Source organism: Helianthus annuus, chromosome 2 (genome assembly GCF_002127325.2).
Source record: "Helianthus annuus cultivar XRQ/B chromosome 2, HanXRQr2.0-SUNRISE, whole genome shotgun sequence".
NCBI lineage: Eukaryota > Viridiplantae > Streptophyta > Magnoliopsida > Asterales > Asteraceae > Helianthus > Helianthus annuus.
This window is the reverse complement of record NC_035434.2, coordinates 156,175,496-156,247,584: the sequence shown is the minus strand read 5'-3', so window position 1 is coordinate 156,247,584 and position 72,089 is coordinate 156,175,496. Positions and strand designations below refer to the sequence as shown.

The following is a 72,089-nucleotide window of genomic DNA, read 5'->3' as shown; positions in this document are numbered from 1 at the left end:
CGGGAAATCGGGGTGTGACAATTATAGGCCTCGCTTTTAAATGCTCATTCAATAAATATCATCTCATCAAATTTGAGTACTCCATGTTTGGAGGGTAGTGTAAGTGTTTAACAAATTTAATTCTTTGAGTTTGTAGTGAACTGTTAGTTGTGTACCACGTTTAGTGTTTTACTCAGTTATGGCAGTGATCTAATGATGATATGTGAAATGCGGGATAGTGTAACTATATTGTAACTGGGATTAGTTTACAAAATTAAACTTTACAAAGGACTTATAGAGGTATTTGTGGGATGTTGTTGGATGGATGGCTCGATTGATACTACTCATATGATTAATGTAGTAGTTTCTAGATTTTGTTTTGTTTGAATAGTTCTAACATTGTATCTTTTTGCACATTTTCTAGAGATTTTTATAGGAAATCTTCATACTTTTACAAGTCCTTTTGAAATATTTTCCATGTCATCTGGGACCAGATTTGTGTGGAGGGGTCTAAATGTTTCCTTAGAGCGTTAGTTATTCAAGTGTAGCCCATAGTGTTCTAGATCTCGAGCATTATGGGTCGCATGTATGGGAGTCGTGATATTCTCTACAACCGAAATCCATGACCTTTTCGTTGTGCTTCCTTTGTGACACATGTCTGCTCTATTTACAGCAGACGAATGGATATGCTCTTCGCTTTATACACATGTTGCATTTGTGACTACCATCGTGTACCTCATTGGGTGTTGCACTCTTTTCCCTCGCTTCCTATGGTGTTTTCAGTATCATGCAATTTGATTTCATCGTCATCTTAACTTGACCTTTAACATCCATCTCAAATCTCATTGTTGTAATGCTTCACGTTTTTGTACTTTCCTTATTTAGAAAGTTGTTTTCGTAATTCTATTTTTGGAAACTTGTATTCGTATTTCATTTCCAATCTACGTAATCTCAAGACTTTGATCATAATGGAAATACATATTTATTCACACTTGTTTATGCATAAATACATGATACTTAATCAATCTCGGATACGTGCTTTATATACGAAACCGAATTATACTTGATGTTTAAATATATACGGAATCATACTCATACATATTCATGTTATTCACACACTCATATATCCCTTGAATGCCTAAAAAATTTAGGTCCTTACGGTCCGTAAGCCCTTCTGGGCGGGCAGAATATTTGAAAACTCGCGAATTTCACCTCTTTTCCACCTCCAACCTTCACCAATCACCTCCTAACTTCATTTAGACCCAACCCTAATCACCCACTTATAAATATGCCTTCCACACCTTCCTAACACCTTTTCACACTCCACAAATCACTCCAACCACTCAAATCCTCTCAAGAAATTCTGTTTTGGGCAGAATACTCTCTATTGTTCAAAGTGAGTTCTAACTCACCTCTCCTACTTATTCTTCTTGTTTTCTTGTATCAAAGCACTTGGATAACCTCTAGGATTGTTACCCAATATTCACCATGGTGTAACAAGGTGGTACAACTCCAGAAATGGAGTCGAAAGTGGCTAAAACTTTTAGTTTTTAATCAAACTTTTCACACCTGATCATATTCATATTTTTATTGTAAGAATCCTACACTTACCTTGCTTATAACCAAACCTATGGTTATGGGGCTGGAATAAGGTTGATTCACACAAGTTTAGAGGTCCAAGAACCTCCTAAACTTTTTGTTTTAACAAGGTTCCAAGTAACCTACAAGTGTTGAGACCATCCTAGTTTATCATCTTCAATACGGTGGAACTTGGGTTTTGGTAAAGGTGTGAAACATGAAAGCCTTGGCTTTCCAACCATGTTCCACAACCTCACTTTTTTTATTGTTAGCTTAACCTTCATACCACTAAGTCTCAAAACAATTTCCAAACAAAGGGACAAGGCTACATCACGTCCCCAAACACTTTCCATGTTTGGGATGCACGCATCTAGCTTGCTCACTTGGTTGTTTTTAGACCTAGTAGTTTTAAGTTCTTATATTCACATTCATGACGAACCAAAATCATCAAAAAAATTGATGATCTTGTGCTTTGGTGATTCATATAAGGAGGTTAAATGGATGTTCATCATCCTACCTCCTTCCATGACCATTCTTATGGCTCCTTGATAATCGACTAATTATAATACATGAACTATAAACCGAATCATCATTTTATCCAAACTCATGGTTAAAAGTGGTGTAGTATGGTATTATTATCTATAGGTTAAGGTTCCTCATACTTGGACTTCCAATGGGCGAATTGGTGCCCATGAAACACACCTGATTATGGTGTCCAAAATGAGTGCCTTAACAAAGATAACTTTCCGTGTAAATTCATAATAATCTTCATTTCATATTCGTATCTTAATCATAAATCCATAATCCACCGAAACTTATACGCCTTCGTTCCCCTTGTAGGGTGACCTCAGCATTCCTAACTTCTCAAGACTACTTATTCGCGTTTTTGGAAGCTTTGCAAACCGTGAGTATACATGACCCTCTTTTCGTTTTCACAATTTTGGGTGCAATATATATTACGATGTTAAAACTCACACAAAAACACATATGTAAATACATTATTCATACAAACGAATCGATTATAGATGCTTTATACGTTTATACTTTAGGAATACATGCATGCTAGATGTCACTCTTGCACTATACTTTGTCATTAACTTTGTGCAAGCCTACCTTAACATGTATAGCGCTATACGAGTAGCTTACCGCCCGTTGATGAGTCTATGTTAAGTATTCGATCATAAACGGTCTCGTCGCTTCGGTGACAAGATTACGCTAGTGGAATCTTTGGGTTGACACGTATATGATGCATGCTAGTTCATGTTATGTTTATGCCTTAGAATACGTTTTTGCCGTGTGGATCTCGTTAAATTCTTTTATACATATGCTAGTACACTAAACTTGTATGCACACCAATGCTTTTGTGTTGACATATTACTTTAATATATATTGCAGGAGGATGATGATGATGCATTGAAAAGAAATCTAGTAGGGTAGACTAGAAACGCACTTAGTTTAAATTCATGTTTTGTTGTTTAATTTATTATGCCCAATTGTTGTATTTTCCTTCTTGAACAATGTATTCCCTATAGCATGAAATGAAAAATCTTTACTTTAAATACTTGTCACAAATAGTCGCTATGAAGTCTCAAGCAATCTTGTTTTCGTCTCACTCCGATGTTTCCGCCATTGGTTGGGGTATTACAATTGTGCAAATTGTATTACCATCCATGATGCATAAAGTATTCCTAAAACATTATGGAAAAGACTTTGATGGAGTATGTACGTTTTATGTTTGTTTTGTATATGTGTTTTATTTATACTTTGATGATTCTTTTTTTGGTGGCGTATTTACGTTTTATGTTGTATATGTGTTTTTAAACCGAATAATTGTTACCAAACTGTTACGTAATCTTTAAAGGCTGTAAAGATTCTTTTATCTAGGCATGGAAGCCAGAGTGGCTTCAACAAAGCAGGTGATTGTTGCCGATAGTCTGAGCCTCAAAATCTATGTTATATAGTCTTAGTAGCAGTTTTGGTACATTGCAGATAACAAACAATTTTTATTATTTAACTCATGTCCATTGGCTATGACGAGTGTCACTTTGTTTTTAATTTATGATTATGTTGTGTACGTTTTTAGTTACAGGATGTCTATTAAAGCGCTTTATGCGCGTTACAAAGCCAAAAGAATGTTAAAGTCTAGCTTTAATACTACTTCGTAGCGCATATGTAAAATTGATTGAAAATTTTGTATGTAATATACAATCAATGCTTTAGTTATTAGACTTAATATTTTAGGTTGTAAATTTCAAATCATATTAATATATAACAATAATTTTCTAGCTTTATATTACTTTGTATGTTTTTATGTTCTAAATATTCAAACACAAAAACACATGACACATTTCAATCAACATCGAATCAAGGGCAATGGTTACATGGAACTTAATGTGGACTTTAAATCATTTTATCATACATAATTGCAAAGCTGTCTTTTACCTTATGTTACATCTCTATAAACAAAGAATGCATGACATCCGACATATTCGGATGTCATGCACATCACAGGCGGGTCCGAATACTAGTTTATTCTATAAACAGTAAAGGATTTTAACATCTTAAAACCCTATATTATGATGAATAAACATTTTTTAATCCAAATAACCATCTATACTTGACATGTCGAAGCGTGTGCGGATTTTTAATGTATTTATAGTACCTTTTTACCCTTTTAGTCAAGCTTTAAATTTATAAAACACGATATAGAACTATCACTCTCTACAACATGCTAGGGTAAGTGCACCCATTGTTGGCGTAGTATGGTGATGGTAAGATACCGAGGTCGTCTAAGGACACAAGAGCTTTTAATTATGGTTTATCATCAACGTCTAATTGACCCAAATTTTGAGAAAAAGGTTTTTAAACATGTAAAATAAAGAAAGAAAGAAAGAAAACAAAATAAATGAAAGAAACAGTTAACAAGAAAGAATCACTTGGCTCCAACTTATTTTTTGTGTATCCTTTGTTGATGTCCGCAATTTGGGTTTTTTAAGAGATTATCTTAGTTATAGTTGCACGTCCCTCTTTTGGAAGCAACGCTACCCTCGGCCATATTGGTCTGATTTAGCAGGGATACAATCCCGTAAGGCCGGATTATTAAAAGATAATTAAGTAAGTTACTAATGCAAAATGTGGCATGTCTCTCTTTTGGAGGCAACGCTACCCTCGACCATATTGGTCTGAGTCAGTAGGGATACAATCATGTAAAGCCGGTTTAAAGTTTTAATAGTGGTTTGTTTATAAGGGATTACAAGTCGTTCTTATTTCCCCGGATTTGATGCTATCTGCCTCAAAGGAAGTCCTAACAAGCTTGAATCATGTCATCGCAGGATATATACACTGAACGAGGCAAGAACTTTACCCAAACCACCCTTCTAACCCCCTTCCAGGCATTTAACAGGCTTTATATAGACCGTAAAGACACGAATGAGTGAATCAACAAAACATGAAGAATGATAGAATAAAAATTCATCTTCAATATAAAAAAAAACTAGTTACTAAAGTCATTAATACATACCCAATTAAAAAGTGACCAAAGGTTGGAAATCAAAAGTAATCCACAAAAGATTTTATCTTCACCAAGTGATGTAAGAGATTAGCAAAGCATGGCCATAGTTTGACAAAGGCTCTTACTATCGATCTTGGATCCCGAGACTACTCTAAGGGGCTTTTTATCAACATTTGAATGGTTAAGTGCTGAACCAGTAAGAGGTCTGAACCATTAAGTGCTGAACTAGTAAGAGGTCTGAACCATTAAGTGTTGAACCAGTAGAGGTCTGAACCATTAAGAGCCTATATAATGCTTAACCGTTAGAGGCAAATGTCTGACCAATTCAGATTAGAGGTCTTAACCATTCAGACTCTGTATAATGCTTAACCATTCAGGGGCAAATGTCTGAACCATTCAGACATCTGCTCGTGAAACAAACAGTCTGAACCATTAAGTGCTGAACCAATAAGAGGTCTAAACCATTCAGAGCCTCGTTAAGAGGTAAATAAACAGCCCCCAAGTCTAACTAAAGTGGTCGAAAATGATGGTATTATGATGGTGGAAGTGAGAGAAGTGGTTTGCCAAGGGATTGTTTGCAAGTGAGCCAAGCATCTCTATTTATAGTTGGAAACATGAGACTCACACGGCCCCATGCCTGGTGGGCATGGCCTCGTGTCCTTCATCTTCTCTGTCTTCATTTAATGTTCTTGTCAGCTCTTCTGCACACACAACCTTGTGTGTCAACGACACGACCCCGTGACCTCTGTACTTGTTGTACGAACCAAGATATGCAAATTTGAGAGTTGACCACGACCCGTGCTGAGGTGACATGGCCCCGTGTCCCCTGTCGTTTTCTGTTTGTCTTTATTCTCTAGGGAATCTTGTCTAGGGCACGACTCATGCCTGGCAGGCACGGCCCCGTGTTGGGCTTCTGACTTGTTGCTTTTATTTTTGGGGTGAAGCTTGGAGGGTCGGTATAGTGTGTCAACTTCATTTCTGTGTATTTTTGTCGGATTTTGTCGTTAATTTGTTCCTTTTGTTCATTTGAGCTTATTTTATCCTGAAATCAAAAGTAAACAAAGAAACGCATTTTTTCCAACATTATTACCGAAAAGAGTTGTTTTATACCGTATTTGATACAATTTATATGTTACTTTTTATGTATATCAATACTATAAATTATAATCGCTTTTAACTATTTAATTTTTATTAATAACCCTATCCTATAAATAATTAATGCTTTTAACTTGTTTATATAATTGACTTTATTCTCTAATAACTATTAGTTCGTTAACTTTTTTTACGTAGCGGGGTTTAAACTTTTTTCTAAATCCGTTATAAATTTTGTTAAAAACGAATTTGTATTCAAAATAGAGTAATTTTTTTGGTATCGTAAGTTATAGTGGGTGTTGGTACCGATCGAACAGATTACGACAAAACAACATCAGTACCGATATCGTTATTATAAACCGATATCGATATTCACTTTAATGATCGATATCTTTTTGGACACAGCTTGCAAAACGCGTGGGCCAATTCAGCTGGTATTTTCTATATTACAACTAGCCCACATCAGCTAAATATGATTTTAAATGTGAATCTATCTGCACATGATGTTTATGACATGTATATAGTTTATAAATTATAATCTTGCACATGATGTTTATGACATGTATATAGTTTATATTCTAGCTGCACATGATGTTTATGGTAAGTATAAATCCGGTGTAATTAGGTGTAAGAAAAAGAACATGGTTTTAAAATTATTATTCAATGGCTTTTATGTTTAGTTTTAAAACTAGTAACAAATTGTACATTCTATATTTTTACTTTTAGATTATAAAACTAAAAATATTTTTAAATTCAACTTTTTTATTAACATGCTGTTTTTATTTAATTTAACAAACTAATGTTTTCAAATAAAAAGTTTCTAGTTTTTTGGTATTTATTATTTTACTTTTATCTGTCGAACACTTTATTTAGAAAAATTAAATGTTTGCAAAAACGTTTAAAAATATCATTAAAATGGATCTTTTTACAAAAAAAATGCCTTTCAAAACTAATAAATGTTACAATATAAAAAGAATCCTTTTTTAAATATTTGAATGTATTTAGGTTTTCTGAAAATACATTTTTTTAAGTGTTATTATGATTTTTGAATACTTTAATTTTGTTAGTACATATTTTTTAACATGAAATTTCTTTTAATTTTTGTCGTCTGTGTAACTTGAACACAAGACTTCTCCATCCTAAACTTGTGTGTTTAAAGGTTTTGTTTTTACCAATGAGGTATGTATTGTATTATAGTTTATAATATGATATTATATAACATAATATGATGTAATGTGATATGATGATTTAAACATAATTTGATATGATATTATATAATATAATATGATGTAGTGTGATATTATTTGAGTTGATATGTTATCACAAATGTAATGTGGTACGATGATATAAACGTAATTTGATATGGTATGATATATAATTATATAACAATCACTATTAATATTAATATGTATCATGTTGTTTATATAGTTAAATAGGTATCATGTTGTTTGATATGGTTGTGATAAAAGACTAAATAATATGTATCATGTTGTTTATACAGTTATAATTATATATGATATGGTTGTGATAAAAGACTAAATAATATGTATCATGTTGTTTATATAGTTATAATTATATATGATAAATAGATATATACATAATTGAAAGTTATTAAATAATCAACATAAATTGAGTTTAGCTTGAGCTAAACTTAACTTCGTAAAATTACTAACCATCATTAGTGCTCTAGTGATGACCACGGGTATTTAAGTTCCACCTATGGTGGGTTTAGGTGAGTTTTCCTCTCCAGGTCTCAAGTTCGAGTCTGGATGATAGGGATTTCTCATTGAAGAGTTTAAATTAGGGATCTATTGTGCGAGGGGCTCTCTAGCCCGAACCCAGTTAAAACAACGTATGCTAGACTTCGCGACATTCGCAAATAATTCACACCTTTCAGAAAAAACTTCGTAAAATTACTCATAAGCTCACTCAAACTTTAAACGTGTTGCTCAAAACAAATCAAACTCATGCTTAATCGGATGATGTCCGGCTCCTTTACACTATAGGATGTGACCGTTTTTTTTATCCTTTATTTTTTTGTATTTGTTTGTTTGTATACAAACACCTTTCAATTTGTTTTAGTTTTTATTTACACATATAAATTGTAAAAAGAAAATGATTTTTAAGTCGAGTATCTTAGTAAGATCAACCTCTCTATTTTTTAGTTAGTATAAATGTTTGTCCTCATCCATCCTCCTTAATATTAACTTTACTATGAGATTTTACTAAGCATCTGAGTTTGTTTGCTTTACATATATGTATACTAGGTTGGAACCCCGTGTATTACACGGGTTGAATAAATGTAATTTTATATACTAAATTAAAACAGTTATTCTTTAAAAATCTCGTTTATTACAAGAGTTGAACAAATGTAATTTTATATATTAAATAATAAAAAAATTATATCTCTAAGAACCCCATGTATTGTACTTAATAAATGTAATTTTATATACCAAATAATAAAAAAATTATATCTTTAAAGACACTGTGTATTACACGGGTTAAATAAATGTAATTTTGTATAGTAAATAATATGCTATTGGATTCGTTTAAAAAATCATAAATTTGGTTCGGTTTAATTCAAATCAATTCACAAACTTGGTTAAGTTTAATTCAAATTGATTAGAACCCCAATTTGAAAAATCAAAAGCAGAATTATATTATTAGCTTCTCTTCCTAATTAGTATTTTTTTAAAGTTTGATCTAATCTTTCTATACTAATAAACAAAAATCCTTTTCGGACACGTGTCATCCTCTGGTAATTTCTCACTCTTATTTGTTATTTATCTCTTTTATTAAATAATAATAATAATAATAATAATAATAATAAACATCAATTTAACTAAATCTATTTATCTCTTTTGTTTTAATAATGAATTGATTTCTTTTTTAACTCTAAGGTTTCAACCTTTGGCAATTTAAGTCTAAAGTTTCAATCTTTGGTATTTTAACCCCTTTAATTAATTTGATTTTTCACTTCTAATTTCAAAAGTTTTTATCTTTTGCAATTTAACCAATTTAATTTTTTTTTTTTACTTTCAACCCAAAGCTTTCAATTTAATCTCAACACTTTTTTTATTTTCAACTTTAGTCTCTTATATACTTTTCGTCTTTCATAAGTTCTCTTTTTAACTTGTTGTTCTAAATTTCCGAGTTAACACGCCACAACATGCGTGTCGGGTTCAACGTTTTTTCATCTATTTTTTTCCTGTTTGACATGTCCGACGCAGCGCGTCTATTTTTCCCCATTTGATCGGTCTGTCGCAACATGCGAGTCCGAGATCGACTTAGTTATTTTTTTCTCGGTTTTACACACAGACTCGTGGTCATGTGAGAAACATTTGCCTTTCATCTAACATGATATATAACTAATGAATCCCCCGCCGGTGATAAATTCTAGTGTCTAATAAGTTATTTTGTATATTTTGTTTGTACTTTTTTTATGAGCGTATTAATGTTTTTTTTTAAGTTTAAGATTATTGTTTTGTGTTATTATTTAAAAAATATTTTTAATTTATAACTTAAATTTGAAGATAATATATTATTAGAAAAAATAGAATGATTCTATCCGACATTGAAATTAAGATAAGATTTAATATTAATTGATTATTTATTATTCAATTAATTGATATAAGATAAGTATGAAAAGACAGGAAATTACAAATATAGACGTCTTCAATGAATGACACGTGTCATTTATTGGTTTCTTTTATTATAGTAGATAGATGATTATAGTGGAGGATGTAAATAAGAAGAAAATTCTTGTAAGAATAGAAAAAATAAATTTTAAAACAATAGAAATTTTCATTTAATATGTGTATTTAATGTTATTATAAGAGCATATAAGTAAATTTATACTTTTAATTAATTTATTGTGTTCTCCTAAATTAGCTAAATTTGTAACTTATTTTTAAAATATACTCTTTCAAGACAACCTAATTTATGGTGAATGACAATCTATCTATTATACTAAAGCAAAATAAAGGTTGACTATTTGACCATGATATGGCAACTCTCTTTGGCCAGATAATTATATTTTAGGCGGCATTTTCCTTTCTCTACCTTCTCCTTTAATTTCATGAGCGCCTAATTTGTTCACCCGTTTCTCAATCAATGGCTATTTTCCCTCATTCTCTGTTCTTTCTAAAATGACTTCAAAGAAACCCTAAAACCATTTTTCTATGGTTCAAGCAACAAGGTCAGTTTTCTTATGTCTTTAGGTTTACATGATTCTCCTATCTTCTTATCTTCTCCACCAGATGGTTGGGGTTCAAGGCCACGACAACGGTAGCCCTCGCGGCTGCTAGGGCTCCACCAGATTTAGCAGCGACAACGATGACAGTATATGTTTCCTATCTATTCGATTCCAACATACCCGACAATAATGGCGATGACGATACCCCTGGTAAGTTATTCGGTCACCATCCAATTTTTTTTATCCGAAACAAGTTTTGATTGGTTCGTTTCCAACTTTCATTTTTAGTGTCGTGATAGTTGCTTGATAGAATCACCAAGAACCCTGGAGAATACTGCGAGGGCTTTGTTGAGTAGTTCAAAATATTCCATCTTCAACTCAAGGATTTCTTCAATGCTGGAAGGTTTGAAATTTTTTATTCCCATTATTTTTTCCTATGTCAATTCAATGTGTCTCCCAATAGCTTTTTCATTTTTTTTTTCAATTGATACAGTTGTTAAAAATAGTATCTACTCTTGTAGTCTTACTGAACAAATGAATCAATTCAAGAATCTTTTGATGAAAAGGGTAATGGGAGACTTTCACAATTACTGTGCTGCAAGAAGGTAATCATTTAGGCCTGTTAAATTGTTTTTATAATTCTTTTCTACATTTATGTTGTAAAGCATAGACCTTTAATGGTATTTTGAACTGACTTGTAGTATTTGGATAATATCCAAGGAACACCTGGTGTTTTGAAAGGAAATGGGATACAAATATTGACCAAGACCTTACAGTCTTTAAATGTTCTTATAGGAATAATCACAGGAGGTCTTGAAAGTTGTATTCATAATGACACCCCTGATACTGTAATAGCAATGTGGCATGAGATGTGCTGCAACCGGAAGCTGAAAATGAGCATCCGTGGTATTTTCCATGAAATTCTTCTTTCAGTTGTTAGCATTTATTTTGCAACGATTGTAATTTGACTGAAAAGTTCAATCCTTTCCCTTTAAATAGGTTGGAATTGACCAATAATACACTTTGCTTTAGAAGGATGTCAATTTGCCTCTAGGTGGTAAGTTGAATGAATTTCAAGACGCTGGTCCACAAGTAACCAATCTTTCTGTTGCTGCTAACTTGAATGAATTTCAAGACGCTTGAATGAATTGACCAATCCTTTCCCTGGTCCACAAGTAACCAATCTTTCTGTTGCTGCTAACTTGAATGAATTTCAAGACGCTTCAGAATATTTTACTTAATTACATTAATCATGCTAACAAATAAGTAAACGAGTCAACCCTATCAGGGCCAACTTGAGCCTGTTTCAACACGTTCAACTTGGCATCTCATAATTTGGGATTCTTCGTTGTTGCAGACGAAAGAGAAGCTGCTCAAGAAGTGACAATTACAAGCTCTTCTTGATGGCATGAATATCAATGCACTTGGTCCTAGGCGCTCCATGCGTGGCAGAAAACCCATGTCAGACACTTTTGGTAAGATTAATTATTTGATTTAGATTTTGATCCTATATTTGTTTTATGTTGTATACATATTTATTACTCATCTTTATGGTGTGCCAATACAAATTTACCATTCTCTAATTATGTTGAGTCATTGAACAAATTTGCAGAAGATTATGACCAATCAATCAACGAGGTTATAAATTTGTTTCTTTGGCATTTTTCTGTTCTATTCTCTTAAAAGGAAGCAACCGTCATCTGAAAATTAGGGCTTATGACAAGGCTGCAATCGAGTGTAATGGAAGAGAAGTTGTGACCAACTTTGAGGCCCACACCTATGAAGGAAGCATACTTCCTGCAACTCATCATGGTAACTTATATCCACCATGATCATTGTATATATTACTGAGCTAACCATATATTTCATTTAACAGATAGCCATCACCTGGAGTTGTGGTCATCTACTAAGGATATTATTGGTTGTCAAGAGAATCCTAGAATGAATAGATTTTACAATTAGTCTTTAGAAAAACAGGCTGAAAATCACCCCAAATGTTCTCAAATGCTTAAAAGTTAAAACTCCCAAATCCTGGGCTTCTGGGATAATGATTCAGTTATTTTTCTAGGGCTTGCGATCATGGTTTCAAGTTTGAATATGTTATAATGTTGTGAATTTTGCGTCCTACATTAGCAGTTTACAATATTGATATTTATCTATTTTCACTCTTTACATCCGTATTGATTTTTTAAAGGAGAAAGATATTAAAGTTATGGAAGCCCAACTAGAGACTTATAGAGTCAAACTCAAACATGGTGGAATTAAGAAAGAAGAAGGTGATAAATTTGTGGGTGATGGTGATTATCAGCCATCAGATCAAGTCAGTAACAAATCTTGATCGTGTTAAATCAACTTCCTCGTGATGTGAAGGTTACTTTCATGGCCCTCGTTTTATTGATTTTTTTTCAATTTCAATATGATTTTTCATATATTCCCATATTTTTATAGTTTCCACATATGTTATTGCATCTATGAATGAAAAAATATCCTAATCACAAATAACAATATGCTCACCCCAGCTCTCTGCTCCTCTTCAAAACTGGTTCTTTATCCACCAAGTTATACAAATAACTTCTTAAGATAAAGTTCTATTTAGAAAAAAGATTCCATGGCATACAATATAATTAAGAATTTTAATTCAAGATTTCATGTCATATAATGTTTAAAATATAGGTTTTTAATTCAAGATTCCATGTCATATAATGTTTAAAATATTCTTATTGGTATTAAATGTTATGTGTGCATTATAAAATTGTCACCGACCTTTGACCCATTTGACCTTTTGAGTTTTTTTAATCTCATTTGACCCACTATATATAAAATATAACCCAAATTTCTTATTGGTAAGTACTTTTTTAATAACTGTTAATTTGAATATCATAAAAGTGTTCTACCAACTGTTGAATTTTAAGGAGTACATGTCACATTGGTTTTTGGTTAAGAGGTTCAGTTTGGTAGTTTCAAAGACTTTTATAAACAAATTTGAAATACATATACCATGATTGGACAGAGGCAGTTCTTTTCAGTTTTGAGCCCTTAGCGGACCTAAACTTACATCTTTGGTCTCACTTAATAGGTTTCGGTTAACTCTGCTAATTTGCTTAATTGGGTGTCATTTAACCGAATAATTGGTTAATTGTTTGGTTTCTCACTACAAGTAAGAACCTCTTTACGCTTGATACTAATATTAGGTTGCTGCATTAACAGAGTTTGCAAATTTAAGGCAACTTTATAAACTTCGTGCTAATATTATGGTGGCTAAATTAAGTGGAGTGTCCTTTAGATAAACAGGGCAATGAATGTTACCGTGGAAAAGCAAGGCATGATAACCACCTGAAAGTTAGGTTGTCAAAATGGTTTTGGTTTCGGAAACTATTTAGATGGTGGTCACGGAGGTTCGCGCATGGCTGCAGAGGTGACAGTGGATGATGTGATTTACTTTTTACCTAAAGAAAAACTTGCAATATTATTAAATTTCGGCTAAGAGTAACTACAACTTCGAGAAGCCTTTCCTTTACCGTGCCATGAAACTTTCAGGGTAACTATTAGTCACTTTCTAGACTTAAACTTTCAGTTATATGTTAATATATGTGATTTTGATGTGAGTTTCTATCGGTTATTAGGGATAACAATTTCATACTTTGTCGAGTATCCTGCACTTGCTCCACTAGAAGTTAAAATTGACATAGTTTCGCAATGACATTAATTGCTTTTATCAGTTATGGGCTGTTAGTTATTTGTGTTACGAGGCATCATTGTGTGTTTTGCAGACATGAAGTACAACCTAAAGCAGGTGCAAACCACCCTCTTCCATATGACGATGATGGCGCTTTTGAATAGAGAAAAGACTGCCAATCACATTTACAATCGACTTCGAAGTCAGTGTTAAATTTGGATTGGGTGAGTCTTCAGTGAGCTGGGAACTGTTGATGCTAACTTGAATGAATTTCAAGACGCTTCAGAATATTTTACTTAATTACATTAATCATGCTAACAAATAAGTAAACGGGTCAACCCTATCAGGGCCAACTTGAGCCTGTTTCAACACGTTCAACTTGGCATCTCATAATTTGGGATTCTTCGTTGTTGCAGACGAGAAGCTGCTCAAGAAGTGACAATTACAAGCTCTTCTTCTTGATGGCATGAATATCAATGCACTTGGTCCTAGGCGCTCTGCCGCTCCATGTGTGGCATAAAACCCATGTCAGACACTTTTGGTAACTTGATTTTGATTTTCATTATATATTTGTTTTATGTTGTATACATATTTATTACTCATCTTTATAGTGTGCCAATACAAATTTACTATTGTCTTATTATGTTGAGTTATTGAACAAATTTGCAGATGATTATGACCAATCAATAAACGAGGTTATAAATTTGTTTCTTTTGCATTTTTTTGTTCTATTCTCTTAAAAGGAAGCAACCGTCATCTGAAAATTAGGGCTTATGACAAGGTTGCAATCGAGTGTAATGGAAGAGAAGCTGTGACCAACTTTGAGGTCCACACCTATGAAGGAAGCATACTTCCCGCAACTCATCATGGTAACTTTTATCCACCATGACCATTGTATATATTACTGAGCTAACCATATATTTCATTTAAGAGGTAGCCATGACCTGGAGTTGTGGTCATCTACTAAGGATGTTATTGGTTGTCAAGAGAATCCTAAAATGAATAGATTTTACAATTAGTGTTTAGAAAAACAGGCTGAAAATCACCCCAAATGTTCTCAAATGCTTAAAACTCCCAAATCCTGTGCTTTATTAGCAAATCCAGATTGTTATATTAGGAATATAGTTTTATAATGTAATTTAATCCATTGTAGATGAACTGATGATATATCGAGGCATAAATTTTGGAATTATATGAAAGTAAATGTTGTTCCATGTGTTATTATAAGGAATGAATACAATTATATAATTAAAATGCCTTGGAACTTTCTATACATACATCATGAAACATGATCCTACTTATTGTTTTGATATTAATATTTAATATGCATTGTTTCTTATGTTGTGTGGGTTTGTAAGAACATAGACTTTTGTAACATTCTTTTAGTTGTACATGTATATGTTTTTTTCTTGCATAATTAATGGTACATTTTTATGGTGATTAAGACGAAGGTGAAGGTAGCGATGTGGGTCAGTGACGGCACATAATATGAATGGTGACGATAGCTTCTACTCTTTCTTTAGGTATGTTCTAGGATACACCTTTTATCGATCATTGTTTACGATACTCAATTTCAAGTTTGGGTTTTTACTCAAATTTATGATATAATTTTGTATTTTTGTTGCTTATTTTGGTTTTTCAATGATGGGTTTTGTTTGAAAGATTGTGTATATATGTTTTACTTTTAAAATTTTGATTTTTTGTATATATGTGTATCTTTTTTTATAGATTTATGTCTCCTTTTGCTTTTATTAGAGGTACATGCATTGCTTTTGATGCATGTTATCCAAGCCTATTGGGTGAAATTGGTTTCAAAATTAAATTGTTTGCAAGATTTTGTTCTTTGTTTGTTTGATTTGCAGGTTGAGATATTTTGAATGGTGGTGGTGGCATGTGGGTTTTGCAGCAGTTAATTGCTAGCCCATGGATAAATGAGCTGAAGAAAATGGTACGCTCAAAAATATGTATAGATAAAGGGTAATTATTTGATATTGTTGGGTAGTTTTGATAGAATGTATGGATAAAAGGTAAGTTTTTGATATTTTGGGGTAGTTTTGATACGATCTCAACCTCATAGGTCGTGCCCATGGACGAGTTAGTTTGCTTTACTTCATGATGGATTTGCTTTGTGATTTACTTAATTTTTGGGTAGTTTAGAATTTAGCATTCCTAATTTAGAATGGTAGATAAAGAAGGCTGAGAGTGATTACGGTCACCGCCCGCCCTACGCCCTCTTAACATTTTTTTTTTTGTTATTGTTATGTGGTTTTTAGATGGTCCCTGGGTAGTGGTTTGTTGCGCTGCTTAATTCCGAGTTTTGTATAATGTTGAGTGATCATAAGACTAAACTGAACTTAATATAGGATGGTTATAGTTTTTGTGTGAAGGGTTTGTAAAGTATGACGATATAAGTATAAATGTATGAAAAATGTGTTGCAACGTGCTCTTATATGCGGATATGGTCTATATGTTAAAAACGACAAGATAGTTTATTGTGTGTGATAGGCATAAAAAACTTGAACTCGACAACATCAACTAACCTATTATGTATCTCAGTTGTTTGTGACAGGAGAGTCGATAGTGGGACGAAACTTGATGGATGTTAGCTCAAAAAAAAAAATAGAGTGCACCAAAATTCTTAAATGCCTTCTTGAGCTTTCATAGTTTGTATTTGATAGCTTTAGATTTTGATGCCTTAGAAATACAGCTACTGTATTCATGGATCAAAATTTGTATTTATAGGCTATTTTTGTTAAACATACTAACAAATCTTTATAATTTTATTTTTATTTTTTAAGTTTCTTAACTTTCATTTCTTTCCTTTCCATAAAGTTTTAAAAAACTTTTTTTATATTTATGAAGTCGAGATAATGTTTGGTTGACGTTTTTCGTTGCAATGAGGATATCATTTCTTTACACTTTTTTTTTATTTTTAAAGTTTTTTAATTTTCATGTTTACATTTTCAAAGTTTAGTATACATTTTGCTAAATTGTAGGGTCAATTACTATGTAATTTCATTAAGGCATTATAGTTAATATAATTACTATATTTTATAAGAGAATAAGAGATGGATCTATTAAAAGCTGGCATATCAATTAATAGAATATACAGGTGAATATTAGAAAATATGCACATCTTATTAGTGAACCTGCTTTTTTATACTTTTTGTGAATATATCTTTCGCTAGGAGCTTTGTTACCTTGTGATGTTATTTAATGTTTGTCTTTTAATTTGCAGATCTATAGTGATGGTTGTAGCAAGAAATTCTAGATGGTTCTGAGAAAGAGTAACTGTTGTTTGTTGGAGACACCTTAATTTTTAATAAAAGTAAAAGATAAAATGTTTTATACTTCAATGCATTTTAACTATATTTTCACTTTGTCAGTAAGTAATTATGTAATGTGTTACTATTGTATATTATATTATTTATACACTTTGTGATAATGTAGATTAAATTTTCCGACCCGCGAAGTTCGCGGGTGATAAAGTGGTTTAGTGATTTCATATCAGTGTAGTTCTTTCCAGTTACGGATTTTTTCTATTCGTACGTAGTGAAATTGGTTGAATTTATGTATGTTTTTAGAGCTTTATTGGTATTGGAATTGAATGCGGATTTCATTAACTTTTATAATAAAGGATTTAACCATTAAAAATAGTTTAAAGGGACTTGTGTCGTTTTTTGATATTATGTAGGGTTTTTTTAACAATTGCCATTTGTAATGAAATGTCGAGTTTTTCTTGAAGTTAATCATTTTGTTGTGGAGATAGGTAATCCACTTTTGGACTTCAATACAACTTTTAATTTACGAGGGAGGGAGATAGAGATGTTCATGGTTTGGTTCAAAATCATAAAATCGGTCAACAGTTTGTGATAACCATGACATATTGGATGAAAAAGTAAGTAAATACACCCTTTTAATAGTTTTAAAACTCTTAAGATATACGCATATTTTATTGAATGTGATAATTTTACTAAGTATATGTTAATTTTACATTGCCAGATTTAGCGATTGTCGGTTGTCACATCTTTGAGGGTGGAATGAATCTTTTCATTTGCGAGTTTGTAGCATTCCAAGATGTAAAAAGAGGAGTGTTGATTTTAAATGAGGTAACTATTGGTACAATAAACTTTGTAATAACTTATATTATTTGTGAATGTTATAAAGTGCAAACTTAGGGTTTAAAATATGTAGAAACTGATCTGAATTCAAATACATTAAAATCATGTACGTTGTCTTATGTTCATGTCCTTCCCTTTATTTATATTTTGTTAACTCTAGAGAGTAGCATATGATTTCTTGAAAGTTGGATGCATTACCTCCACTACTGATGAGTCCCTTATCCTTGCATAAATTGTTATATTTTAGCTTCTTTTGTTCGTAACTTATAATACATTAAGCAAGGGTACCACTTTTCCTAGCGCCTAGGTTATGATAATAATTGATTATACCTTTGTATTATTAGATACCTTTTTTTTCACACACATCGTCAATTGTACGTAGCTTTATCGAGGGTTACAAGACGAGATAGAATCAAGCTACTAATACTTGACAACGAAGGCAAACCTACAAATAAAACAATGAATGTTGTATATAAAGAGAACTTCAATAAGTTGTGAAATTTTTATGGTTTTCATATATTTCCGTTATTTCACGTACTTTCTATCATTTATGTTAATATTTGAATGTACATGTAATAAATTATTTACGTATTAAAGTATAAATTTTTTGTTGTATAGCCACCCGTGTATTACACGGGTACTTAGACTAGTTTTTTATATATGTAAAATATATGTATGGTAAATTTCGATATGTATAGGTTACATTTTAAAACGTGTAAAATAAAGTGTTTTTGCATAATTAATGAGAAAAACTAATTAATTGGAGTAGTTATAAACTAGGGTAAATTACACTTTGTGTCCTTTAAGTTTTTTCTTAAATAATCATTACCCGATGCTCATTTAAAAAAAATGAAATGCGTTAGGAAAATTAATGAAGTCGTAATTAAATAAATTTTGTGTAGTGAATTGCAATAATTAAAATACATAAATTTTAAAAATATTACATTTTTGTTCTATTTAAAATAAAATTAATAAAAATACCATGTAAAACAAAAAATGCTATTATATTATGAGGTTGGTTACTACAAGAGAACTTTTTTGTAATAAGGACAAATAAAGCAATGAAATTTTGGTAAATATCAACTGCAAACAATTGAAAAAACAAAGATAGAATGGGTATTATGATATTTTCTCACTTGAACTCCTTTCCCTATTGATTTCTAAAGGACTATAACTTTTTCATACGTTAATATTTAAAAAAAAATACACCGTATTAACGGAATTTTTATTCTCTTTAATTCAAGCAAACTATTGCTATATTTTTTTAAAAAAAAATTAAAAGTATATATATGATTACACACTCAATATAAAGTCATTACGTGATTAGACATTTTCAATACATACCAAAACTAATGGCCGGCGGGAATAGTTCATGCATTTGGTTGGCCAAAAGTGGCGGCCAACTTTTTTTTCCATAATATAGCCTTGTCAAATTACGATTTTATCCTCTGCTTCAAAATACGATCTTCCCTAAGTTCGAAATTAAATTTATGCTTTGCCCCTAGCTTAAATTTACGATTTTGACCTCAGTTAAAAAATATGATTTTCCCCTGGTTGAAAAAAATATTATATTTTTGCCCCCAGCTACAGTCTTGCCAAATTACAATTTGGTTCCCAGTTTAAAATTACAATTTCGCCCCGAGTTCAAAAAAATTTTAGTTTGCCCCAGATAAAAATTACGATTTTTTCCTCAGTAAAAATATTACGATTTTGCCCCCATTTCAAAATAAAAAAAAATGGTTTTTCCCTCGGTTCAAAATATTGTTTTATCTCCAGTTTAAAATTACGATTTTACCCCAGCTAAAAATTGCAATCTTGCCATTGTTTTTTATTTTTTTTCTTTTTTTTGGCAAAACTATCGTAGTGTTTTATTTTACTCGGCTAAATTTAGTTTTTATTCGTGCCAAATAGCTGCCTAGCACTCGCTAATTGGTCCTGACAAATTATTATTTTGCCCCCAACTCTAATTTACACGTTTCCCATCAATTTAGTTATTTTTTTTTATCATAACTATGATAGTGTTTTTCTTTATTTCGTTAACTCGGATTATCTTTTTTATATCGTGTTATAAGTAGCATGTATAACTAACCGAAATAAATGTGTATATATTATTAAACTAAGAAATTTTCGGTTTAGCGCCCCGCAACGCGGGCAGCGCATAACTCTAGTTAACTATACACTTAGCAAACTTTATGAATAGTGCTTTCACTTTTTGATTTTTTTTATTGTGTTTTTATATTTTTTATACTTTTACCTCTTAACTTTTAGCATAAACACTTATAACCTTTTAATTTTAATTTAGAAATTTCAAAAGGCTTTGTAATTGAGTTTTACGTGTATATATTTATGTATGTGTCGGTGTAAATTCAAGTTGATTTACGTTTCGAGTAATTTTTTCTGAGAAATGAGTTGGGTTAAATATAATATGTTCTTATGCTTATTATTATATGCATTTTCAGTTACTCTACATTTTGACGTAAATTTTATTTTTTTCCTAGAAAATAAGTCGGTCAAATATAATATGTTTCCGTGCTTATTTAATATACATTTTCATTTGGTCTACGTTTTAATGTAAATTTTGTTCGGAGATGACTCGGGTAAAATATAATACGTGTTTGTTAGACGCTATAAATTTGATTTACCTTACGTTTTGACACCGCCGCAACGCGCCGTACAATTTTTTGACTTAAAAATAATATTTTTCTTATGTGCTTATTTTTATGCATGTGTCAGAATAAATTCAAGTCAGTTTACATTTAGACGTAAATTTTCATTAAAGTTATTTTTAAGATAGTGTTTACGTTTCCATTTATAAGTACTTTAAAATCAGTCCGTACCGTTATCCAATTTAAATTTATTTTTGTGGTTTTCGGTGGATGTAAAACGTGTGTAGATATTCATTTGACCATATTTCTTTCAGTTTCTATACTTAACCAAAATAGATATCAATCAAAACCCCGCAGCGTAGCGCGGGTAATCTTACTAGTTCAATATAAATCTATTACGTGATTACACATTCAATAAGATAACTTAATTTTTTATAGTTTATTACTTGATTAAATCTCTAATATATGACATTGTGTGGTTATTATAGGTTGGTTGGCTAATGTTACGTAATTACGTAATCACTCGGTGCGGTTTCACATAAAAACTATAATGAAATCACGTAATTACGTCATGGGTATTCAAAATCATGTAATCATGTAGTAATACCACATAGTCAACTATTGCTACGTAATTACGTACCAATACATAATCACGTAACGTTACACCTGTTTCATGAATAAAATACATATTACGTATGAGAACATAATCAAGTAACGTTACACAATCATGTAACTTTATAGCTTATAAAATAAAAATTTTAAAAATTAAAGAAAACTACAACAATAGTCTACTCAAATTATCGAGAACGAAATGCTCGTTAATACAATATATTTTTTTAAACAATATTAACGTATGAAAAAAGTTATAGCCATTTGAAAATCAACGGGGGAAGAAGTTCAAGTGAGAAAAGATCAAAATACCCTCTCCTCCTTAAACTGCAAAAGACACGTGTAAGACCATGATTCTCCCCTACATTTTGAATGAAATTGTTCTCACGACTTTTACGAAAAAATAATCCTTTTCTATACGACTCATATTTTAGTAAAACTTCTATTTAAATATTATATTTTTTAAAGAAAAGCTAGTATTAATAAGTTCAAATGAAACAAAAAAAAAAAAAAAAACAAGAATTAAATTTCACATAAGGTATCAAATTGCGAATTTAACTTTTTTCAATTCAGTCATTTAATTAACAAGTAAAACCCTAGAATGAGAAAAAAAACATCGAATATATAAAATCATAAAACAGCCCATTTATAAAAGGATCCAATTTTGTTGTTTAAAAAAAATGAAGTTGAAAATGAAAAAAAAAAAGATACAATATAGAAAAAGCAGAAGGTACATTTATGTTTGGCATCGAGCTTTTAAGAGATTTTAGGGAGAGATTTTAGGAGATTCTATCTTTAAGGTTTTAAGAAAAAACTTATACTCAATAAAAAGCCTTGTTTGGTTGAAGGAGCTTGAAGCTTTTAGGTTAGGGGTTTGAATGATTTGGTTGAACGCTCCTACTAGTAGCGTTTAGAAGGAGCTACAAGCTTTTAGGGAAAAATGACTATTTTAACCTCTAAAGATAATGAACTTTTTAATGCACAAACTTTTTAAATTTTTAGTTATGTCTATTTTGGTCATTTTATACATTTTATTAAAAGCTACAGCTACTCTGCCAAACATCAAATACATCTAAAAAGCTACAGCTACTAGCTACCAGCTTCCAGCCACCAGCTACTTTTGCCAAACATACCCTAAGAGCATCTCTAATACTACATCAAGTCTAAAATACAGATCCGTCACCTCAGCATCCAACATCATTCCAAATTTCTACATTTAAAAGCTTACATTTTTCCTTCAATGCTAAATCAATCCAGACCCCACCATGGTTGTAAAAATCCCTACTAGGTGTTGATTCATCACCGACTAATCCCCAGTTAATCGCTAGTCCTCACCCACCGCCCGACTTGCAGCTAGTGATTACTACAACATTGTCCCCACCTCATCGCCTACTTTTCATTTTATTTAATCTATATATAATTTATTTCTTTCATAATATACGAATTGTAATATTTTATTTATAATTAAATTATATTATATAAAATTTGAATAATAAAAAAAAAAAAGAAAAATGTGTATTAGTTAAAAGTGTTTTACTTTTGGATGATTTTTAAATTTTATTAGTTCAAAAGATGTTTTACTTTTCATAATATAAAATTATGATAATTTTTAGAGTTAATTTCATCGTTAGTCTCTGTGGTTTATACAAAGTAACAACCTTAATAGTTTAAAGTAACAATATGAGGTGTTAACTTTTAATTTTGTAGCAAGCAGAGGTACTAATACTAACCTTTGTTTATTTTAACTAATTTTAGGGGTATTTTCGTCTTTTTGTAAACAATAATTAATTTCTTGTATATAATAGAAACCTTGAGGGTTCATTTGTGTAAATCATGTTTTTTTCAATTATTATATAAGAACAATTATTCTACAGGGACTCTTTATGTAATTTCAACAAAATTAAAAAAAAAACATCTTAGTACCACAAGTCCACCACCAACTGAATCCAAATATCTCAACCCTTCTTTTTCTCTCTGCATATCCTTCACAAACCCACAACAATATTACTATATCTATCTCTCTTCACACACACACACAATTTCTTTCTCTCTAAATTCTTATGTGGAGACGGAGACGGTGGGATTTGGTAACGGGAGAGCGGTGGTTGGTCGGAGGATGGAGACAAGGCATACAGTGATGATGAAATCTTGGTTCTGGATTGGATCTATAAAATGATAAGAAAAACTCCCCGGCAACGGCGTCAAAATTTAATTGGAGTGTCATACCCTGATCAAAGATAATATTTATAAGCCCAAATTACCCTTAACAATGCGTTAGTGGTAGTAAGGGGCCGAACCATGAAGAGTTTGTGGTTTGCGATGGACGTGATTGATTTTAACGGTTGTCACTATTACGAAGCTTGCAAATGGTTTAAATGTTTGTTTGTTTGAAAGAGATGTCGGGTTGTCACTATTACTTAACTACGAAAACTTGATCAAATGAAACTTTCACAAAAACTTGATTGTTGGAGTAAACAATAATTTTAGAATAAGGTTCACACCCGGTTCGGTAATTGACGATCTAGGGCTTCTACATGTTTTAGGTTTAATTCAATTGCATATATGATTAACGGATTTAGTGCCGCGTGGCTTAGGTGCCAAGAGCTATCAACGTCATAGACGACGGAGAGCAATGCACTTCGTTACCAGGAACATGTAAATCCTACCAATTGATAAGGCATAAGTGCACAAATTTATTTCACAAAGTCAAATTTTATCATCATTCGACAATTCACAAATTCAACTCAAATACACGACACTTATCAAAAGCTTCAAAATCAAAATACAATTTGTCACAAATCAAATCTCAAAACAATGTTTAACCCTAGAATAGCCTACACCGGGGTGAAACCCGCGAGGATTAGCCGCTCATGGATGATAGAACTCGATCACCGGATAATTGAAGCTCAAACACGAACATCTTAAACCTTGAAGGTGATGATGATAGTTAGGGTTTATGGTGGATGATGGAAGTGGATGGATGATGGTGAAGGGATAGGTTTTAGGATTGTGATGATGGATGATCAATTCAGATGATGGTGGATGATTCAGATGGATTGGAATTGAGGTTTGGGGTGTTCTTGGCTCCAAGAGAGGTTTCAAACTTCAGTAATTGCATAACTCCTTGCAAATGCCCAAAAACTAGTGATATAACCCGTCCCCAAACATTCAAATTCACGTTTCAGCGCTTTGCATCAATGGTGGGCGTCGCCAACGGCCTGTGGTTATTCAAATTGGTCACGACGCACTAAACAGCTGTCTACGAGCATTTTCTCCCGACGAGGCTTTCTGGAGGGTGTCGCTGACGGCCAACTATGGCGTCGGCGACAAGCTCTCTAAAACCTTTTTTCTGATTTCTTTGTTTCACGTTCCCGGTTGATGTCGTTTGCTCCCCGATGCTCCGTAAAGCTCCCGAATAGGTTCTTAAACTCTGTTAGACCTGTAAAACACAATTCTAATCAAAAGTAGGCCATTCGAAACCAAAAATCACGTAAAAGCATAAACTTAATTACGAATAATCATCGGTTTTCAACCACGCATCAATCAAACATCATATATTTACAACCCTACAAAACAACTATTAGGAATATTAAATCTAATAACTTATTTGTTTACTGGTGGTTTACACCTTTTAAAAAAGTTATATATATCACCACCATTTTTGTTTACCGGCTATAGCACCTTTTAAAAACTTAATTTTTTTTTATTTTTATTATTATTATTATTTTTTTTTTTGCTTCATAGGGGTTGACTTGAAGTGATTGAACATGGTTAGTTCGATTTATTTAAAACCAGGTTAGAACCCCGTGTATTGCACAGGTTGAATAAATATAATTTTATATACCAATTAAAATAAAATTATATATATCTTTAAAATTCTTGTTTATTACCACTACTACAAAAATAGGTATCCGCTATGGCCCGAATCCGTAGCAAATCCATAGCGAACACCCATTTTGCTACGAATTTGGTTCGTAGCTACAAGTCTCGTCGCTAATTTATTTGCTATGAAGTTTAGCTACGGAATCATATTTTGCTACAGTTTTAGCTATGAAAATAGACGTTGCTATTTTAGCTATGAATTTGCTACGAAAGTATTTGCTACGAAATTTGCTATGTACTTTTAGCTAATTTTTTGCTACAAATTATTAGCTGCGGTTTTTGCTACAAAATTTTCGCTACATTTTTTGCTATAAAATTTTAGCTACTGTTTTTTACTACAAATTTTTAATTACTGTTTTTTTTTTCTACATATTGGACCACACAAAATTTGCTACCGAATTTAGATACAAATGCAATTAACTTTGCTATGGGTAGCTATTCCCCTTATTTGCAATTCAAAAATTTTAATTTTGGTTACCCAAATCACATGAAGGTTTACAATGACAAATAATAGCAGAGGTTCTACAAATAAATAAAAAAAATTATAAAATGTATTGCAATAAAGTATTACAAAATTGTACAAAATATTCAATTACAAATGACTATAGTTTCGTAACTTTCAATATCCCGGATGAAGAAAACAACACTACTCCATCCCATCAAGAACATAGCTTCGTATAAAAGTAACACAAAATACAATATGTATATAAACACAGTGGTTTTCTCTTGATCATCATTGCGAATGGAACAACCTTCATTGCCTTCTTTTCTGATCCAAAAATTCAAACAAATTAGAAGTCCAAGCATATACATGTTTGCTCATAAAAACTAAGTAGTAAAAACATAAAGCAGGGAATGAAGAAATGTGAAAGTATACCCTATTCCCAGGCAAGATTTAGGAACAATTTTCACAAACGTCACACCCTTAATGTTTTCCTCAGAATGAACAATGTGTGTGTTTTGAGCTTTGAGCATTGATTGATTCTTTAACCGCGCCTAATAAAGTTGGAACACATAAACTATGAGATGTAAATTGCTTCAGGCAAGGACGAAGACAAGAACCTGAAAAATAACTTATTGGATAATCTGTACCTGAGTGGCTATGAGACTATGAGCCTGGAAAGCATTCAACCATCTTAATCTTAAAATCCTGTACAAATCCAGAAAGCAAATGCACAAGAGAAAACAAAAAAAAAAAATATTCAAATGGGAGTTATACAAAAGCATTCAAATTAACACATATTAGTGGCATTTATTATTAACTATGAAAAGAGAGAAAAGCTTTTTGAAAGAATCACATACCCTCACGCTATCCTAGTAGCAAATCACTGAGTGAGGAATCAGTTTTGGTGAAATTTTTAAATGGAACCAAGCGAAGGGAGGTAGTTTATAACATGCAGCCATTCAAAAAACAAAGGTAGTTTATGGGGCGGGATTTTTTATTAAGCGGGGAAAGAGGGAGGGAATTTAAGGGGCGGGAATTTTAATTTTTTTTACTTTAAATGAATTATTACACAATTAAACTTTAGGAAAATTGGTATTTAATAAACCAATCTTTGCCCAGTTGGTAAATAATAATCCAACCTACAGAATTGGTATATAATAATCCTACCTATCAATATGTTGGTACTCAAAAACCTCCGTTAGTTTTTTTTAACTGAAGTTAGTTTTTAAGTTTTATTTATTACACAAACAGTCCCTGTAGTTGTAATTTACTAGTTTTAACTATGAGTTAATAGCCAAAATGGTCCCTGAGGTTAATAGCCACACCACCGCCACCGCCACCACCACCGCCGCCACCACCACCGCCGCCACCACCACCGCCACCACCGCACCACCACCACCACCACCACCATCGCCACAGCACCTCCACCATCGTAACCATCGCCACATCACCACCGCCACCACCGCACCGCCACCACCACCGTCGCTAGAGCTGTTGGATCTGTGATGTTTTTGGTCAGTCATCGTCTGTTGCTGCATCTGAATTCAAACCCCTTAGGCGTCGATGATCAAAGACAGAGATGGTGGTGGTGGCGGTGCGGTGGTGGTGGCGGTACTGTGGCGATGGTGGTGGTGGTGGTGGTGGTGGCGATGGTGGTGGTGGTGGTGGTGACGGTGCGGTGGTGGTGGTGGTGGCGGTGGTGGTGGTGGTGATGGTGGTGGTGGCGGTTGTCACACCCCGATTTTCGGTTTGTGCGGAAGCGTATGGCGAGGTGTGACGAGAGCGGCAATCGTTACAATCAATCGAGTAAACAACACATTTGAAACATAAAAGATGTTCATCCATACATTTGATTCGAAATCATAATTTACATTACATATTTCTTGTTTGAAACTTGAAACAACAACAACTTTAACCACATTATTCAAAGTTCAAAACATAACAACCGAAAACAGATGACATCACAAAAGCTTGCGTTCTTGATAACCACTTGAACATATTTTTCCAAAGCCGTCCACTAATCTCCTGTAATACATGTTAATTTTGAAAACGTCAACAAAAGTTGAGTGAATTCATGTTATTTTGTTTTTTTTGCATCAAATGAGTCTCCAAAACATTTGAAGTAATAAAATTCGTTTTTGTATAGTATGATAAAAAAAAATTGTATGATCATTAGTGTGTTGCAAGGACACTAATATGTATGCCGAATAGGAGGCAACCAAACCTTGACAATTTATCGTGTGTGTCAACGACACTAGTTTGGACACAAAGGCACTCTTGACGATCGTGGTTATCGTTGTCGTTAAGAGTGGGGCTTGCCAAAACCCAAATAGATCTATCCGTTTGTTCCTCGGTACTTGTTTATTCATTAATGGCCCCTTTATTTTAAACACCTATCCGCATGTGATCAAAATAGTTTCATCGTATTATCATACTATTTGTAACATGTATACATCCCCGAAGTTTAAAACTATAAACATTCAAAGTAAAAGGGGAAGCATGAACTCACAGATTTGCGTTCCATGCAAATCTCTATTCGATTCCTTGTTCGCGGTTCGTTTCTCGACCTACAAGTGTTCTAATTTAGTTAGACACTTAGGTTTGTTTTTGTGTATGGTACAAATATTCTATCTTGTATTTTGTTTTTGTGTTTTCATATATATATATATAACTTCCTTGTATATACACATTTATTTTATTTTATTTGTGTTTGAATGGGCTTAATTTATGTTTTAGAATTTAAGTCCATTTTGGGTATTTGGTGCTTATGGGCCTAGCCCAAATAACTTTGTTTAAAAATATGGGTCAAGCCCAAATTAATTTATAGGAGTGGGCCTTAGCCCAAAACATTTTATAAAGGTAGCCCTAGCCCAATATAGTTTATAGTTGTGGACTTAGCCCAAATAACTTGTGTAAGAATGGGCCTAGCTCAAATTGTTTTCTAAAATATATCTAGTCCATAATAATTTGTAAATATTGGGTTTTTAGCCCAAGTATTTTGTAAAGTGGGCTTTAGCCCAATTTTGACTAAAAATACATTTTAGTCCAGTGTTTTGTAAAAGTGGGCCTAGCCCAAATTTTGTTTATGAGAAATGGGCATTAGCCCAATTTTAATTTATGGACCACTTTTTAAAGTACATAATTCTTGGGCTAGTAAATAAAATAAAAAAAAATAATAATAATAATAGTAATACTTGTATTTTTATAAAAATCTAATTTTTATAAAAATTGTTACTTATGCCATAGTTGAACATTTTAGTGCATAAACTTGTGTGACGGTTCGTATTTTATTCTAGTCATTTACTACTTGTCGGTTTTATTTATTCGTATCATTTATCCCGTTTGTGTTGTCCGTCACGTTTTACCATTTGCTTTGTTTGTGCCATTTTTGTTTGTCCAAAAGTCCATATAGTCCAATAGTGTCCGAATTTGTCCATTTGTGTTTTCGTGTCCAAGGATGGACATTTTATTTCGTTTTCAAGTTTATATATATATTTTGTAATTTTTATGGATGTGTAACAATTTTGCATTTGTTCCTACTAGAACTAACATATGATGTACACATCAAAATATATAAACTTATGATACTTGATGAATGCTTTTGTAAGTACACATTTTATCCAAAAATATAAACTTGTCATTTTTATTTAGAAATCTTTTTATAAAACATGGATTTATGACTTTGTCTAAAATTTGTTTAACCATGTTTAAAGACTCCAAATAATTGTTTTAGTAACAAACTTCTTTGTTTAACAACTTTTAACACATCACAAAATTTATAAAAATTTTGCCATAGTTTTGTTTGAAATATGGATTTTCCCCAAGTTTATACAAAACTTGTTTTCAAATTATTTCAATACAAAACATCATCAAGTATCAATATCTATCAAAATTTGTCAACAAAAGTAGCATGAACATGATATTGTTCTTATCTTTCCCAAAAAGGAAACTTTATTCCTTATTTTTGCCAAAAAATTGTAGAAAGAGATTTTATGAAAAACTCTTGTTTTAGATGTCTTACAAAGTCATTTGAAGCATAAACACGTATTCAAAATGTTTACTACTAACATATTTCTTGCTTTTGATTCTTTCCAGAAATGGAAACTTTATTCAATAAATTTTTCAAAAATTTATTTTCTTGTTTTTAAATGGTTTTTCACATTTTACTAGCATGCATGTTCATCAAAAACTCATGTTCATCACTTTGTTGATGAATCTTGGTTGATCCTACATGCATGTATGTAGATCATATTTTTGAGTAAGAATAACCAAGATTCAAGTTTATTAGCCTAGATTTCTCCAAGTTCATCTCTTAATCATAGAAAAATCATGTTTAAAAATAATGATTTTTAGTTGTTTCTTGTTATTTTTCAAGTGGGTTTATGATGAAGTTGTAAAAGAAATCAAAAATAAAAGTGAAGCTAGTACGATGTTCTTACAAATTTTGCAAGGAAACAAAGATGATGATAAGAAATCTTGATGGTTTTAGGCTTTAAGTTCCACCAAAAGAGCTCCAACTAGCTTTTCTAAACACCCTAGTAGTTTGATTCATCCATGGACCTCCATACTTGCAATAATCTCTAGTGTTTGAATTTTGAAAATGTGAAGATGGTGGTGTGCTTGGTTCAAACGATTTTAGAGAGAGAGAGAGTATAGGAAGTTGTAATGTTTGATGGGTTTGGGAAAAATGAATGTAAAGGTAGAGTGTAAGAAAAGATTTTCTTGGATACACTAATAATAACCTCCTTGTTCCAACACACCACTTTTGAGATGAGTGGGCTTAGGTGGGGGTCCCACATCAACGAAAATCAGCCAAAAGGGAAGAATTTTTGCTTTATTTTTTTTATTAAAATCTTGTTTAATTTATAATCTTTAAGCATTTTTAGAACTTTGACATTTTTTATAAAAATATCTACAAGGTTTTAAGCTCTAATATTTGAATGTAGTGTGACACTAGGTAAAATTAGTTCACCAAAATTTTTAGTTTGTAATTCGGGTGAAAAAATCGGTTCGGGTCCTGTACCGGCTTAAATACTGACACCGTGTTTTGTTTAGATAAATACATAACAAAAGTTATTTTTGCACATGTTTTATTATCCAAATAATTAATCCAACTTTTTAGACTAAAAATTTTATTATTTTTGGCACGGTTCCGGTACCGGCTTTACTGACTGGCAGTTTACTGAACTAGCCGTACAGCTTAACGCAATAAGATTCGATTGCGGATTTTGTGTCGTTTTTAATACCCATTATATTATTTATGTCAAATAATATTTATTTTTGGGTTTTCGGACAGTTACTGTTTTGTTCTGCGGAATGCTGTACACTTCCGCATGATTGCTGTATTTTTCTGCGGACTTGGACAATTTGGTTTTTAATTGCAATTTTGTAAATAATAAGGCACATATTATTTTTGGACAAAGCTTTTTATAGAATATTTGTGTAGACATATCCGTATGTCTTGTTTTTATCGTGTCAGACTGTACCGCGACTAGTACTGACAAGTATTGTTTAATCGCGTTCCTATTGTTAGTCTAGGATATTGTTTCCAATCGCAACGGATTTATTATCATAATTTACTATGATTTTTGTAATTCCTAGACTCTCAAGACTTTAATTAATTAAAATCAAGTCGTATACGCGAAAATAAAAATTTAAATAGTTGTTCAGGTTGTACGGAATTACCGGAATTTTGCCGATTATCACATTCTCCCCCTGTTAAAGAAAATTTCGTCCCGAAATTTTAGGTTGCGTCACTCTTCGTTGGGACTTTCTTAAACAAATGAGGGTACTTCTTTTTGAATTTGTCTTCTCGTTCCCATGTGAACTCGAGTCCTCGTTTCGAGTTCCATCGGACTTTGAATAGTTTGATACGACTTCTCCTCGTTTTGTAAATCTTTGAAACCAGAACCTCAACAGGTTCTTCGATGAAATGGAGTTTGTCGTCTACATGGATTTCGTACAGGGGAATAATAAGTGATTCATCCGAAAGACACTTTTTTTTTAAATTCGACACATGAAAAGTGTCATGAACGTTACCGAGTGATTCAGGAAGCTTTAACTTGTAGGCGACATTTTCAATCTTTTCCAAGATCTCATAAGGTCCTATGTATCTCGGGCTAAGCTTCCCTTGCTTACCGAAACTAGCTACGCCTTTCTATGGCGAGACTTTTAACAACACCTTGTCTCCAACTTCAAAAGACAACGGTTTGCGACGTCTATCCGCGTAGCTTTTCTGTCTGTCTCGAGCCGCCTTGATATGGTCTCGAATCTTGAATATTTTATCGGTAGTTTCTTGAACTAACTCAGGACCTAACATTTGTTTGTCGCCTAATTCTGCCCAGCATAGCGGAGATCGACACTTACGGCCATATAATGCTTCGAATGGTGCGGCTTTAATACTCGTGTGATAACTGTTATTGTATGAGAACTCCACTAGAGGCAAGTGAGTATCCCAATTTCCACCTAAGTCCATCACACAAGCACGCAACATGTCTTCTAGAGTTTGAATTGTGCGTTCACTTTGGCCGTCTGTTTGGGGATGAAAGGCCGTGCTCAAATTTAATTAGGATCCAAAGGCCTTTTGAAAAGACTGCCAAATCCTTGATATAAAACGACCATCTCGGTCACAGATTATCGACAAAGGTACACCATGTCTTGCTACAATTTCTCTGAGATAGATTTTAGCTAACTACTCAGTACTATCTTTCTCACGGATAGGCAAGAAGTGAGCTGACTTGGTTAATCGGTCGACGATTACCCAAATCATGTCGTGACCACGAGAAGTCCTGGGTAATTTAGTCACGAAATCCATAGAAATATGTTGCCATTTCCAATTAGGGATTTTGGGTTGTTGTAGCAATCCAGAAGGTTTTTGGTACTCGGCCTTAACTTTAGCACATGTTAGACATTTTCCAACATATGTCGCAATATCACCTTTGATATTAGGCCACCAATAAAATTCCTTGAGATCGTGATACATCTTATCTGTTCCAGGGTGTATCGAATACTTGGATTTATGAGCCTCATCAAGAATTAGGCCTCGAAGACCACCAAAATGAGAAATCAAAATTCTATTCATGAAATATAAGGTTCTGTTCTCTTTCGATTCTAATTGTTTTTCCATACCTCTAAGCATTTCTGCTTTGAAGTTTTCTTCTTTCGATGCTTCTTGCTGAGCATCACGAATTCGAGAGGTAAGATCGTTATGAATTGTGAGCCTTAAAGATCGCACACGCATTTAACTCGTTCTTTTCGACTTAATGCATCCGCGACAATATTCGCTTTGCCCGGATGATATTTGATCTCACAATTATAGTCATTCAACAATTCTACCCATCATCTTTGGCGCATATTTAACTCTTTCTGGTTAAATATATGTTGAAGACTCTTGTGATCCGTGAATATCATGCATTTGGTACCATAAAGGTAATGACGCCAAATTTTTAGTGCAAATACCACTGCACCTAACTCTAGGTCATGTATGGTATAGTTCCTTTCGTGAATCTTTAATTAGCATGATGCATATGCAATAACTTTCTCCCTTTGCATCAACATGCATCCTAACCCTTGCCGTGAGGCGTCACAATAGACTACGAAATCATTTGTACCATCTGGGAGTGACAGAATTGGAGCATTACAGAGTTTGTCTTTAAGCAGTTGAAAAGCTGCTTCTTGTTTCTCTCCCCATTCAAATTTCTTACCCTTTTGAGTGAGAGAAGTGAGGGATTGTGCAATCTTTGAAAAGTTCTCAATGAACCTTCGATAATAACCGGCCAATCCTAGTAATTGACGTATTTCAGTCGGTGTCTTTGTACTCCAATTCTTTATGGCCTCAATTTTTGATGGATCAACATGTATGCCTTTCTCATTAACTACGTGTCCGAGAAATTGAACTTCGCGAAGCCAAAATTCGCATTTGGAAAATTTCGCATACAATTTTTCCTTTTTCAACAACTCAAGAATAATTCTAAGATGGTACTCGTGTTCACTCTTGTTTCGTGAATATATCAATATATCATCGATAAACACTATCACGAATTTGTCAAGGTAAGGCTTGCACACGCGGTTCATTAAGTCCATGAACACCCCTGGTGCATTTGTTAAGCCAAAAGGCATAACAAGGAACTCGTAATGTCCGTAGCGAGTTCAGAATGCCATTTTTGGAACACTTTCTTCTTGAACTCTGAGTTGATGGTATCCTAATCTCAAATCGATCTTCGAATAATAGCTCGATCCTTGAAGTTGATCAAATAGATCGTCAATCCTCGGTAATGGATACCGATTCTTGATTGTGAGTTTATTCAACTCCCGATAGTCTATGCACATCCTAAAACTTCCATCCTTCTTCTTCACGAACAGCACTGGAGCTCCCCAAGGTGAGTGGCTTGGTCTGATGAAACCCTTATCGAACAACTCTTGAAGTTGTGTGGATAATTCTTGCATTTCCAAAGGAGCTAATCGGTATGGAGACTTTGCCACAGGTGCGGCACCTGGAACTAAGTCTATTCGAAATTCTACTTGTCGTTGTGGAGGTATTCCCGACAAGTCTTCTGGTAAGACTTCAGGGAATTCCTTCACAACAGGGATTGCCTCAATTTTTAGCTCCTTGGCCTTCTTGTCAACAATGTGCGCTAAAAATGCTATACATCCTTTTCGTAGGCACTTTCGGGTTTTCATACAGGAAATGATTCGTAACGGCATTTCATTTTTTCTCACCGTGAACAAGAAGTGTTTCGTTATTAGAAAGGGGAATTCGAATGATCTTGTCGTAACATACGACTTCAGCTTGGTTGGTAGATAACCAATCCATTCCAACTACAATATCAAAACTACCTAGTTGAATGGGCATTAGGTCAATTTTGAATTTTCGTCCTCCTAACTCTAAGGAGCATCCTTTAATAATGTTATTGGATTCAATCACCTTTCCATTCGCTAATTCGATAGTGAATGGAACATCTAGTTTAGTTGAATTTAGTCCAAGCATATCTTTAAATTCTAAAGATATAAAACTAAAATCTGCACCGGTATCAAATAAAATAGAAGCGAAATGATCGTTGACAGGAAACGTACCGGTGATTACGTTGGGATCCTGTCGCGCTTCTTTGGCTCCAACCACAAAGGCTCGTCCGCGGCCTTTGATTTCTTTTGGACAGTCTTTCTTGAAGTGTCCCATATCACCGCAATTGAAACAGCCTTGGTTTTGTCCTCGTTCATTATCGTTTCTGTTGCCTCCTTCTTTCTTAACTACCTTGTTGTTACCTCAACATTTTTCTGTGCGGTGACCCATTTTCCCGCATTTATCACACTTGGTGGCTTGGCTTCCACCATAGTGGTGATAACCACACTGTTTACACTTAGGTGCATTTCCATTATATTTCTTACCACTCGTTTTCGTTGTGACAACGAATACCTTGGTTTTTCTTACCTGTAGGGGTTTTCTTATGTTTGTTGTTCGACATAGAACCTTTCTTGAAATATGAATATTTTCTCTTATTGTTACTCGAATTAGACTCCACATGCGTCTCCTTTTTCACCGCACCTTTATTCAGTTTTCCCATCCTTACTACATCCTCGTAAGACTTAAGGCAAGAGTTATAGCCTGAGCAATTCTCAACATGGTTCCTCTAGTTCCGCCATTGTTTGCAGTATGGTTTGCTTCATGTTGTACGATTGCTTCCGCAACTCACTGGTTCAGTAGAGCATCAAGCTCAGCTCGTGTCATAGGTAAGGGTTCCGTTTGGGCTTAAAAAGTGTTACTTCGTTCTGGTGCCATGATCTTTATATATATATATATAAAATATATATCGAAGAGATTAGACATGAATGAAAATAAAAACATATCGTCACGTACTATGATCATAAGGTCAAGATAGATCATAATGATACTTATGCAAATCTTTCGCACCATATTCATCACATCCTTGCAGGATGTAAAATAAATTACAACAGTGTGTCAATAAGAAAATACCAACTTATATATGCCATGTCACCTTTTTACAATTATTTTTGTGAAGAAAACAAAAATAATCTCGGAGTTACATCACTTCGGTCGATACAAGACATATAGTAATATATAAAATAAGGTGAAGTCTTTTCTTCACATTGTTCCTGATTGATATTAAGTCTCCAAATCTTCAAAAGTCTTTAGTCTTTCACAAAATCAGGTATACTTCCCAAAAGTTAGTAATTGAACATAACTATCGTGGTGTGGGATATGTAAGTGAAGACTTAGAAATTAGACCGTGAAGGCACGTAACCTCCTCCTCAAGACCAAAAATGTGCCTAATGGTGGCAGTCGAGTGGTTCTCAAGGGTATGAATGTGTTCCTCAAATGATAGAGGCGCTTTGTGGAATGTAGAGTGTGGAGGTACTGATAGGGGAAAAATGATAGTAATGGGCCATTCCGGGGGAGGTCGAGTAGCAGAAATCTGAGTCTTAAGATCATGGACTCATCGAAAGGGAAAACTAAGATGAATCTTGGAAGATAAAACTCATAGTTTATAATAATAAGTGGAAAATGGCATGGAAGATAAGGATTAGATGGGCTCCTGTCCGGTAGTGGAGGTTGAGAATGTGCATCGGAATAGTAAGGTGGAGAGTCGTGGGTGAGAGGATGTATGTGTTGTCCATATGCCTTAGCAGAACAACCATCTGTTTAGGAGGGGAAAACCAAGCAGTTACCTCTATCCTTACAGTATGTATTCCATACTCTATGGACCTTGGTCGTCCAAAGTAAGGAAAGTCCTTCGTCGCATTAACTCATGTGACGAATACATTGGTATTGTTTGAGCTCAACGAATTCCAACAAAGTTGTTATGATTTCTATAGATGTCGAATGGAATATGGTTAGAGACTTGTGCCATGGCTCGTGCCATATTACCCTTTGAGACAAAACGAATGTCAAATAATAGATTTTATCGCAATAACTCCAATAAATATGATAAGGTGTTATAGGCACCGTGAGATTAACCCAAATGTTGGAGTTTTAGAATGTTTGAGGGAAATCCTTCCTGGATGGTTTTCCTAATCTGTTTGCTTAGATGACTTGTCTCAACTGACTTGTGATATAGATCGGATGCTAGGCACGAAATCAATACGTGTAGTTTTTAATGTGTTGTGGGGAATCATAGTAATCACCTTAGTTAGCGTTCTAAGAAATGGAAAAATTGAATTCTTAAGTAGCAACTCAAGAATTTTGAATAGGTAGTGATCATTAGTCTGACCCGCAGGGCCCACCAGGATTCCCATCCACTGCAAGTTATTATTACGTGGGCCCCCGTAATAATAAATTGCCTTGTATGGTCACCCTAGCGTTCCCTCGTTCAAAACAGACGATCAGTCGGAGAGGGGGACATGATTGTCTAATTACCTTTAACATAGAATGGACCTTCATGATGGTCCACGCGTTAATACTTGTAGCCATTGCTCGCGGAATGGCACGAAGTTAAGAAATAGAAGTAAGATGATTCATAACAATAATGGCTGAATGGTTACCTTCAAGATGAGTGTTTCATCTTCCTTGTCTTGACAAGAATGTCACCAATCATGATTTATATGAACCATAGGGACCTCGTTCCTACTAATAGAGTATTCATCCAAGGCTACCACCTCCACCTAATTGTCATCTTCGAGGTCAGGCATTTTCCGTATCTGAGGGAAAACAACCATCTTTTATGGAATGTCGAGCTCAGGGTTTCACTTAGGGACTACGCCCTACCATGAGCTCATCAACAGATGCGAGGTCAATACGCTTGTTATGAGAGTCCAGAATAATAATAGAATTTGAATACTAAGATATCATGGTCGTGGCAAAATAATCCGTACAACATACACATGTGAACAACTTATAAATAATCGATTTTTGGACAATTGTACTTTTGTTTTCATCATTGTTTATATCGTATATCGTTTCCAGTTCGACTTATTGTTATCGTGTCTAAACCCCATAGACTTGTACCAAATAAACTAGTCTTTTGGTATCATCGTTTCGAACTATCATTTAATACTATCACATAGTATCCTTGCATTATCGTTTTGTATTAGTGGACGCTTTGTAAAAATATAATATAGAACGCTTGTTGTAAAGAACTTCGTTTTGAAATTGTAGACTAGACTCAAAAAGAATCTTAGTTCACTACAATTGATGCTCTGATACCAGGTCTGTCACACCCCGATTTTCGGTTTGTGCGGAAGCGTATGGCGAGGTGTGACGAGAGCGGCAATCGTTACAATCAATCGAGTAAACAACACATTTGAAACATAAAAGATGTTCATCCATACATTTGATTCGAAATCATAATTTACATTACATATTTCTTGTTTGAAACTTGAAACAACAACAACTTTAACCACATTATTCAAAGTTCAAAACATAACAACCGAAAACAGATGACATCACAAAAGCTTGCGTTCTTGATAACCACTTGAACATATTTTTCCAAAGCCGTCCACTAATCTCCTGTAATACATGTTAATTTTGAAAACGTCAACAAAAGTTGAGTGAATTCATGTTATTTTGTTTTTTTTGCATCAAATGAGTCTCCAAAACATTTGAAGTAATAAAATTCGTTTTTGTATAGTATGATAAAAAAAAAATTGTATGATCATTAGTGTGTTGCAAGGACACTAATATGTATGCCGAATAGGAGGCAACCAAACCTTGACAATTTATCGTGTGTGTCAACGACACTAGTTTGGACACAAAGGCACTCTTGACGATCGTGGTTATCGTTGTCGTTAAGAGTGGGGCTTGCCAAAACCCAAATAGATCTATCCGTTTGTTCCTCGGTACTTGTTTATTCATTAATGGCCCCTTTATTTTAAACACCTATCCGCATGTGATCAAAATAGTTTCATCGTATTATCATACTATTTGTAACATGTATACATCCCCGAAGTTTAAAACTATAAACATTCAAAGTAAAAGGGGAAGCATGAACTCACAGATTTGCGTTCCATGCAAATCTCTATTCGATTCCTTGTTCGCGGTTCGTTTCTCGACCTACAAGTGTTCTAATTTAGTTAGACACTTAGGTTTGTTTTTGTGTATGGTACAAATATTCTATCTTGTATTTTGTTTTTGTGTTTTCATATATATATATAACTTCCTTGTATATACACATTTATTTTATTTTATTTGTGTTTGAATGGGCTTAATTTATGTTTTAGAATTTAAGTCCATTTTGGGTATTTGGTGCTTATGGGCCTAGCCCAAATAACTTTGTTTAAAAATATGGGTCAAGCCCAAATTAATTTATAGGAGTGGGCCTTAGCCCAAAACATTTTATAAAGGTAGCCCTAGCCCAATATAGTTTATAGTTGTGGACTTAGCCCAAATAACTTGTGTAAGAATGGGCCTAGCTCAAATTGTTTTCTAAAATATATCTAGTCCATAATAATTTGTAAATATTGGGTTTTTAGCCCAAGTATTTTGTAAAGTGGGCTTTAGCCCAATTTTGACTAAAAATACATTTTAGTCCAGTGTTTTGTAAAAGTGGGCCTAGCCCAAATTTTGTTTATGAGAAATGGGCATTAGCCCAATTTTAATTTATGGACCACTTTTTAAAGTACATAATTCTTGGGCTAGTAAATAAAATAAAAAAAAAATAATAATAATAATAGTAATACTTGTATTTTTATAAAAATCTAATTTTTATAAAAATTGTTACTTATGCCATAGTTGAACATTTTAGTGCATAAACTTGTGTGACGGTTCGTATTTTATTCTAGTCATTTACTACTTGTCGGTTTTATTTATTCGTATCATTTATCCCGTTTGTGTTGTCCGTCACGTTTTACCATTTGCTTTGTTTGTGCCATTTTTGTTTGTCCAAAAGTCCATATAGTCCAATAGTGTCCGAATTTGTCCATTTGTGTTTTCGTGTCCAAGGATGGACATTTTATTTCGTTTTCAAGTTTATATATATATTTTGTAATTTTTATGGATGTGTAACAATTTTGCATTTGTTCCTACTAGAACTAACATATGATGTACACATCAAAATATATAAACTTATGATACTTGATGAATGCTTTTGTAAGTACACATTTTATCCAAAAATATAAACTTGTCATTTTTATTTAGAAATCTTTTTATAAAACATGGATTTATGACTTTGTCCAAAATTTGTTTAACCATGTTTAAAGACTCCAAATAATTGTTTTAGTAACAAACTTCTTTGTTTAACAACTTTTAACACATCACAAAATTTATAAAAATTTTGCCATAGTTTTGTTTGAAATATGGATTTTCCCCAAGTTTATACAAAACTTGTTTTCAAATTATTTCAATACAAAACATCATCAAGTATCAATATCTATCAAAATTTGTCAACAAAAGTAGCATGAACATGATATTGTTCTTATCTTTCCCAAAAAGGAAACTTTATTCCTTATTTTTGCCAAAAAATTGTAGAAAGAGATTTTATGAAAAACTCTTGTTTTAGATGTCTTACAAAGTCATTTGAAGCATAAACACGTATTCAAAATGTTTACTACTAACATATTTCTTGCTTTTGATTCTTTCCAGAAATGGAAACTTTATTCAATAAATTTTTCAAAAATTTATTTTCTTGTTTTTAAATGGTTTTTCACATTTTACTAGCATGCATGTTCATCAAAAACTCATGTTCATCACTTTGTTGATGAATCTTGGTTGATCCTACATGCATGTATGTAGATCATATTTTTGAGTAAGAATAACCAAGATTCAAGTTTATTAGCCTAGATTTCTCCAAGTTCATCTCTTAATCATAGAAAAATCATGTTTAAAAATAATGATTTTTAGTTGTTTCTTGTTATTTTTCAAGTGGGTTTATGATGAAGTTGTAAAAGAAATCAAAAATAAAAGTGAAGCTAGTACGATGTTCTTACAAATTTTGCAAGGAAACAAAGATGATGATAAGAAATCTTGATGGTTTTAGGCTTTAAGTTCCACCAAAAGAGCTCCAACTAGCTTTTCTAAACACCCTAGTAGTTTGATTCATCCATGGACCTCCATACTTGCAATAATCTCTAGTGTTTGAATTTTGAAAATGTGAAGATGGTGGTGTGCTTGGTTCAAACGATTTTAGAGAGAGAGAGAGTATAGGAAGTTGTAATGTTTGATGGGTTTGGGAAAAATGAATGTAAAGGTAGAGTGTAAGAAAAGATTTTCTTGGATACACTAATAATAACCTCCTTGTTCCAACACACCACTTTTGAGATGAGTGGGCTTAGGTGGGGGTCCCACATCAACGAAAATCAGCCAAAAGGGAAGAATTTTTGCTTTATTTTTTTTATTAAAATCTTGTTTAATTTATAATCTTTAAGCATTTTTAGAACTTTGACATTTTTTATAAAAATATCTACAAGGTTTTAAGCTCTAATATTTGAATGTAGTGTGACACTAGGTAAAATTAGTTCACCAAAATTTTTAGTTTGTAATTCGGGTAAAAAAATCGGTTCGGGTCCTGTACCGGCTTAAATACTGACACCGTGTTTTGTTTAGATAAATACATAACAAAAGTTATTTTTGCACATGTTTTATTATCCAAATAATTAATCCAACTTTTTAGACTAAAAATTTTATTATTTTTGGCACGGTTCCGGTACCGGTTTTACTGACTGGCAGTTTACTGAACTAGCCGTACAGCTTAACGCAATAAGATTCGATTGCGGATTTTGTGTCGTTTTTAATACCCATTATATTATTTATGTCAAATAATATTTATTTTTGGGTTTTCGGACAGTTACTGTTTTGTTCTGCGGAATGCTGTACACTTCCGCATGATTGCTGTATTTTTCTGCGGACTTGGACAATTTGGTTTTTAATTGCAATTTTGTAAATAATAAGGCACATATTATTTTTGGACAAAGCTTTTTATAGAATATTTGTGTAGACATATCCGTATGTCTTGTTTTTATCGTGTCAGACTGTACCGCGACTAGTACTGACAAGTATTGTTTAATCGCGTTCCTATTGTTAGTCTAGGATATTGTTTCCAATCGCAACGGATTTATTATCATAATTTACTATGATTTTTGTAATTCCTAGACTCTCAAGACTTTAATTAATTAAAATCAAGTCGTATACGCGAAAATAAAAATTTAAATAGTTGTTCAGGTTGTACGGAATTACCGGAATTTTGCCGATTATCACAGCGGTGCTGTGGCGGTGGTGGTGGTGGCGGTGGTGGTGGCGGTGGCGGTGGCGGTGGCGGTGCTGTGGCTATTAACCTCAGGGACCATTTTGGCTCTTAACTCATAGTTAAAACTAGTAAATTACAACTACAGGGACTGTTTGTGTAATAAATAAAACTTAAAAACTAACTTCAGTTAAAAAAAACTAACGGAGGTTCATTGAGTACCAACATATTGATAGGTAGGATTATTATATACCAATTCTGTAGGTTGGATTATTATTTACCAACTGGGCAAAGGTTGGTTTATTAAATACCAATTTTCCTAAACTTTATAACAATTATATCATTATATCATTAACAAGAATATAACAATTTTTTTTTTTTGAACGGCAAATTTGGATCACTGACGGACCACTGGAGTATCATCGTGCCACCAGCAGAACCACCCGATCATATCCATCTCCACTAGGCAATAATGCCTATACACCAATTAAAGAGGAAACCCAATAAATCTGGGAAAAACCCCTTTGTGGGAATCGAACCCATGACCTGCTGATCATAAGCCTTATCCCACCCCCAAGATACCACTAGGCTATAATGCCATGGGTAACAAGAATATAACAATTATCATTATATCTTTAACAAGAAGAAATTGTATGAAATAAAGGTACGAGCCGATTTTGAGCTCGACTATGCTCGAACTTGTTTAACTTATGAAAACTCGAGTTCGAACTCAACTCGTATGTAGCTTTTACAAGCTTGAGCTTGGCTCAAGCCAGGCTCACTTATTGTTTTTTAATTAACTTATATTAATTATAACTTTAATTTATATATAATTTAGTTACTTTTAGATTATTTTATAAATATTAATTATTATTATTTAAATATATATATTTAATATATTGATAAATATATATATATATATATATATCTTTAACAAGAAGAAATTGTATGAAATAAAAGTACGAGCCGATTTTGAGCTCGACTATGCTCTAACTTGTTTAACTTATGAAAACTCGAGTTCGAACTCAACTCGTATGTAGCTTTTACAAGCTTGAGCTTGGCTCAAGCCCGGCTCACTTATTGTTTTTTAATTAACTTATATTAATTATAACTTTAATTTATATATAATTTAGTTACTTTTAGATTATTTTATAAATAGTAATTATTATTATTTAAATATATATATTTAATATATTGATAAATATATATATATATATATATATATATATATCTTTAACAAGAAGAAATTGTATGAAATAAAGGTACGAGCCGATTTTGAGCTCGACTATGCTCTAACTTGTTTAACTTATGAAAACTCGAGTTCGAACTCAACTCGTATGTAGCTTTTAGAGCTTGGCTCAAGCCCGACTCACTTATTGTTTTTTAATTAACTTATATTAATTATAACTTTAATTTATATATAATTTAGTAACTTTTAGATTATTTTATAAATAGTAATTATTATTATTTAAATATATATATTTAATATATTGATAAATATATATATATATATATATATAAACAGAAGGCTCGTGAGCCGGCTCCAGCTCGATAAGTGAAGCGTGGGCACATTTACTAAACAAGCTTGTTTTTAGGCTCAGGCTCGAGCATGTTTAAGCTGGCTCGTTCGAGATTTTTTTTATAGCCGAGCTCGAGTAGCTGAGCTCGTTTGTACCCCTAAGAATTAGGAATTATTAAATCCTTTTTAAATTCTTATAAAAAATAAATAAGTAGGGAATGGTTTAGTGTTGAACCAGTAAGAGGTCTGAACTAGAAAGAAGTCTGAACCATTAAGAGGCAGTATAATGCTTAACTATTCAGAGGCAAATATTTTACCAATTCAGATTAGAGGGTTAACCATTCAGATTCAATATAATGCTTAACAATTTAGAGGCAAATGTCTGAACCATTCAAACATCTGCTCGCAAACGAATAGTCTAAACCATAGTCTGAACCATTATGTGTTGAACCAGAACCATTAAGAACTAAACAAACAACCCCTTACTAATTGATATAAATAGTTTGATACATAAATTTTATTTAGCTATAGTAGAAGATATTTTTATATGTAATTACCATTAGTAGATTACATTAAGTTTTAATTGGTCATACGTGTGTTAATAATTTATATTGAGTTTTAACGGTAACGGTAAGACTTAACTATACATTATCGCTCTTAATACGTCAAATGATATGTAGACTATGATGAGTCATGTTATGATGTAATAAGTTATAATGACATTCTTGTTCTAACATTTTCTTAAAACAATCTTAGCTTTCAATAAAGACGTAATGATCTTAATAGATCGTATTAGGTCTTTAACTTACTTTATCAGTCTGTAATGAGTCACATATGTTCGTAATGAGTTATAGTTGGTCATACATGTCTTGTTTCGACATATTGGGTCTTAAGAATTATGATAGCTCTTCATAGGATATAATGGATCTTAACATGTCATATTAGGCGTTATTTAGGTATATTGATATTTAAAGAGTCATAATAAGTTGTAATGTGTCGTTTATGTCTAAATATGTCATATCAGCCACTAAGAGTCCAAATAAGCCACTAAGAGTCATTATAACCCCTAATGAAGTCACGATGGTCCTTATTTGGTCATATTAGGAAGTAATTAGTTAGATTGTGATGGTAATTTAGTTAAGAATTGTATCACATGTCTTCATGGTTCATACGGTCATCATGAGTCATTATAGTTCTTGATGCAGGCTTGATGGTCCCTTGATCGGTAGGCTATAAGTTATAAGGTGCAATGCATGTTTTAGTTGGCTATGATGGGCATTAATACTAAATATGGCTCATAATAGGCGTGTGGTGAACCTTAATAGTTCATATGAGGCGTTAATTAGTTAGAATGAGTTTTAGCTAGTTGCAATAGTTCGTAATAAGTAATAATATGTTAAACATGTATTAATGGGTTGTATTGTGACCCAATATCCGTAGCTAAATCATAGTATAAGAGTGATCCTAAGCACCTATAATACGCAGGTTAAACCCAAGAAGTCAAACTTAGTAATAACAATAAATAACACTAAAGCAATGTAGCACGAATCAAATGGAATTAGCTACCGTGGGAGTGCCAAATGATTTATCATAGGTCAATGGAACTTATGATTCCAACAATGGAAACCAAATAGAGTTAAATTGCAATGATCACCACAAACGAGCATAAGGTGAACCAGGACTGAATGTGGCGAGGAAACCAGTGAAATTATAATGCTATTTATAGTTAGAGAGTTGACTAGGTAGCTAGAGACGCGCTTACAGCTCGAATAAGGGTGGCAAAGACGGTGGAGAGGTGGCAATGGTGGTGACAGTGGCCACCACGTTGCAGAGCTATTAGTAGCCTCTTACGGGCTGCAAGAGGTCTACAAGTTCTCGCTTACGGTTCATGAAGACCGTTAACAATTGTAGCCCATTACACAACACATACGGATGTTGCTACAAATATTATTAATTAATTTTAAAATATTTGATTTTTTTTTTTGTTTTTTGCAACGTATTTTGCTACCAAGGTTGCTATCGAATTAGTAAATTATTTTTTGAATACTTTTGCTATGTTATTTTTTAAGTATTTTTTTTTCTGGATTTTGCTACTAGTTTTGCCACGAACATTATTTGCTTATTTTTTCAATAATTATTTTCTCAACTCTGCTACTGTTTTTGCTACCGAATTTTTAACCTCTTTTAGTTAGTTTTTAAATTTTTTATTTTCATAATTTAGCTATCAATTTTGCCACCAATTTTGCTACAAGTTTTTTTATTATATTTATTTTTGCATTTTTGCTACCAATTTTGCTACAAATTTTATTTTACCTTTTATACTTAATTTTTAAATACTTATTTTCATGGTTTTGCTACGGATTTCGCTATCGATTCTGCTACGTTATCTTTTTTATATATATTTTCTCAATTTTGTTACGGATTTGCAACGGATTTCGCTACGGATTTTATTTGCGACGGAATATCTGTAGCAAAATTGTAGCAAAATGCGTTCGTAGCTAGTACGTAGCTAATCTGTAGCTAACTCGTAGCAAAAGTTGCAACCGCTTTTCCCCGTAGCAAAATTTCATAGCAGATGCCTCTTTTTGTAGTAGTGTACACGGGTTGAATAAATATAATTTTATATATCAAATAATAAAACAATATATATTTAAAAATCTCGTTTATTACATCGGTTGAATAAATGTAATTTTATATATTAAATAATAAAAAAGGTTGTATTTTTAAGAACCCCGTGTATTGTACGGGTTGAGTAAATTTAATTTTATATATTAAATAATGAAAAACATTACATTTTTAAGAATCTCATGTGTTACACGAGTTGAGCACATGTAATTTTATACACAAAACAATGAAAAGTTATATCTTAATAAACCCTATGTATTATATGGATTGAATAAATCTAATTTTATATACTACATAATAAAAAAAGTTATAATATTTTTGTTTACCCCTTATAAACATTTTTGAAATAGGTTTTAAACTTAACTACTTTAGTTTAATAAAATAAATAAATCATAACTTGAAGTGATTGAACATGGTTAGTTCGATTTATTTAAAATACTTGAAGATTTGTGTAGAAAAATTTTATATAATTAGGATAATACTTTAAAAAATGTCATTTTGTTATATTCAAAACAATTTTTTAACTTTATAAGAAAATAATGAATAGAATTATGTGGATTTTTAAAAGCTATTTTTGTAATTATATTATGTAGATTTTCTGTATTTTTTATATACATATAAATATTTATTTGTATTTTACACATTTGTTCCCTTTAGTTAAATTAAAGAATCACATAAATAGTCCTTGATATTTAAAGGGTATGTTGGTTATTCATAGAAATCTAACAAAAAAAAAACTAACAAAGGATAGTGTTAATACCTTAGCCTGTTACAAAATTAAAAGTTAACACCTCATATTGTTACTTTAAACTATTAGTACATTCGGTTGTTACTTTATATAAACCACAGAGACTAATGGTGTAGTTAACTCTAATTTTTAATTGCATAATTTTATTGGAATTATTCAATTCTCAAAATGTAACCAAACAAGACATGGAATGATAATAATCTAATTCACTCCCTATTTCATTTTATTCCAATTCACTCCCTATTTCATTTTATTCCCTCATTCATTTTATTCTCTCGTCTATTAAATTAATTAGCTCATACCAAACAAACCCTAAAGCGTCTTAGTATGCCTCACACTTTTTATAACAAGATCTTAAAGAAGGTTTTTTACATCACATTATTCTAACATGAATGAATAATAAATGTGAAACAACAAGGATGATGACACATCAAAACTACTTTGACAAAAGAATAATGAATGTGAAGAATGCTTCAAGACATTAACACAGAAGAGTGAAGACCACTAATGTGAGGGGAAATGAAAGCATGTGAACAAAATGTAGCTTGGGAAATGACAATATACTTTATCTAAAATGCACTTCTAGTATCATGTGTTATTCTAATTAATAAATATTATTTAATAAACGTAGTCGTTTTAAGAATTGTAAAGTTGGATGGACTGAGTGGTTGAAAAACCCTACTCTTTTTCATGTAACTAGTTTTTTTTACTATAGCCGCGTTGCGGCGAATGTCTTTTGTTGTTTAGTCTGTGTTTATATGTGTTTTGAAATTACTACAAGCGCGTTGCGTACGGAAACCGTTGACAAGAATAAAAAGAAAATATAGGAAAAAACACTAAAAGATAACCAAAAGAAAATCAACCAAAAAAGTTGTATCGTAATAATGTTGTTTGTATGAAGCATGTGGTCAGAGATGAGCAAATGATACTGGGTACCGGTACCGAATTTTCTGAACCAAAAGATCTTAAGTACCAATTCGGTATGACTTTTGGCGTTCATGGTACGGGTTCGCTACCGTTTTTACCTTCATATACCGGTACCGTAACTGGTATTTTCGGTACCAGTACCGATTCAGTATTGGTTGGCACCGAGCTCATCCCTACTCCTGAAACTAAAAAAAGATCATTAAAAGTTGAAGAAAATCAACAAAAAAAAGTTGCACGATACCGTTGTTGTTCGTACGACACCCGTGATCAGGGATGAGCAAATGGTACCGGGTAGCAGTACCGAATTTTGCGCACTAAAAGATTTTCAAAATCAATTCGATACCGACTTATGGTGTTTTCTGTAACAGGCTGGTGCCGGTTTTTACCTTCATGTACCGATAACTGTAGTGATATTTTCGATACCAGTACCAGTTGACATAAATTTACCTAACATAAAAAGTGAAGAAGATAATAAAAATAATTAAAAAAAACTATATTTATTATTATAACCTTTTCTATATTGGCGAAGCTTGGGAGGTCGATTTTTCCCAATTCCGGGGGGCGAAAACGTATATACCTAAGATTTTTCTATACAAAGATACTATTAATAATACTACGCGTCGAAAAGTTCGGGAGGGCAGACGCCCCCTTCCGCCCCAAGAAAGCTGTGCCACTGCTTTTCTACTTTGTGGCCTTTTTAATATACTTATTACTGTTCAAAACGTTCACTTTTTAATATATAGGGGAATTATTTATTTTCATCCAAGTTAGTGTTTTGCTAACCGGGTATATGGCTTTATAGAGTCTGCTTTGTTGTATGTAATGTTCACACCAAACTTAAAATGTTCACACCAAACTTAAAGCCCCTAAGGGTTTTATCACGCCATGTCAGCGCCACATCAGATCCACGTCAGTCAGGGGACTTTATCACGTCTTTCCTTAACTTGCAGGGTGTGGGATAAAGCCACCGTCATCATTACCTAATTATTTTTTTATTTAAATTTAAACATTAATTTTTTTATTTAAGTTTAAACATTAACTTTATTTATTTAAATTTAAACGAGTAAATTACAAAAATCGTCCTTATGTATGTCACATATTGCAAACTGTGTCTTTTATCTTCAATAACTACAGAAAACATACTCGATGTTTGCAAACCCTTGCAAGTTATGTCATTTAGCCCTAACTCAGTTAATTTTTTGTCGTTAAATCTGACCAAATTGACTCCACATGAGGGTATTTTTGTCATTTTACTCTCATGTGGGATCCATTTGGTCAGTTTTAACCACAAAAATACTCTCATGTGGGGTCCATTTGGTCAGATTTAACCACAAAAATTAGCTGAGTTAGGGCTAAAGGACATAACTTGCAAGGGTTTGCAAACATCGAGTACGTTTTATGTAATTATTGAAGACAAAGGACATAGTTTGCAATAAGTGACATACAAAAAGGACGATTTTTGTAATTTACTCAATTTAAACATTATACAAGATTCTTATAATATTCCATAAAACCTTTTAAAAAGCACTGTTTTCTCCTTCTTCCCCTACCTTCTCTCATAAAACTCCCTCTTCCCCTACCTTTAAAACCTACAAATTAGCCAACAAAACTTCAAGAAAATGGTCATTTTGACCATTCTCACCTCGATCCCCTCAACAACTGCTCCTTAACATGGTGGCGAAGGAACCATGGCGCCCCCTTTACATTTGACGGTATGGACAATGGCGCCCCTCCGACGCTATCGGAGGTGAGGTGGCAGGGGTGGCGCCCTCCACACCCTCTGGCCTTAGTGGCAAAGGCTCTTGCATCTTAGAGAATACTAGAGTTCAATTCCTAACATGTGATAGATTAGAATCAGTTAGAAAGGTCGTAATAATTAGCTTTGGGGAAGTGTCATAGATGCCATACATGGCGGGGTAGAAGCGGTAAGTTAGTCCCAGTTAAAACAGTTAGTACGAGTCTGGAAGAATTTGGTCACTGTCAACAAGGATTTTTATAGAGCTGGGTTAAATCTTTATGATAATTTAATTCACGAGGCAACCGAGGTGGATAGGGGCTGCTGGAAATGGAAGAGTGATCGGCAGTTGGTTGACTTTTCAGTCAAACAAGTCAGATCTGATTTGGAAAACCAGCTGCAAAATAACATCCATGTGCAAAAGTTCAGATGGAGCCGCATCATAGTGCCGAAGGTAAATATTTTTGTGTGGCGTGCAGTGAATATAAATATTCCTACGACTGCTGCGTTGGTGGCCAGGGGTATCCAGGTGGGAGATAGGAGTTGCGGTTTATGTGGTATTGCAGACGAGACCGTTGATCACTTATTTGTGTCATGCATAGTTGCCCGGGCAGTTTGGTGACATGTGTTCGTATGGACCAAAGTCCTTACCCCGGCGAGTTTCCAGTATATAAACCAAATGCTTTCGTATTGTTTCAGTTTGGGTCAGGAAAAGAAAAAGGAGCAACTCCTGAATGCTATTTGCCTCATGACCATTTGGACTATTTGGCTGCACCGCAACAACAAGTGGTTCATTAGGAAGAACAGTCCAGTCAACATATCGGTGGAAGAAATTAAGGCCGGTACCTTCTGGTGGGTTACTAGAAGGCCTAAAAGAATTTAGATTTACTTAAAGACCAAATAGGAAATTACAATGTATATTGGTGCAAGTAAGAAGGTGTGAAATACACGTTTGTATAAGATTATTGTAATTTCAGAAATTAAGGAACCCAGGGGCAGAACGCCCCCTTGGTAGGGGTTCGGAAGGAACGCCTTAGGCGGGTTCCAATGACAGGGTCTCTGTTACATTAAAGATGTTTTATTGGAAATGCATTATTGTAACACCCCGTGTTTTCGAATGTCAAAGTCAAAGTCCAAGTCAACTTTGACTTTCTTTGACTGTAAATAGTCTATTTTATAATTGTATTATGTGCAGTAAGTGTTGTAATCAGAAAGAATCGAAGTAATCGAATGTTTGATCGACGCGAACCGATTTACGACTGTGAATAGCAGGAAGTAACAATGCGATAAAGTTAACTAATCAGTAATCGAACCGATCTAACTGTCATCGAACTCGGATTACACGAACTTTGGTTGTTGTTATACGTGTGTGTGGGCCTTATGCGCTACCTGTGCGTGTTTACTTTACGTTTTGTGTGGTAACCAATCGAAACTCGAATCGAAACTCGAAACTCAAATCAAATACAATCGAAATCAAACTACGACAAATGGTAACGTTAGGATAGGGTGAATTATAGATGATTGTATGTTAGATATAGTAGTTGGGACTGAAAGTAATTTGAATAGGAAACTCTATCGTACTCGTAACGTCTTCAATTGAAATCGGAATGTCGAAAATCGTCACACCGAACACTCGAACCAGGCTGCTATTCGATCAGGCTGTCAGCCGATCGAACAGCCCAGCCGATCGAACAGACTGTTCGATCGGGCAGGCTGTCCGATCGGGATGCCAGCCGATCGGCCAGCCCTTTCCTCTTTTGGAGCCTATAAATAGGGTTGTCATTGTCACTCTTTACCACTTTTGGAAAGCTTTGAGCGACCAGCCCGTGCTCCTCTTCTTTTCTCAGATTTCTTCCAATTCCGGTAAGTTTCCACCCTAAATCTTGTACTTTCTTGATCAAAACATGCTCCTACACCTTTCTATCTTTCAATTTTTGATTTCTAACAGTGAAATCACCAAGATCTAGGCATTCTTGGGTGATGTCATCATGGTGTTCTTCAAGAACACCATGTTTTGGCCTTAATCCACCATGAATAGCTCATATCTAACCGATTACCACATAAACAAGCTAAGATCTGTCAAAGATCTAAACTTTTACATGATGTGAAGGATTGAAAGAAGGAATTCCAACTTTCTTTTAACTCTTTTACGCTCAATGCCTTCAAACAGGTAGAAACGGAGCTTGAGTCAACTCACCAAATATTCTAGTGGATGAGTGGTTTAAGATTCGGATTCTAGTTACGAGGTTCACCGATTTCGGGTTAAACATTAAACTATCGTTACGAACCGTTCACTGGCCGGATTTGGGTGATTCCTGTCCGAACAGGTGAAACAAGTAAGAATGGAGGTTCTATGGTTCAGCTCGTTGTCAAACTACCTCGATATAACGTCAAATAACCAGAACAGCCAAGTGTTAGACAAACAGGCCGACCAGGTCAGGATGCTGACCGAACGGTTAGGCTGTTCGAATGAACAACCCAACCGATCGGACATGCCAGCCGATCGACCGGGCCAGCCTATGGCCCCACAACTTAACAATTTCATGAAGCATGGTATTGAACGAGGTACTGTTCGATCGAACAGTTGTTCGTCAACATTACTCTTCGGATCATGAGATACTATGCTTCAACACTTAATCGATTTTCAACTCGTTCGACGCATTGGAGTGCCACCCGATCGAACATGCTATCAGAATGAACAGGCTGTTCGATCGAATATGCTGCTCGATTCGGTGATATCCTGCTGAGGACTAACTACTGAGGTGGCTAACCGATCGGTTAAGCTGACCGATCGAACGGATCGTTCGATCGACCGACCTAAAAGGTAAGAACACTTTTGTGTTCTCAGATGCTACAACGAAAACTTCAAAAGTTTAAATCCTCACACACAAACACATCTTACTTAAAGGAAGAAACAATCCACTCGAACAGTCCAGCCGATCAAACTTACCGGCCGATCGAACGGACTGTCCGAACGAATTGTCCAGTCGAACGAACAACCCACTCGATCGAACCAACTGTTCGATCGACCAGGCTGTTCAACCCACTTACACTTGTTTCCATTCTATGTGTTCTTCATCGTTGTACTATCGAACTGTTCAGGGTAACCCCACTCTTAAGCGCTCCCTTCAATCCATCAATCAATCGCTGTGAGTATACTCGATCCCTTTTTGCTTTCAGCACTTTTAGGTGTTACATACGTTACTTATCAAAATCACTACCAAACACACTACTCAATTGTTTAAACGCTAACCGAATTGCATGTATTACGTGACTAAATGAATGCTTGTTGATTGTGTTTACACGTGGAATGCTGTCTACCTGCCTTAACGACGTAGTACTATAGTTTGGACTCAGCACCCGTTCACTCGGGGGTTGTTAAGGACAATTACTTGCATGGATTACGGTGGTAATCATGTATTGCGAACTGTCTCGGATAGTCAACCCGCAGTCACTAGTATCGATAGGTCCATGTCGATAATTAACATGCTTCGTTTTCCTCTGTGTACATGCTGGTTATGCGTGATCTATTTCGAAAACTATATGCTATTATCAAACTTGTATGCTCACCATTACATTATGTGTATTGACTTTATTTTAACATATGTGACAGGTGTTTAAGGTGTTTGCTTGCTAGGAAAGCGAGGCTAGAATAAAGCTCTAGAGGCCCCCAACAAATAGTTGTATGTAAGGAAAAAGCAACTAGAGCATAGTTGTCTGTAGATCTTGTCAGGCTGGGTCTTTAGGAGCATTTGAACAGTATTTATTTGTTTCCATTTAAAATCTGAGTTATCAGAACAGAATACTTGACTAGTTGTTATCTGTAATAATTTGTTTGTTATTTGGGACACGGTATGGGACGTGTTAATTTAAACTAAATAGTAATGATAATTGTTATGGAAACTTCTGGACAATCTGTTTCGCTCAGTGCCATGCCCCGATGATTCCGCCATCGGTTGGGGTGTGACAGATTGGTATCAAAGCCATAACTATAGGGAATTAGGCAGGACACGACCTAGTCCGGGTCACTGTCTTAGAGACCTAGACTATAGTTAGGAACCAACAGATCAAGCTTATGTGCTATATTCTGATATTCTTCGCTATCACTGCACTCGAATTTTCGAATAGAGTCAAGCGATTTAGTCAAGATTAGGTGTGAAAGCCGCCAACTCTCGACTAAATTGTTTGAACAATGCTGATTTTACCAATTTATCAATGATTTTTCTCATTATTTTCGATAACGAATGAGGAGAATTATACCAAATCAGGAGTGAAATCCATATTTTGATGAATAATCTCCTCAAATTTTACTAAAACAAGGAAGAAATTGCTAAGCCAGGGGTGAAACCCGAACCTTGGCAACTTATTCCAACTTTTACTCATCTCACCAAAGCCTCGACGGACTCCAACGACCTGAACTCACGAGTATGACCTAGGGAATACGGGTTGAATGCCCAAGAATCGAGGCAGAAACGCGATCCCGAAAGTTGGAAAGTGACGACAAGTCCATTGTGAATAGTCGAATCGCTTTGGGTAGTCAATGTCTAGTAGCCGCAGACAATCTATTTCTCGATTTTATGTGTTTCAATTCTGAGCCCGCAACCGCAGACTCTAATGATTCGTTGATTTTATGTGTTTTATGTGTAATTACCTGTTTATGTGTTTTATTTTGATGAATCGTTCGATTTTTTCTATCACTTCGATCAACACACACGACTCGCATTGCTTTTCTATCTCAAAACGGTAACAAGTCGTTGCAATTCTAGACGATACTATGCTAGGATATACACTATACTATGTTGTACTCGTCATGCAATACAAAAATGTGATACTATTCGATATACTATACGCGGTCGCTATATACGAACGACGCACGAGCTGTGAATAATAGGTTTCTGTATTCTGACTGCATCCGTGATTAAGTGCCTATGTGCTTATGTGCTTCTGTGATTATGTGTCTCTGTGCTCTACGTGCCTATGTGCTTCTGTGATTACGTGAATCTGTGGTTATGTGCCTACATGTTTATGTGATGCGTGTTTCGACGTGTTCCTAAGCTTTAGTAAGTAGTAGACGTGTGAGGTGAGATTCGATTTGTTGTGCCTGAGACATACGACGATGTCTATTGCAGACCATGTCGTCATCTGGACACCGAACCCCACTTACCCGCCAAGAGAAGAGAGATAGGCGTCTCGCTACTATCATCGCCAAAAGTGTGGCAAAAGCTGTGAGCGATGTCTTTGAAAACGCCAGCAAGTCATCTGAGGAGTCGCGAATCGATGCTCCTAAGGATACCAGCAAGACTGGGTTCAGCTTTAAACAATTCAAGGCATGCGGACCAAAGGAATTCACCGGAGAAGATGGCCCAACAGCTATGTTTCAATGGTTCGATTCTATCGAAGTCACTCTGCGCCAAAGCGGCTGTCCAGAAAATCTTTGCACCCTCAATGCTACAGGCGTCTTCCAGTCCCGAGCTCTAGACTGGTGGACGGCCGAACGAAACAAGCGCGGAAATGATGCAGCTTATGAGCTAACATGTAAGGAGCTGAAAGCCATCATGATGGACGAATTATGCCCTCCCCATGAACGCCAAAAGTTGGAGGACGAGTTTTGGAACATAAAGCAGAAGGATGGAGATAACGCTGCCTTGACTGCACGCTTTAAACAGCTCAGCATCATCTGCCCCGATCAGGTCAAGACGTCAGACATGGCCATCAAAAAGTATATTCGAGCTCTACCCGATTGTGTTGCCGATTTCGTTCATGCTGCCAAGCCTTCATCGATTGAAGAGACCTACCTGCTTGCCGCAGAAATCAATGACAAGCGGGTAAAGTCTGGTTTCTGGGATAAGAATACCAAGTCTCTGCACCAAGCCACCTCCACATCAACCGTCGACACCACCACTGCTCAACCCTCCAAGTCATCGAGAAGGAAGAAGAAGCACAACAACAACAGTTCCAGCAACAAGAACTGTGCTGTAACAACGACTGCTGCCCCCTGCAAGCCGTACCGGCTCAGCAGCAGTCGCACCATCGACAAGCTCCAGTGATCAATGCGCCGCCAGCTAAGCGCGCTTACACAGGTCCCCACCCGCTCTGCCCGACATGCTCATACCATCATCCGGTGGGAATCGCCTGTCGTTTCTGCGCCCACTGCAACCTCTACGGGCATTTCACTGCGAACTGTCGCTAAGGCCCCCGTCAAGCCCCAGTTCAAGCCGCGGCTCATAAAGCTCTACTTCCAGCCCCTCAAGGCCAACCAGCAGCTCAAGCACCTGCGGTCAATGCTCGAGTCTGCTTTGCATGTGGTGACCCTAACCACTTTGCAAACATGTGCCCGAACCGGGTTGTGAAACAAGAACCCCAGCAGCAGCAACAGCAGCAGCCTCAGCAGCAACAGCAAGTAGCTCGTGCCAGAACCTTTAACATCAACGCACGTCAAGCCCAGGCTGATAACAACGTGGTTAATGGTACGTTCCTTGTGAATGGTATTTATGCATCATGTTTGTTTGATACTGAAGCCGATAACTGCTTTGTGTCATTTGAATTCGACAAGCTCCTTAGTCGTAAGCGTTCATATCTCCCCTCGTCATTCGAAGTCGAAGTTGCTACTGGAAGAACCGTCGCTGTTAACTCTGTTCTTCGTGATTGTACCCTAGAGCTCAACAATCACGTCTTTCCAATCGACCTTATTCCAATGCAACTCGGAAGTTTTGACGTCATAGTAGGCATGGACTTTCTTCGCGAAAATCATGCTGAAGTTGTGTGCTTTGAAAAGATGATTCGATTCTCGCTCGCGAATGGTGATCTATTGTGTGTATACGGTGAAACAGCTTCGAAAGGTCTTAAACTTATGTCATGCGTCCAAGCTAGCAAGTATCTCCGCAAGGAATACAACGCTTTCTTGGCCAACATTGTAGTAGCGGAGAAGGAAAAGAAAAAGAAGGTTGAAGTCAAAGACGTCCCAGTGGTTCGTGAATTTCCTCAGGTGTTCCCTGATGATCTTCCTGGATTACCGCCAAGTCGTGATATCGACTTTCGTATCGACCTTTTTCCTGGAGCTAACCCTGTTGCCAAAGCCTCTTACCGACTCGCACCATTAGAAATGAGGGAACTCTCAAACCAACTCCAGGAGTTACTTGAAAAAGGCTTTATTCGACCGAGCACCTCTCCTTGGGGCGCGCCAGTCCTTTTCGTCAAAAAGAAGGATGGGTCGTTCAGGATGTGCATCGACTATCGGGAATTGAATAAGCTGACCATCAAGAACCGTTACCCTTTGCCTCGAATCGATGACCTATTTGATCAGCTGCAAGGTGCCAAGTGTTTCTCGAAGATCGATCTACGTTCAGGCTATCATCAGTTGCGCATACAAGAGGAAGATGTACCTAAAACAACCTTTCGCACTCGATACGGCCACTATGAGTTCGTTGTTATGCCTTTTGGTCTAACCAACGCACCCGCGGTTTTTATGGATCTGATGAATCGCGTGTGTAAGCCTTATCTTGACCGTTTCGTCATCGTGTTCATCGACGATGTCCTGATTTATTCCAAGTCGAAAGCCGAACACGCGCAACATCTACGTTTGGTTCTCGAGTTACTCCAGTGAAACCAACTCTACGCCAAGTTCTCCAAGTGCGAATTCTGGTTGGAGGAGGTTCAGTTTCTTGGTCACATCGTGAATAGTCAGGGTATTCATGTCGATCCCGCGAAGATTGAAGCAGTCAAAAGCTGGATTACGCCAAAGAACCCGTCTGAAGTTCGTTCTTTTCTCGGACTAGCGGGTTATTATCGACGATTTATCGAAGGATTCTCTAAGATCACTGTGCCGCTTACCGCTCTTACCCATAAAGACAGGTCTTTTGTTTGGGGAACCGAACAAGAGTCTGCTTTTCAAACCCTTAAGCGCAAGCTCTGCAATGCTCCCGTTCTCACATTGCCGGACGGAAACGACGATTTCATTGTCTACTGTGATGCTTCTAACCTTGGTCTTGGCTGTGTACTCATGCAACGAGACAAGGTTATAGCTTACGCATCTCGTCAGCTCAAAATCCACGAGAAGAACTATACAACCCATGATCTCGAGCTAGGCGCAGTTGTTTTTGCGTTAAAGATTTGGCGACACTACCTGTATGGTACCAAGTGTAAGATCTTCACCGATCACAGGAGTTTACAACACATCTTTAATCAGAAGGAACTTAACATGCGTCAACGCCGATGGGTAGAATTTCTTAACGATTACGACTGTGAGATTCGTTATCACCCAGGCAAGGCAAATGTGGTTGCCGACGCTCAGCAGACGGAGTTATTTGCTCAGTATTCGCAAGACCCAAGCCCGGCACAACCTCGAAGCTCTCATCCGCGAAGCCCAACATGCTTGTTTTAACGAACGCACTTTGAAGAAGGAGAGAATCTATCACGATGGAGCTCAGCTGGTAAGTAAGGCAGATGGGATTTTCTATTATCTGGACCGAATTTGGGTCGCCAAACCAAGCAACTCAGACGCTCACGCATCCCTATCGTGAAAGTCCGATGGGAAGGCAAACGAGGCGCGGAGTTCACTTGGGAACTCGAAAGCGACATGAAGGCCAAGTACCCGCAGTTGTTCAAATGAAGATCTGAAGCGTCAAATTGGTAATTCACGGTGCTGTGCAGCTTCGAGCCTAATTTCGGGACGAAATTCCCTAAACAAGGGGAGGCTATAACACCCCGTGTTTTCGAATGTCAAAGTCAAAGTCAAAGTCCAAGTCAACTTTGACTTTCTTTGACTGTAAATAGTATATTTTATATTTGTATTATGTGGAGTAAGTGTTGTAATCAGAAAGAATTGAAGTAATCGAATGTTTGATCGACGCGAACCGATTTACGACTGTGAATAGCAGGAAGTAACAATGCGATAAAGTTAACTAATCAGTAGTCGAACCGATCTAACTGTCATCGAACTCGAATCTCGGATTACACGAACTTTGGTTGTTGCTATACGTGTGTGTGGGCCTTATGTGCTACCTATGCGTGTTTACTTTACGTTTTCCTACCAATCGAAACTCGAATCGAAACTAGAAACTCAAATCAAATACAATCGAAATCGAACTACGACAAATGGTAACGTTAGGATAGGGTGAATTATAGATGATTGTATGTTAGATATAGTAGTTGGGACTGAAAGTAATTTGAATAGGAAACTCTATCGTACTCGTAACGTCTTCAATCGAAATCGGAATGTCAAAAATCGTCGCACCGAACACTCGAACCAGGCTGCTATTCGATCAAGCTGTCAGCCGATCGAACAGCCCAGCCGATCGAATAGACTGTTCGATCGGGCAGGCTGTCCGATCGGGATGCCAGCCGATCGGCCAGCCCTTTCCTCTTTTGGAGCCTATAAATAGGGCTGTCATTGTCACTCTTTACCACTTTTGGAAAGCTCTGACCGACCAGCCCGTGCTCCTCTTCTTTTCTCAGATTTCTTCCAATTCCGGTAAGTTTCCACCCTAAATCTTGTACTTTCTTAATCAAAACATGCTCCTACACCTTTCCATCTTTCAATTTTTGATTTCTAACCGTGAAATCACCAAGATCTAGGCATTCTTGGGTGATGTCATCATGGTGTTCTTCAAGAACACCATGTTTTGGCCTTAATCCACCATGAATAGCTCAGATCTAACCGATTACCACATAAACAAGCTAAGATCTGTCAAAGATCTAAACTTTTAAAGTATGTGAAGGATTGAAAGAAGGAATTCCAACTTTCTTTCAACTCTTTTACGCTCAATGCCTTCAAACCTGTAGAAACGGAGCTTGAGTCAACTCACCAATATTCTAGTGGATGAGTGGTTCAAGATTCGGATTCTAGTTACGAGGTTCACCGATTTCGGGTTAAACATTAAACTACCGTTCCGAACCGTTCACTGGCCGGATTTGGGTGATTCCTATCCGAACAGGTGAAACAAGTAAGAATGGAGGTTCCATGGTTCAGCTCGTTGTCAAACTACCTCGATATAACGTCAAATAACCAGAACAGCCAAGTGTTAGACGAACAGGCCGACCAGGTCAGGATGCTGACCGAACGGTTAGGCTGTTCGAACGAACAGCCCAACCGATCGGACATGCCAGCCGATCGACCGGGCCAGCCGACCGACTAGCCTATGGCCCCACAACTTAACAATTTCATGAAGCATGGTATTGAACGAGGTACTGTTCGATCGAATAGTTGTTCGTCAACATTACTCTTCGGATCATGAGATACTATGCTTCAACACTTAATCGATTTTTAACTCGTTCGACGCATTGGAGTGCCACCCGATCGAACATGCTATTAGAACGAACAGGCTTTTTGATCGAATATGCTGCTCGATTCGGTGACATCCTGCTGAGGACTAACTACTGAGGTGGCTAACCGATCGGTTAAGCCGACCGATCGAACGGATCATTCGATTGACCGACCTAAAAGGTAAGAACACTTTTGTGTTCTCAGATGCTACAACGAAAACTTCAAAAGTTCAAATCCTCACACACAAACACATCTTACTCAAAGGAAGAAACAATCCACTTGAACAGTCCAGCCGATCGAACTTACCGGCCGATCAACGGACTGTCCGAACGAATTGTCCAGCCGAACGAACAACCCACTCGATCGAACCAACTGTTCGATCGACCAGGCTGTTCAACCCACTTACACTTGTTTCCATTCTATGTGTTCTTCATCGTTGTGCTATCGAACTGTTCAGGCTAACCCCACTCTCAAGCGCTCCCTTCAATCCATCAATCAATCGCTGTGAGTATACTCGATCCCTTTTTGCTTTCAGCACTTTTGGGTGTTACATACGTTACTTATCAAAATCACTACCAAACACACTACTCAATTGTTTAAATGCTAACCGAATTGCATGTATTACGTGACTAAATGAATGCTTGTTGATTGTGTTTACACGTGGAATGTTGTCTACCTGCCTTAACGACGTAGTACTATAGTTTGGATTCAGCACCCGTTCACTCGGGGGTTGTTAAGGACAATTACTTGCATGGATTACGGTGGTAATCATGTATTGCGAACTGTCTCGGACAGTCAACCCGCAGTCACTGGTATCGATAGGTCCATGTCGATAATTAACATGCTTCGTTTTCCTCTGTGTACGTGCTGGTTATGCGTAATCTATTTCGAAAACTATATGCTATTATCAAACTTGTATGCTCACCTTTACATTATGTGTATTGACTTTATTTTAACGTATGTGACAGGTGTTTAAGGTGTTTGCTTGCTAGGAAAGCGAGGCTAGATAAAGCTCTAGAGGCCCCCAACAAATAGTTGTCTGTCAGGAAAAAGCAACTAGAGCATAGTTGTCTGTAGATCTTGTCAGGCTGGGTCTTTAGGAGCATTTGAACAGTATTTATTTGTTTCCATTTAAAATCTGAGTTGTCGGAACAGAATACTTGACTAGTTGGTATCTGTAATAATTTGTTTGTTATTTGGGACACGGTATGGGACGTGTTAATTTAAACTGAATAGTAATGATAATTGTGATGGATACTTCTTGACAATCTGTTTCGCTCATTGCCATGCCTCGATGATTCCGCCATCGGTTGGGGTGTGACAATTATATTTGCGTGGATAGTGAAAAGTTACAAATGAAAATGATCTTCAAAGTTATTAGAAATAAGTAGTAAATTGTTATTGCTCAGGGTAGCAACCTGGTTACTGAAAAGTTACAAATGAAAAGGATCTTCAAAGTTACTAGAAATAAGTAGTAAGTTGTTATTGCTCGGGGTAGCAACCTGGTTACTGAAGGTCGATAGCAAGTTGCTACTTTTTTGGTAGCAACATGTGCCTAAGTATCAACTAAGATGGGGTAGCATCTTGTACTCTAGTAGCAACTTTGAAGTTTGCCCAAACGAGTAACCAACATGTGTTGTACTTTGTCGGACCATTGGTGCTCCATTGTTGCGTTGTGTTGTGTTGTGTTGTGCCTATTAATGTTGTTTTTTAGTTCTTCTTGAAGTGTAATAATATGCTATATTCATTTAATATTCACATTTGTAAAGTATATTATTAGTTAGTATTGCTTAACCCTAAACTAGAATATCATTCACCAGCTTGCAAGTTCCACCCATACGGCTTCTAAAAGTTGTGTTGTTGATCAGTTTTGTTTAGACATAATGGAAAACATGAATAACATACCTGATTGTAAGATACAGGCTAGCAGCGAATCCAGATGGAGACGCAGCAATAACGTTTGACATGATTGTCAGATTGATCTGGTTCCTCCTTAAGGTGCAATCTAATGATGGTGATGATGAAAACCGATAAAGGGTAGTCGGTTGAGGAGAGGAGGCGATTTGATGTTATGATAATTAGGTTATGTGTCTAACCTTAGAAACTCTATATAAGTCTCCTTATATATGCACCCAAGAGGAAACCCTAATAAGTTAATAAGGATAATAAGGCCCATCAACAATTACCAACTAATTATTTAATAGGTTGTTATATATTTTGATCTATATAATGTAAATGATTATAATGGCTACTAGATTAAACATTACATCATAATATATTTAATCTTACATTCTCCCACTTAGTCGAGTAATCAGTTACTATGAGTATTAGATAAGCCTGATCAGGAGTTAACACTCATTTTAGCCATATACAAGAACTATAGCAGAGAAATACAGCCGTTGAATCATCATGCGACTCAGGACCCCCATCAGTTATACAATAGCCTTAATTTAAAACCTAATCGTTATGATCAAAATACGCATGAGCCCTTTATTTGATTTGTAACTATATTTGTCTATATGCCATTATACCGGTTTAACATATTTAGAGACATACAAAATCAAACTGGTGAGGAAAATTAACTAATACTTAGTCATTCATAGTACGATATGCAGTTGCTCACGGCCATTAATTAATACCTGTCTATGAGCTCTCTTAATAATAATTATGGGTAATAGCCCTTCAGTTATAGGATCCTTAAGCATATCATGAATGTATTCGATACAAAGACTTAGTTTCCTCAATTCGTTCATAAACGAATAATTAATTGCGTATCGAAACTTAATGCAGCACCTCTCGAACTATTACTGTTCAAGGAGTCATGGTAGCTGACTTTATCACAATAAGTCTTCAAAATAATAATTATATGGAGTTAATAAACTTATGAGTCCACTGATAAATGTCCAACAACATTTAGTGACTATATTATGTCGTTATAACTTAGGTTGTTGATATCAGTCCATTATTACTCCTCCATGAGATAGGTTTTGTCTGCTGACATAAAGATATACCCGAAATTACATTTTTGTCATCTTTGAATATTACAAAGTTAAAGTAATCAACCGGTTTGAGTTCTCACTTTTTCCTTTAAATCATAGCCTCTCGCTTCTTTTAAAGATATTGTAATACTCTATTAATCACATTAATCTAGAAAACACTAGTGTGTTGCAATGTGAGTAATATCTAAACGAGTATAGACTTAAACTTACATAAGGCTTCTAATTAATGAAGCATAAGGAAATGATCTCATTTACCATATTATCCTCTAAAGGAGAGCAGCATTTTTGTTACATATGTAAGGACCCATTTAAGGTTAAACTTATGGAACGGAACTAATGTCCCATTGGGTCTATCTCGGTATGTTATGATATCTATTACATAATAGATATCTCTGAGATCTATTATATCAAAGTTTGTGTTAACAATGCTTTGACTTATGTAGCATATGCTTGTCAAAAGAATATCATCTATATTGACAAGTTTATCTTAGTTGCTCCCACTCATTTTGAGGTAGGTACATTAATCCACTTTGATTCTTGATGAAAATAATTACGTTAAGATTTCATCACATTATGATGTTTGCATTAACCCATACATGGATTTTATTGGCTTACAAACAAAGTGTTCTTTAACCTTCAGTTTGGAACTTTCAGGTTGTTTTATGAACATGTAAATATGTCAGCCATTTGTTAGGGAAAATTGTTTTTAATGTTCATCTAATGTAGATTAAAACTATTATAAGCTAGTAGAACAGTGATGATCCTCAAAGAAATCTTCCGTAAGATAGGTAAGAAAGACTCTTTGATAATTTATCTCTTCCTGAGTATAACCTCTGACAATCAATCATGCTTCTTCGTGTCTTAATGCTTATCAGGATTTGGTTTAGTTATGAACACTCTTAGGTAATTCAATCAAATCCCAAACGTTATACGAACACATAAAATCAGTTTTACTAGAAAACAGTTTTATTCCATTTAGAAGATTGATTGACGCTAATGGCTTAATTAGAAGAGATATGATCAGTAAACTTTTCCAAAATCCATTTCAACTTTAGTTAGGGAGGTTATATAATCATCAAAGTTAGTAGGTTTTTAAACCTAGATGACCTCCTGAGTTGATTATTGGGTTCATTAGAAGTTTCAGTTTTATGGATTAGCTCTTGGTTAGGTTGCTATCATTTTCAGGATTCTAAGTTTGTAAGAGTTGGTGCAGTATGGTGTACAAGAGGTGTATTCGGAGTTAAATTCAGAGTGAAATTTAATGACACTCTTCCCCCACCTCTTGTATTCTTTGCAAGTCATAATAAGGACTTTGACCTCTCCCACTGACCTTAGAAATCTTTAGGAACTCAGCATGCTTAGGGTCAATATTTAATGACCGAAAAATTCTAATAGAGAAAAACAAATTAATGACGTTAGTCGTTGTGATTTCTCTTGTTGAGGATTATGTTAGTTTAGGTAAGAAATCTATGTGTGCCCACAGTTAAGCAACAATGAAACTTTTGTAAGTGTAGCATTATATTTTAAGGAAACAAGTTTTGATAGAACAGTGTCGAGATGGAGCGGTGTCATGTACAAGAGGTGCAAATAGAGGTAATGTGGAATTTTCACTCCCCCACTTCTTGCAACTATTACAAGTTATTCTTAAGACACTTAATGCTCCCACTTATCTGTGATATCTCAAAATGCTACAAGAGAAGTTTCAATGAGGTACATGACGTGGGAACCTATCATATATATGTTAGACTTTATTTGATTCCCTTAATGTCCAGATGTCATAAGAAAACTCAGGGACATGTCTAATAGAAATCATATTAAGAATATATATGAATAGATTTCTTTTAAGACCGTGGGCCATATGCGACAAAATTTAGATACAAGTAGATAGTCTTTAAATGATAAATGAAATATGTCTGAATATTCTAAGTTCCACGAATGTCAATGAATGACTTATGATGGACCCATACTCATTCCTTAAGCCAAGTCATATTTTAGGGCTTTAACATCATGATTTAAAATCACTTATAATGAGATTAGATGAAAGAAAATCATCCTCATTAACCATGTCATGATTTCTCATGAATTTCGGTTATAATGGATGAAATTTATAAGTCTCATTTTCCTTTTGTCAAATTCTCATTTGCATGATGACAAAAGTTGTGAAAGTGTAAGGTATCATCTAGTTTTATCTTAGTAATGTTTCAATCCAGATATTTAGAACAAATAAGATGAGAGTTTAAGGTAAGTGTGACTTTATGTTGACTATGCAAACGTCACAACTTTCATAACATTGCTTAATAATGATACTATATTCTGATTAATCTTCAGAATATATAAGGTATCGAAAGGCGTTGTTAGAAGACTTCTTATTATGGTTCTTATAGCCTTAACATTTAATTTTGTCACTAACTCTCATGTTAGTTATTTGTTGACTTCTGGTAAGGAAACATTTAGAACTAGAGTCAACTAATTATGTGTTAATTGGAATATTAAAAATTAGCAGACTTAGATATCATTAGGAAGTGACTACCTAATTAACTTATCCAACCGTTCTTCTGAATAATGGATAGTCTTGTTGCTTATGCCTAGTCTAGTGGCATAATTATGCAGTGAGATTTACCCTTGAAGAACCTTAGAGGTGGAATTAGCACTTGTAATTGGTCTATGGACCTTAGAACAATCCTCTTTTAAAGTTTAAGTGGTTGTAAGGTGAGTAAAAACTTATTTTCCAGCTTCAAACATTTATTTCTTTGTACATATGTTGCTTATCAACACACTCATTATACTTTGGTGCTTTTGAGGGTTATAGTTGATTTATAAGGCATCAAATTGTACAAGTGAAAATCTTAGTATGTAATGTACTGGAAAAATGTACTTATTTCCATGCGTAAACCCTTAACTTTATGGGTCATGGTATTGTATATTATTATGTATTCACATATACCACTTAGCTTTATAGTTTATAATTTTAAATGAAGGCATGCATCTTAGGAATTCTTGTGATTATTCTATAGAAAATAGATTAATCTTAGGAAAAACTTAATCTGTAATAACCTTTTAGTGACAGCACTTATGTTAGAGAGTTCTTGATTATCATAAGAGACATCATGTGATTTATCCTAATCATCATGCTCTACTTTTCTTCTGTAGTGCTTTATCAGAAGAGAGCAATAGGATTATCATGTCTTAAGAGATAATCAAGGATTTAACTTTAAATACAACAAACATATTAGGTTTAGGAATTAGAGTGGATGAGATATTGATTATTAAGAGAAAATTATAGTGAGTAAAGTTATGGGTACTTAAAACATTAAGGTAGACAAAAAAATGATCATAAGATTAATGAAGGATCATTAATATGAGGATCATTATATGAAGAAGTTGTGACATGTCTATTACTAACATCAAAATAATAGACTTAGTTAAAATTCTACTTAAATGAAGACAAATCAGCTTTGGCCAGAAGTGTAATCATTTAAGCATGTGGGCAAACTGTCTGTGACAAATCAGCTTTGGCCAGAAATGAAACAATCACTTTAGTTATGCACTTGTTAAGTATGCTATACATGAATGAAATAAATCAGCTTTGGCCAGATATTAAGAGATTCACGTTTGTAATGCACACTCAACATAGCTTTCGTAATACTTGAACGATATATAGATGTATCAAATCAGATTTGGCCAAAAATGATACATCAGAAGCTCATTCAAGTTAAGCTATTTTGGTTTTGTAAAACATTATCTGATTCTGATTAATTAACTAAATTTTAGTTCACATTAAACAGCCTAATAAGGTAATGAGGTTGAGATTTCAAGTTAGTCTTAGGTCTCGAGTGAGATCTCGACTCAGTTATGAGGTCTCGAGTGAGATCTCGAGTAAGGTCTCGACTCATCTTGTGGTTTCGAGTCATTAAGGTCTCGAGTCGCAACCATCAGATTGCGAGTCACTAATGCCAGTCGAACCTCAGTCGAAATCTCGAGGTCTCGAGTCGCAAGCTTGTGGTCTTGAGTCGGGATCATGGTCTCGAGTTGTAAAGACTAAAAACCCTTATGATTTCGAGTCGAAACCTATGGTCTCGAGTCATGAAAGACTGAAAACCCTTATGATCTCGAGTTGCAACCTATGGTCTCGAGTCGAAATCTTGGTCTTCTGTCATGAAAGACTGAAAGCCCTTATGATTTTGGGTCGAAACCTATGGTCTCGAGTCGAAATCTTGGTCTCAACTCATTATGGATGATCTCGAACCTTCTGTAAATAGTTGTTATTGTGAAAAATAACTGAAAATTCGAATTCTTAGGAATTGTGATAGAGTTTCCTGTTTTAACATTGATCTAATTTTATCAAAATATTTCGAAAATCATAATATGTTTATCCTTTTAACAGATTTCGAAAATCCTTAGTAGACAAAACTGTAACACCTCGAAATTTTGCGTCCTATAAAGTAATGACACGTGTCATAAGTTTACACGTGGCAATAAATACTACAGAGGGACTAAAGTTGACAAACATAGAAAGTATGTGAATTCAGGGGTTCAAGATGTCAACAAGGGATAAATATACTTTACAATAACCCTACATGATGCTCGTACATTCGAACGAATGAATCATGGATCATACGGAACGAAACATGGAAGAAAGTGAGAGAGTACAAGCTACAGGGGTTAAATGTGTCAAAATGTTTAAGTTGTACCTCTGAGTGACCCTTTAACAAACCCGGGGCTTTGTAACGATAAAATATGTTCACTAGAATGCACGATATAAATTTCATCAAGTTCCGTTATAAAATGAGAAAGTTATGATCGAGTTCGTATGCGAGGATTAATAAAATAACCGAGGATTAATAAGTTGGGTAAAAGTCCCGAGGCCCTTATACGTAAATAAGAAAGGCCCAAAATGCAAAGTTACCCCTTCGAAACGCCAAGAGCCGACTGTAATAATTGAAAAAGATTTGAAAATCTTACAGCAGGTCTCAGGCGGGCCGCGTGAAGGTTGGGAAGGGCTTTACGCGGGCCGCGTTAGCAGTAGAAGATATGGGCTTTGACAAGGAGATTCATACGGGCCGCGTAAGAGTTGCGGAACCTCTTACGCGGGCCTCGTCAATGGCCCAGATGCAGAAAACGTGGACAGAAGCACTGTTTGGTGTTTTAACCGACTCTAGACATTATTACAAGGGCATGGGCGCCCCCTAAATGACCCCTAGCACTCAGGGACACTTGTTGGTGATCTGGTTACACTTGTAGCCTTAGTTGTAATGATCTAATGCATCTAAATTCTATAAAAGGCCATGAGATGCACACTTTGTAACCACACCTTCATTCAACACTTCTGATCATTTCTGGAGCTCAAGTGTTCTCTCTACTCGTCTCTGGTCATGCATAGGACTTTAGTGAGTGTGCCTAACCCTTCTTAGTTAAGTTTTTGCTTAGTTATAGCTTAAAAGTCAATCCGTCGTAATTAACGATTGACTTAACGATTAATCACAAATGGTCTAGTGATTAGTCGAATCAAAGGTAGTTATATGTTCGTAATTATGTGGGCATTAAACCCTTAAAAGGGCACCCCCTGATTCCCACTCTAACTAGTCCAAATGTCGAGTCAAAGTTGCTTAGAAAAAGTCAACATAATGCTAATTTTCGATTTAACGCATAATTAACAATGTAGATGGCATGTAACCTGTTTTATCACTCATATAACTTGATAATAAGTATTATAACTGATCTAAGCTTGTTTGATCTGACCATTTACTGTTTTAGCCCGGTTCGGAACCGAAAGTCGCAAAACTTTGACTTTTGCTTTGACTTCAGTTCTGACCCGCTTTGGTATGTTTTAGATATGCCTTAGGACTCTCTTAGGACCAGGTTACATGAGGGTATAACCTCTGTGGCTGGTTCGTTGTTTGTCCGAGTTGTTTGCACATTTCCATTATATGCTTAAAGTTGACCATAATGCCTTTTTGACTTTAAAACGAGAATTTTGGATATGAGAAAGGACAATAACCTTAGTTACTGATTTCTAAACATGTCCCCAAAATTTCATGTAAATTCGAGGTTTAGAATAGGAGTTATGCTAAATAGCGCAATTAAGAAAACTTTGTTAATTAAACGGCGCACTTAGCGTAAAGCCTATCTAAACCCAAATTTCGACACCAAACCTTTTACACCCTGATGTAAAATAATATTTTGGAATTTTTAAAGATTTTTAATTAATTTTAACCTGCGCATAACCTGCGGTTATGGCGTTGATTCGGTAAATACCGAATATACCCTTTTCGGACATAAAATGAGTTCTACATGGTATTTTGACACGAATCCAGTTGCTACTGATTTTAAATAATAAATAAAGTATTTTGAACTTTATAACCTGTTCAGAAAACTCAGATTTCCTACAGAACCCGGAAATCTCTTTTATGATCTATAAAATGACCAAAATACCCCTACGGGGCGTATATTGGGATTAAACTCGTTATGGGCATAATGGAAGGTATCCTACTGATACCACAACCTCTTTGGAGCATATTAACTTAGGAAACCTATGTAGGACTCTTACGGTTACCCGTTACGCCATTTACGCGTTTGGTTTGGTTTATGTAACTAGTTTACATAAATTAGCCGAAACGGGTCAAACCTTGTCATTTTCATCTCAAAATCCAGAATGTGTTTAGTTTACCCATAATATACAAGTCTCCGAACTTGTTGGGTCCAAACCACATTCCATTTCCGGTTTTCGCCTTTCATGCGATTAAACCGTATTTATCCTTTGAAACTAACCGGTCTAAGCTTAGGCTAAATTAAAGACCCGTTAGGATTCTAATAGGTTGTTATAAACCTTCGTTCCAGAATAGGAGACCAGTAAAAGATACTTGCATTAGCTTATTGTGGTTATTACTTGCTCAGGTAAATACTTTTAACTTATTTTCCCTTATACGGGCTTGGGGTACGGTATATAAAATACCGCTTGGTCGAGTAATTGACCCTAACTCATTAGTAGCTGGGTATTATCAATGTGACCCGTTTAAAAACTGGTTTTGTTTGTTTTACGCCTTTGGGAGCTTAATGACCGTGTCCCGGATATCCTTGGCATCATTTTACGAAATGGCCACGACCTTGACACGCGGGTGTAGGCGTACACCCAACAATGTGTCCATACTTATAAAGGTATAACCGTTGGTTTTCCCGCCGCGGTTTTGTACTATGTGGTGTGTCAATTAACCTTAAACCTGGCACGAACCGGGCGACTGAACGCGTAACGAACATGTAATTCTTTTACAAGATTAGATTTGATTAATTATCCCAAGTTATAAAAGTTTGTGCTTCGTGCATTCAAATCAATTTTTATTAAACCTTTTACGAAAGTGTCGGTTGAATGTATTTACCAGTGTAAACTGACGTATTTTCCCCAAAAAGATTAAATGCAGGTTCTACACGAAATAGGCTGGCCACTCCTTAGCATCATTAGAGTCTCGCAAGCTCGGATGCCATTATCTGTTGAACATTATTTCCTATTTTATTTTTGATCCCCTGTGGATTATTTCGACTACTTGTGATACTTGGATATTACATTTGTTGGTTGAAATATATCTATCTTTATGCTTCCGCTGTTTGTTTGACTATATTGTTGCCAACTACGTCACGGTAATCCCCCACCAGGCCCACCGGTGAAACGTGTGGAAATCGGGGTGTGACAGGTTGGTATCAGAGCCAACGTTGAGTGAATTAAACACTATCCTTATGTGTTTAATCTCAATGACACAATTGCACATACTCGAGTCTAGACAAGAACATAGGACGAATTCGAGTTGTTGTTCTAGTTGTCCTTTATTGTTTGTTGTTGATTTAAAATTGTTTAAGCAGGAAATATGCCACCAGCAATCAGAAGAGGAGGAAGAGGTAAAGGGCCGATCACTACTCACAATGATCACGAGGCCGGACCTTCACACATGCGAGCTCCTTCCAGCATAAGGAGTGAAGAACCTCAGAGGCGTAGGAGGAACCTCTTTGAGCCCACTAGACGGTCTACCTCACACAGTTCGACGCCTTCATACCGTCACTCTTTTGGGCCGAACTCGGAAAACGAGCCCGATAACCCTCAACCTTCATTTATACCTTTCCAGCGTTCTGTTTCGCACCGTTCCTATGGTGACCCCACTCCTTTCTTCCAAGGCCAGTTCAACCCGGCAGACTATGTCCAAGAACCAGTAGGTTTTAACCCTCTAGGACCAGAGGACCATTTCTCCGAAGACAATGCGGTAGACATGAACGAGGACACGGATCCCATCGAACCTGCAAGAGGTACCCCCAACCATCCTATCGAGATCTCTGATGGGTCATCCTTCCATGGAACACCCTATCAGGGTCCAGACAGTTACCAGGCGAGGTTCAACCAGTGTGAATGGTACTTTACACCCTCTCACCATTCTTCACCTCACCAACAACAACAGCAGCAACAGGATCCTTCCGAGGATTCGCGTTTCGTGGCAGTTACGCCACCGCCTCCACCGCCACCAGTTCAACAAGCACCTTCGGATCCGCCAAGGCGTAGGAGATCAGGCGTGCGGATATCCGCATGAAGAGGGAATTTTCATTTCAGCACCCCTCGACACTCCAGTGGCAGTCATTTTCCGCCACTGCCAGAAGACCCACAAATGGGTGGACCTTCGAGTCACCCTGCAGAGGTGAATTCTACACCAGTTGCACCACCTCCACCACCGTTCGGCTACGATAACCCGATACCTGCGTACGCCGGTTCCACAGCGTACAACCTATTTGAGCAGCCAGCTCACACTCACTACAACTATATGGGTGGCGACCTATACATAGAAGCGGCGGCAAATTACCACGCCCTTCATCCTGTAGTACCTTATGAAACACCTTGGGGAATGGGATACTCAACTCATGGGTACCCAATACCCGCTAGACCTCCGGCTCTGCACTTACCGCAGCAGCCGCGTTTTTCCCCACCAGAACAGGAAGAAATCCTTCACCGTTTGAACAGAGTACAACGAGACTTTGAGCAAGAGCGTAAGAACAATCGTGGATTCCTCAAAGGCCTAGCAAACCTGTTAAAAGGGAAGAAGAAGCGAGATCATTAGTCTCTATATGTGTATTTCCTATTTTAATCAAGTCCCTGTGTAGACATTTATTTGTTTTAGTCCCTGCGTGGACATTTATTGTGTGTTTAGTCCCTGCGTGGACTTGCCTTTCAGTCCCTGTGTGGACTTATCTTTCAGTCCCTGCACGGACATCTATCCTAGTATTTGGTCCCTGCGAGGACTTGTTTTCTGCATAACCTCTGCATAGGTATTTCGTCTTCTAAAAGTCCCGTTTAGGGCAGTGTGTAACTTTTTTATATATATTGGAATGTTAAGTTTATAAACTTCATCTCTGTCATTATATGCATAATTATATGAAATAAATAAATCCAAAATCATTCCTTTTAAATTAATCTGCCTACCAG

General features: G+C 35.2%; 2 long non-coding RNA genes across 2 annotated transcripts; both read right to left on the bottom strand.

Moving 5' to 3' along the window:
* Positions 1–27,542: 27,542 nt before the first annotated feature.
* LOC110874302 lies at positions 27,543–30,369 on the bottom strand. Its single transcript, XR_002555823.2, has 3 exons — positions 30,134–30,369; positions 28,204–28,261; positions 27,543–27,719 (listed from the first exon to the last, which is right to left on the bottom strand). It is a non-coding gene; the product is annotated as an uncharacterized LOC110874302 (long non-coding RNA).
* A 7,622-nt stretch (positions 30,370–37,991) lies between these two features.
* Positions 37,992–40,804, bottom strand: LOC110874301. The gene is made up of 3 exons (XR_002555822.2): positions 40,569–40,804; positions 38,640–38,697; positions 37,992–38,154 (listed from the first exon to the last, which is right to left on the bottom strand). It is a non-coding gene; the product is annotated as an uncharacterized LOC110874301 (long non-coding RNA).
* Positions 40,805–72,089: the final 31,285 nt, after the last annotated feature.